Source organism: Mustela nivalis (genome assembly GCF_964662115.1).
Source record: "Mustela nivalis genome assembly, chromosome: 7".
NCBI classification, from domain to species: domain Eukaryota; kingdom Metazoa; phylum Chordata; class Mammalia; order Carnivora; family Mustelidae; genus Mustela; species Mustela nivalis.
The window spans coordinates 116177808-116249896 of NC_139026.1; the positions used below are offsets into that span (position 1 = coordinate 116177808).

At 39.4% G+C, this 72089-nt stretch overlaps 2 protein-coding genes and 2 long non-coding RNA genes across 7 annotated transcripts in view; 1 reads left to right on the plus strand and 3 right to left on the minus strand.

The window, feature by feature from the left end:
• Positions 1–19757: 19757 nt before the first annotated feature.
• On the minus strand, positions 19758–31752 carry LOC309869150. Its single transcript, XR_014314013.1, has 3 exons — positions 31644–31752; positions 31380–31450; positions 19758–19902 (listed from the first exon to the last, which is right to left on the minus strand). It is a non-coding gene; the product is annotated as an uncharacterized lncRNA (long non-coding RNA).
• A 6487-nt stretch (positions 31753–38239) lies between these two features.
• Positions 38240–41861, minus strand: LOC309869148. 4 transcript variants are annotated; one of them, XR_014314007.1, is made up of 4 exons: positions 41732–41861; positions 39805–39845; positions 39474–39510; positions 38240–38463 (listed from the first exon to the last, which is right to left on the minus strand). It is a non-coding gene; the product is annotated as an uncharacterized lncRNA (long non-coding RNA). The 4 variants fall into 4 exon arrangements; XR_014314008.1 differs by lacking the exon at positions 41732–41861 and adding an exon at positions 40698–41723; XR_014314009.1 differs by lacking the exon at positions 41732–41861 and adding an exon at positions 40694–41723.
• Positions 41862–41911: 50 nt separating this feature from the next.
• On the plus strand, positions 41912–45537 carry FZD8 (frizzled class receptor 8). Its single transcript, XM_082739721.1, has one exon. It carries the CDS (start codon positions 42729–42731, stop codon positions 44811–44813), a length of 2085 nt encoding a protein of 694 aa, XP_082595847.1. The 5' UTR covers positions 41912–42728; the 3' UTR covers positions 44814–45537.
• A 26493-nt stretch (positions 45538–72030) lies between these two features.
• GJD4 (gap junction protein delta 4) overlaps positions 72031–72089 on the minus strand; it is a 7417-nt gene continuing 7358 nt past the window's right edge. The window contains exon 2 of the mRNA XM_082740529.1: positions 72031–72089. This exon is cut by the window's right edge and continues 2608 nt beyond it. The gene's annotated coding sequence lies outside the window, so the exon portion shown is untranslated.

Sequence of the window (72089 nt, forward strand, 5' to 3'; positions counted from 1 at the left end):
CTGTACCCCAATGTTCATAGCAGCAATGGCCATGGTCACCAAACTGTGGAAAGAACCAAGATGTTCTTCAATGGATGAATGGATAAGGAAGATGTGGTCCATATATACAATGGAGTATTATGCATCCATCAGAAAGGATGAATACCCAACTTTTGTATCAACATGGTCGGGACCAGAAGAGATTATGCTGAGTGACATAAGTCAAGCAGAGTCAATTATCATATGGTTTCACTTATTTGTGGAGCATAAGAAATAACATGGAGGACATGGAGAGATGGAGAGGAGAAAGGAGTGGGGGAAATTGGAGGGGGAGACGAACCATGAGAGACTATGGACTCTGAAAAACAATCAGGTTTTGAAGGGGTGGGGGGTGGGAGGTTGGGTGAGCCTGGTGGTGGGTATTAAAGAGGGCACGTATTGCCTGGAGCACTGGGTGTGGTGCATAAACAATGAATTGGTACACTGAAAAGAAATTTAAAAAATTTAAAAATTTTTAAAAAGAATAAATTTATCATGATGAGCAGTGAATAATGTATAGAATTGTTGAATCACTACATTGTACATGTGAAACATATAACACAGTTATATTAGTTAACAAAATATACTGGAATTAAAAAAAAAAAATGACAGAAGCCAGAAGAGTATATTTCAACTAACTCTTTGAAGCCAGAATAACCCTAATACCAAAGCCAGAGGAAGACACTACAAGAAAAGCAAACTACAGACCAATATTTCTCATGAGCATAGATACAAAACTCTCAACAAAATAGTAACAAATAGAATTTAACAATGTATAAAAATAATTATACACCACAGCCAACTGGAAGTTATCCCAGGTATGCAAGGCTGGTTCAGCATTTCAAAATTAATTAGTGTAATCCATCATATCAACAAACTAAAGCAGAAAAACATATGATCAATATCAACAGATGTAGAAAAGGTATTTGACAAACTCCAATATCGATTAATGATACAAACTCTGAGTAAACTAAGAATGAAGGGAACTTCCTCAACTTGAAAAAGAACATCTACCAAAAACCTATAGCTTAGCGACTTGAAACTCAAACTTCCCCTCTAAGATCAGGAATAAGGCAAAGATATTGTCCCATTGTTTTTCAACATTGTATTGGAGGTGCTAGCTAATGCAAGATACAAAAAGGAAGTAGGAGGTATATTGGGAATAAAGAAATAAAACTATCATTGTTCATAGATGACATGATTGCCTATGTACAAAATCTTAAAATATCCACAAAAAAAAATTCCTGGAATTAATTAATGATTATAGCAAATTTGTAGGATACTTGTATCCCTGGGTAATTAATACAAAAATGTTGATCACTTTCCTAAATACCAGCAATGAGCTGCTGGAATTTGAAATTAAAAGAACATTATTTTTTAAAAAAGAACATTATCATTTATATTAGCACCTCCCAAAAATGAAATATTCAGGCATAAATTTAACATAATATGTATAAGCTCTATAAAAGGAAGACTGCAATATTCTGATAAAAGCTATCAAAGAAGAACTAAATAAATAAATATTTCATGTTCATGAATAGGAATTCAATATTCTCAAAATGTTGATTCTTCCCATCTTGGTCTATAGATTCAACATCATCCCAATCAAAATCCCAGCAAGTTATTTGGTGGTTATCAGTAAACTAACTCTAAATTTATTTAGAGAGTTAGAGTTAAACTAACTCTAAATTTACTTATTTATTTATTTAAATTTATTTAAAAGATGCAGAAGAGCCAACTCAATATTGCAAGAGAACAAAGTTGACAAACTAAGATTAGCCAACTTCAATACATACTTATTCAAGACAGGGTGGTGTTGGCCAAAGAATAGGCAAAAAGATCAACAGAATAGAATAGAGAAACCAGAAATAGACCCACATAAATACAGTCAACAGATCTTGGACAAAGGAGCAAAGGTGACACAATGAAGCAAAGATAGTATTTTCAACAAATAGTACAAGACAAACTGGACATTCACCTGCCAATAAATGAATCTAGACAGACTTAAACCTTCATGAACTCAAATAGATTCTACAATCCATTTGGTATATACCTAATTATAAAATGCAAACCTATAAAACCCCTAGAAGATAACATAGGATACATAGGAAACAAGTGAAATTGAGTATGGCAGTGATTTTTAGAGACAACACCAAAAGTACTATCCATGAAAGAAGTGAATGATAAGTTATACCTATTAAAATTAGAAACTTTTGCTCTATGAGACATTGTCAAGAGAATGAAAAGACAAGCTACAGAGTAGGAGAAAATATTTTCAAAAGAAACAACTGATAAATAAATGTTATATAAACTATGCAAATAACTCAACAATGAGAAAACAATAAGAAAAAGAACAACCCAACTAAAATATGGATGAAAAATCTGAATGGACACCACACCGAAAAGTTACAGAGATGGTAACTAGGCTTACGAAAAGATGTTCAACACAATATGCCATTAGGAAATTGCAAATTAAAACAAGGAGGAAATAACACACATTGTTAGAATGGACAAAACTCAAAACATTGACAATATTAAATGCTGACAAGGCTGTGGAGTAACAGAGACTCACATTCATTGCTGGAATGAATGCACAATGATATAGCCATTTTGGAAGACATTTTGGCAGTTTCTTATAAAACTAAAAGTATCCTTATCATGAAATCCAGCAATTGGAATTTTTGCTATTTAACCAAAGGAATTGAAAATTTATATACAGTAAAAACTTCTACATGAATGTTTTTAGCAGCTTTACACATAATTACCAAAATCTGGATGCAACCAGGATATTCTTCAGTAGATGAATGGAAAAATAAACTGTGGTACATTGAGACAATAGAATATATTAATCAACACTAAAAAGAAATGATCAACTCATGAAAAGATATGAGGATACTATAAATATTTATTACTAAATGGAAAAAGTCAATCTAAAAAGATTACATATTACATGATTCCAACTATATGATATTTTAGAAAAAACAAAACTACAGAATATCAATAGGTTAATTATTGTCAGGTATCAGTCAGGGGAATGTTGAATAGGGAGAGCATAGAGGAATTTTGTCAGCAAAAATTCTCTGTATGGTACTATCATAACAGATACATGTCACTATACACTTGGTCAAATCCATTGAATGTCCAACACTAAGAGTGGACCCTAATATAAGCTATGGACTTGGGTAACAATGATGTGTCAAAATGTAGGTTCATTAATTGTAAAAAATGTACCACTCCGATGTGGGACCACAGATAATATGAGAAATCCCTGAATCTTCTGCTCAATTTTTCGATGAACCTAAAATGACTATAAAAAATGAAGTTTATTAAATAATAAATAAAGTTTATTAATTTTTTAAAAAATGAAATCATAGGGCATCTGAGTGGTTCAGTTCGTTAAGCATTTGCCTTTGGCTCAGGTCATGATCTCAGTGTCCTAGGATGGAGCCCCATGTCAAGCTTCCTGCTCAGTGGGGAGTCTGCTTCTCCCCCTGCCTCTGCCCCTCTGCCCCCCACTTGTGCTCTCTCTCTCAAATAGAAATAGTTGGGTGTTTTTTTTTAATGAAATTGTAACTATTTTATAATCTAAAAAGTGCTCAAGTCACGGTGTCATGCTCAAAGTGAGTTCCTCAATCAGAGCAATTATTGTAAGTAATTGGAATTTGTCTAGATTCATTATACCATAAATTCAATTTATTTTGAGTCTAAGATACTAAAAATATTGACTCCTATTAATGTGTCATGAATAAAAATGTGAAGTCTGCCTTTTTCACAAGGCCTTGTGTTTGTGAGAGTCTAGGAACCCTGAAGATGCAGGAGATCCAGTCCCCCAAAACAATTCTGTGATTAAACAATGTGCTTTCACCTCTTACAAAGCAAAATAGAATTTTTGTTAACAAACATGGATACCTGTCAGCTTTATTGTTCATACCATGGATTTGCTTTTAAAAACACAGCTATTGTTATCATTGTTTTTGTTGTTTTTGCTGTTACTGTGCTTCCTAAACAGATACGATTTTGAATTTAGAGTGTAATGTGGAGGCATACCTTGGTTTGTACCAGAGCTGGTTTACTCCATGTGGACAGTGGACATGGGTAAGTTTGTCTCAGACCTTCTGTCTCTCTCAAACTTTGTCTACACACTCAAAGGAAAAGGAAGATTAATCATCTATTTATAATTAAAATATAAAATCTATCTGAAATACTTCAAATTATAGCTTTACATTTCAACTTATATTTTACAGACATGGAAAACTTCCATTTATCAGTAGAGTAACCAACTCCAGCAACACTTCCATGAGGATTCAGACAACATATTAAAATAATGTGTATTGTAAGGCAAGGATAGTATCTTTGTACATCAAGTCCTAGCACAATACTCAATAAATGTTGTTGATACCCTTTAAATTCAAAGATGTCACAAAATAATTTAGTTCTCTATCGAATCTTTGCCTAATCAGTTCTACCCTCCATAGCTCTGAGATTCTCTCTCTTGAGAGAACATTTGCCGTGAAGAACACAAATAGTCTGAGTTCTGGTGAACTGTGAGGAGAAAACATCTTCAAAAGTCACTAGCAGAGATCCTCAATGCTGTTGGGAAAAAAAAAAATACTATAGCCTGCTGACCTGAAAAAGCCTCACTCAGCACAGGTGTCTTACTTCATGGAGCCATCACTCTAACCAGACCACTTATCTCTATCTTTGGCCACTTTCCAAAATGCAAGAAACTCTAGTCAAGCATATTCTTACATATTATCATTCTCAAATTATGTTATTTCTCAGCTACCCTACCTTCCAGCTCTGCGGATCCTCCTTCCCATTGTTTCCTCTGGCCTTTTATTTCATTGTAAGTAAAGTATCTTTTATCCTCAACCTCTTATATCTTTGCCCATTCATTTTCTGAATTGATGAATTATAGTTACATCACAACATTTTTTTCCTTTAAAGTCATCTACTAATCCAATTATCAAAACCATCACAGCCTACCTCCCTTCTCTCATCCACTCACACACAGTCATTTGTTTTGTAAGGACTTTGGCAATAGTTCAAGTTTGGGTTTTTTTTTTAAGATTTTATTTGTTTCTTTGATAGACAAAGATCACAAGTAGGCCGAGAGGCAGACAGAGAGAGAGAGGAGGAAGCAGGCTCCCTGCTGAGCAGAAAGCCCGATGTGGGGCTCAATCCCAGGACCCTGGGATCACGACACGAGCCAAAGGCAAAGGCTTTAACCCACTGAACCACCCAGGCACCCCAAGTTTTTATTTTCATCTCAAAATCTACTGTCATTGCCACATGACATCAATGTCCATGTGGAGGAGTTTCATTTTCAGTTAAAATGTAGATCATGAAAGATCTTCACTCTTGCTATAAAAAGAAGATATTAGATTAACTAAAAATATGTCATTAATAATTGATGACTCCAGAGTAGTTTAAATAAACTAAATTTCAGAGAGGAGCAAGTCCTTCATAGATTAGCAGAGCTCAGAGCTGCCTCCATATTTGGGACTGGGCATCGCCTCATCCGGGCATGAGTGGACAGAGATCAGGGCCTGCCATAAGTAGAAAGATTTTCTGGGATGAGAAGAAGCAAGCCAAACTTTTAAGAACAATTGGAGCTGGCATGATAGATTGAATTCTGGAAGAGTCCCAAATACAAAATGAATCAATTGGGCTAACAATTCCACCCAGCAGGAGTATTGTTGAATAAATTGTCTTCGGAGTGGAACTGGAAAGTAGAAAGCAATTTTGTAGTGCTATTTAGTGCTTAAGTTCCAGGGTGCTGCTGCTATTGAATTTAGAGAAAAACTGAAACTAACTAAAGCTGGAACCCAACTTCCTGCCAGCCCAAATCCTGATAATATCAGCAAGATAAGTCTCTCTATGATGGCAAGAGTAATTAAACTGAAGGGCAAAGAGAGATCCCTATAATCTCATTTGAAACCACAGGATAACTGAAATTAAATAAAGTGGTAGCTAATCCCCAGCTCAGCTTGACTCAGGGTGGGATCTGAATGGTCACCCTCTTACCCTGTCTTATAGAGGAAATGGAATAAATACCCTATCTGAGAAAAATAAGCCAAAACAAAACAAAAAAAAAAAATACCTAGTTTAATCTCTGCTGCTTTTTTTTTAAAAATGTCCAGCATACATTTAAAATTTAAGGATTGGAAAAAAGCAGAAAATTCACCGATAATCAAGAGGAAAAAACTCAACAGAGGTAGGTTGACAATTGCCCCTGCTGTTAAAATTAGCTGATAAGCATTTCAAAAAATAATTATCATAAAAATGTTTAAGAATTTAGAGGAAAATATGGATAGAATGAATGAACAGATAGGGAATTTCATCACAGAATTGGGAGTTCTAAAATTTCAAATAAAAATTCTGTACTGAAAGATCTAATATCTAAAATGAAGAATTCAATGGATGAGATAATAGACTGACACAGCAGAAGAAAGGATATGTGAATTCAAAAACAAATGCACTGAAAATACCCAAATTGTAACATGGATTAAAAAAATGAAAAAAAAAAAAAAAAAAAAAGAACAGAGCATAGGAGGCCTCTAGGATAATTCTGTAATATATGTAATTGAAGTCCCTGAAAAAGGATAAAGAGAATCGGAAAGAATATATATCATCAAAAAAATTTTTCAAAACTTATAAATCTTCTCAGATCCAAGAAGATTAGCAAACCTCAAGCAGAATTTAAACATTTAGGTATATCATAATGAAATTTCTGAAACTCAAATAATAAACAGTTGACTCTTGAATGACATGGAGGTTAGAGGCACTGACACTAATCCCCATGCAGCCAAAGACTCTTGTATAATTTTTGACTCCCCAAAATCTTAAGTAGTAATAACCTATTGTTGACCAGAAGCCTTATCAATAACTCAGCACATATTTGGTGTATTATATATTGTATTTTTACAATAAAATAGGCTAAAGAAAAAAATGTTAAGAAAGTCATAAGGAAAAAAAATATATTTATAGTACAGTACTACACTTACTTTTAAAAAATCCATGTAAAAGTGGGTCTGACAGTTCTAACCAGCCAACTGTGTAAGACAATGGAATTACATACACCTTTAATGCACTTAAAGAAAAATATTAGCAACTTATGATTCTATACCCAGTGAAAATATCCTTCAATATCCATGTCAAAAATCCTGCCAATACCTTTCAAATTTCCTAAATCTCTGTCAGCACCCCCTCCTATGATCACAGACTGTCTTCAGGCTCCCATAACTGAATTATGTCTGAAATTTTAAATTCCAATAAATCACTGACCATAGCAGGCTCTTCTTTGAATATGATCATTCCATTATTCTTACTATGCACATCTTTGTACTGATTCCTACATCACCAATTTGACATATTCTTAAAATATTTTTCATCATTAAAAAAAAGGAAAAACAGGAGATTCCGGTCAAGATGGCGGAGAAGTAGCAGGCTGAGACTACTTCAGCTGGCCGGAGATCAGATAGATAGCTTATCTAAAGATTGCAAACACCTGAAAATCCACCGGCAGATCGAAGAGAAGAAGAACAGCAATTCTGGAAACAGAAAAACAACCACTTTCTGAAAGGTAGGACCGGCGGAGAAGTGAATCCAAAGCAATGGGAAGATAGACCCCGGGGGGAGGAGCCGGCTCCCGGCAAGCGGCAGAGCAACGGCACAAAATCAGGACTTTAAAAAGTCTGTTCCGCTGAGGGACATCGCTCCAGAGGCTAAACCGGGACGAAGCCCACGCAGGGTCAGCGTGGCCTCAGGTCCCGCAGGGTCACAGAAGGATCGGGGGTGTCTGAGTGTTGCAGAGCTTGCGGGTATTGGGACGGGAAAGCCGGCTACAGAGACAGAGCCAACAGTAAGCTCACAGCTCGGTGTTACCTTGAACCGGTCGCACTCGGTGAGCTTGGAGCGCAGCCGGATGTCAGGCAGACGGGAGTAACTGGGTGCTGTTCTCTGAGGGCACACTGAGGAGTGGGGCCCTGGGCTCTCGGCTCCTCCGGGCCGGAGACCAGGAGGCTGCCATTTGTATTCCCGTCCTCTGAAACTCTACAGAAAGCGCTCAGGGAACAAAAGCTACTGAAAGCAAACCCGAGCGCATTACTCACCCCTATTAAGGGTGGTGCAATTCCGCCTGGGGCAAAGACATTTGAGAATCACTACAACAGGCCCCTCCCCCAGAAGATCAACAAGAAATCCAGCCGAGACCAAGTTCACCTACCAAGGAGTGCGGTTTCAATACGAGGAGAGCAGCAGAATTCCAGAGGAGGAGAAAGCAAAGCACGGAACTCATGGATTTTTCCCTGTGATTTTTTTTAGTCTTGCAGTTAATTTGATTTTTTCTTTTTCATTTTTTTTTTCTCGCCTTCTGGTAAATTTTTTTTAACTTTTACCTTTTTCTTTTTTAACGTTTTTTAACTAGTTTATCCAATATATATATTTTTTCTTTTTTATATTTTTCTTATTTGTTTTCTTTTTTTTAAATTATTTTCTTTTTTTTTCTTTTTTCTTTTTTTTTTTTCTTCCTTTTTGAACCTCTTTTTATCCCCTTTCTCCCCCCTCACGATTTGGGATCTCTTCTAATTTGGTTAAAGCATATTTTCCTGGGGTTGCTGCCACCCTTTTAGTATTTTACTTGCTCCTTCATATACTCTTATCTGGACAAAATGACAAGACGGAAAAATTCAACACAAAAAAACAGAACAAGAGGCAGCACCGAAGGCTAGGGACCTAATCAATACAGACATTGGTAATATGTCAGATCTAGAGTTCAGAATGACAATTCTCAAGGTTCTAGCCGGGCTCGAAAAAGGCATGGAAGATATTAGAGAAACCCTCTCGAGAGATATTAAAGCCCTTTCTGGAGAAATAAAAGAACTAAAATCTAACCAAGTTGAAATCAAAAAAGCTATTAATCAGGTGCAATCAAAAATGGAGGCTCTCACTGCTAGGATAAATGAGGCAGAAGAAAGAATTAGCGATATAGAAGACCAAGTGACAGAGAATAAAGAAGCTGAGCAAAAGAGGGACAAACAGCTACTGGACCATGAGGGGAGAATTCAAGAGATAAGTGACACCATAAGACGAAACAACATTAGAATAATTGGGATTCCAGAAGAAGAAGAAAGAGAGAGGGGAGCAGAAGGTATACTGGAGAGAATTATTGGGGAGAATTTCCCTAATATGGCAAAGGGAACGAGCATCAAAATTCAGGAGGTTCAGAGAATGCCCCTCAAAATCAATAAGAATAGGCCCACACCCCGTCACCTAATATAAAATTTACAAGTCTCAGTGACAAAGAGAAAATCCTGAAAGCAGCCCGGGAAAAGAAGTCTGTAACATACAATGGTAAAAATATTAGATTGGCAGCTGACTTATCCACAGAGACCTGGCAGGCCAGAAAGAGCTGGCATGATATTTTCAGAGCACTAAACGAGAAAAACATGCAGCCAAGAATACTATATCCAGCTAGGCTATCATTGAAAATAGAAGGAGAGATTAAAAGCTTCCAGGACAAACAAAAACTGAAAGAATTTGCAAACACCAAACCAGCTCTACAGGAAATATTGAAAGGGGTCCTCTAAGCAAAGAGAGAGCCTACAAGTGGTAGATCAGAAAGGAACAGAGACCATATACAGTAACAGTCATCTTACAGGCAATACAATGGCACTAAATTCATATCTCTCAATAGTTACCCTGAATGTGAATGGGCTAAATACCCCTGTCAAAAGACACAGGGTATCAGAATGGATAAAAAAACAAAACCCATCTATATGTTGCCTCCAAGAAACTCATTTTAAGCCCGAAGACACCTCCAGATTTAAAGTGAGGGGGTGGAAAAGAATTGACCATGCTAATGGACATCAGAAGAAAGCAGGAGTGGCAAACCTTATATCAGATCAATTAGATTTTAAGCCAAAGACTAAAATAAGAGATGAGGAAGGACACTATATCATACTCAAAGGGTCTGTCCAACAAGAAGATCTAACAATTTTAAATATCTATGCCCCCAACGTGGGAGCATCCAACTATATAAACCAATTAATAACTAAATCAAAGAAACACATCAACAATAATACAATAATAGTAGGGAACTTTAACACTCCCCTCACTGAAATGGACAGATCATCCAAGCAAAAGATCAGCAAGGAAATAAAGGCCTTAAACGACACACTGGGCCAGATGGACATCACAGATATATTCCGAACATTTCATCCCAAAGCAACAGAATACACATTCTTCTCTAGTGCACATGGAACATTCTCTAGAATAGATCACATCCTTGGTCCTAAATCAGGACTCAACCAGTATCAAAAGATTGGGATCATTCCCTGCATATTTTCAGACCACAATGCTCTAAAGCTAGAACTCAACCACAAAAGGAAGTTTGGAAAGAACCCAAATACATGGAGACTGAACAGCATCCTTCTAAAGAATGAATGCGTCAACCGGGAAATTAAAGAAGAATTGAAAAAAATCATGGAAACAAATGATAATGAAAATACAACGGTTCAAAATCTGTGGGACACAACAAAGGCAGTCCTGAGAGGAAAAGATATAGCGGTACAAGCCTTTCTCAAGAAACAAGAAAGGTCTCAGGTACACAACCTAACCCTACACCTAAAGGAGCTGGAGAAAGAACAAGAAAGAAACCCTAAGCCCAGCAGGAGAAGAGAAATCATAAAGATCAGAGCAGAAATCAATGAAATAGAAACCAAAAAAAAACAATAGAACAAATAAATGAAACTAGGAGCGGGTTCTTTGAAAATGTTCCATGCCCCTGGATTGGAAGAATAAATATTGTGAAAATGTCTATGCTACCTAAAGCAATCTACACATTTAATGCAATTCCTATCAAAGTACCATCCATCTTTTTCAAAGAAATGGAACAAATAATGCTAAAATTTATATGGAACCAGAAAAGACCTCGAATAGCCAAAGGGATATTGAAAAAGAAAGCCAACGTTGGTGGCATCACAATTCCGGACTTCAAGCTCTATTACAAAGTTGTCATCATCAAGACAGCATGGTACTGGCACTAAAACAGACACATAGATCAATGGAACACAATAGAGAGCCCAGAAATAGACCCTCAACTCTACAGTCAACTAATCTTCAACAAAGCAGGAAAGAATGTCCAATGGAAAAAAGACAGCCTCTTCAATAAATGGTGCTGGGAAAATTGGACAGCCACATGCAGAAAAATGAAATTGGACCATTTCCTTACACCACACACAAAAATAGACTCAAAATGGATGAAGGACCTCAATGTGCGAAAGGAATCCATCAAAATCCTTGAGGAGAACACAGGCAGCAACCTCTTCGACCTCAGCCGCAGCAACATCTTCCTAGGAACATCACCAAAGGCAAGGGAAGCAAGGGCAAAAATGAACTATTGGGATTTCATCAAGATCAAAAGCTTTTGCACAGCAAAGGAAACAGTTAACAAAATCAAAAGACAACTGACAGAATGGGAGAAGATATTTGCAAACGACATATCAGATAAAGGACTAGTGTCCAGAATCTATAAAGAACTTAGCAAACTCAACACCCAAAGAACAAATAATCCAATCAAGAAATGGGCAGAGGACATGAACAGACATTTCTGCAAAGAAGACATCCAGATGGCCAACAGACACATGAAAAAGTGCTCCATATCACTCACCATCAGGGAAATACAAATCAAAACCACAATGAGATATCACCTCACACCAGTTAGAATGGCTAAAATCAACAAGTCAGGAAATGACAGATGCTGGCGAGGATGCGGAGAAAGGGGAACCCTCCTTCACTGTTGGTGGGAATGCAAGCTTGTGCAGCCACTCTGGAAAACAGCATGGAGGTTCCTCAAAATGTTGAAAATAGAACTGCCCTATGACCCAGCAATTGCACTATTGGGTATTTACCGTAAAGATACAAATGTGGTGATCCAAAGGGGCACGTGCACCCGAATGTTTATAGCAGCAATGTCCACAATAGCCAAACTATGGAAAGAACCTAGATGTCCATCAACAGATGAATGGATCAAGAAGATGTGGTATATATACACAATGGAATACTATGCAGCCATCAAAAGAAATGAAATCTTGCCATTTGCGACAACATGGATGGAACTAGAGCGTATCATGCTTAGTGAAATAAGTCAAGCAGAGAAAGACAACTATCATATGATCTCCCTGATATGAGGAAGTGGTGATGCAACATGGGGGCTTAAGTGGGTAGGAGAAGAATCAATGAAACAAGATGGGATTAGGAGGGAGACAAACCATAAGTGACTCAATCTCACAAAACAAACTGAGGGTTGCTGGGGGGAAGGGGTTTGGGAGAAGGGGGTGGGATTATGGACATTGGGGAGGGTATGTGCTTTGGTGAGTGCTGTGAAGTGTGTATACCTGGTGATTCACAGACCTGTACCCCTGGGGATAAAAATATATGTTTATAAAAAATAAAAAATTAAAAAAAAAAGAAAAACATAGTTGATCATGTATCTCCTTTTAGATTCAATACTATTTTCTTATTTCTTACAGCCAATTTCTTTAAAGGGAAGATATACATGTACTGCCTTTATCTCTTACAGCTTGTCTGTCCAACCCAGAGCAATGTCCACACAAACGGTATAAACTACTCTTAGATCACTAATGACGTATTGTCAAATTGAATTGGTCATTTTCAATATCATCTAAACCTTTCAAAAGCATTTAACCTTGTTGACCACTCTTTCCTAGGAATTATCTCCTCCTTTGGCTGTTTCTTTTGGCTCTCCTCTTGTATCTCTGATCTTTTTTTTTTCTTTCCTCTAGTTTCCTTTCCCTTACATGTTCTTTTTTTCTGCTTTAAGTAAGTGTCTGGGAGTATGTTACCATCTCTAGGATTCTAATATTTTAAGAGAATTGATTAAAAAAAAAGATAATGCATCATTTGTCTATACGTGACTATTTCAAAATAATAATGACTTTAGTATAAGAAAAAGTGTCTGAACTGTGGTTAATGCCTTTGATCAAGTGAATCACAGGGGATAATGACAACTCAAAATGATGATTCTCTAAATTTCGAGAAGATAGAAAAGTAAAAAAAAAAAAATGTGTTTTTCCCTTAAGTCATTAACTATGTTAACAAAAATTCCTCTTCTATTTAAATTAAATCATTTTTTCTTACTGCCAGTTAGATGCTACTATTCAGTTACTATGGTTTAGGGCATCCACGAGATAGACATTCCTTCAGATTTATTTTTCTATTGTTTTCTTATTCTGAATTGAATTAAAATATGTTAAAATATAAAAAACATATATAATACTAAGAACAGATTCCATATCCTTTTGCAACTTATAAAGAAATGCATTATAATTTACTGTTTTGCTATATTATATAATTGCTAAATTATACCAATTTTACTGTTATTTTGGCATCTGTTATATAAGAATGAATTTTTTCATTTATCTGTTGCCATAGTAATATTGTATAACAATCACAAAACATCAATGCTTAAAACAATAAACATTTATCTTTTGATCTTAAGTTTATAGGTTGATAGATGATTTTTGCTGGGCCCCTCAAATGTCTGTATTCCACAGGTGGGTTGACTGGGGCTGGCTATTTTAGGATGTTCTCAGGAGGGGAAAGCTCAGCTCTCCTCCATGTATCTTCTCATCTTCCAGTGGACTGTCCCAGGTTTGCTCTCACTGCAGTGATAGGGTACCAGGAGACCTAGCAAACATGGACAAGGCTTTTTGGGGCCTATGCTCTGAAGTGGCACATAGTCACTTCTGCCATACTCTGTTGGCCTGGAAGAGTCACAAAGCAGACCAGATTTAGGATGGGAGGACACAGTTCATCTCTGGGAGTAGCTACAAGCTCATCTTTCCAAGGGTATGGACACAGGGACAAGTAAAAATTCAGGGTATTTTTGCAATCAATTTATCATAGTTGGTCAATTTCATTTTTTGCTATGACTTGGTTTATACAGATATCCACTGAAAGTCGTTACCTTTAAATTTATTCTGTTACACTGTTTGCCATACAGACACATCATATTCACATATATATGTTAAAATACAGATGGAAGTATATCTAAGTGTGAATATGCTGTGTACAAAATTCACACACATACATGCACACATTTATTAGTATATAAAATTTTACTTTTTTATATAAGTGGTAGACTATTATTATTACCGCATTCTAAGAACTTATAGTAGACGCAGTTATACTGTATTCACTTGTACAAATGTTTTCCCTAAAGAATCAAATTTAGGGGCGCCTGGGTGGCTCAGTGGGTTAAAGCCTCTGCCTTTGGTTCAGGTCATGATCCCAGGGTCCTGGGATCGAGGCCCTCATCGGGCTCTCTGCTCAGCAGGGAGCCTGTTTCCTCCTCTCTCTCTGCCTGCCTCTCTGCCTATTTGTGATCTCTGTCTGTCAAATAAATAAAATCTTTTAAAAAAGAATCAAATTTAAATCATTTTCTATGCATGTATGACTAAAAACTTCAATTTTTCTGAAAAAAAAAGATGAGAATGTTGCTTTAAATGTGTTTAGAAAAAACATTAGCATGTATCTTCTATAAGTGTATGGTCATATGTAGAAGTGAATATATTTTCTTCTTTCCCCTTTTTAACTTGAAAAGATTTGCCTTTACTTGCTCTCTATTTGTATTATGGTTTATGTAAGCTTGCTGCTGTTTAAACATCATCATGTTGGACATTAAGCAAAACACAGGAAAGATCATTGAAAACATGATATTAGAATCCCCGGACCCAGCTTTACACTCTCTCTGAGTCTGTGGTCAGATACTGTGGGCTCCGACTGCCAAAGGAGTAGGAATCCCGGAAGAGACTTTTAAGAAAAACGTCTCTGAAATGGGTGCAAAAGTCATATCTGTAAGCTCACTCCCTGTTCCTCGTTATTTTTTACATAGAGGAAGGGGTGGGTAGAGGGTGCCAACCTGGAAACAGGTAATCAAACATGAACAAGGATGTAACAGATATAAAAATTTATGAAAAGTTTTATAGATGAGCTTGGGGCCTTCCATCCCCTGTTCCTAGGAGCTAATGCTTATTAGGGCAATATTAGACCAATAAATTTTCCTACAATTCAGCAAAGCAGACTGATTCACTGCTCCTGACCAAGGGAGGCCCTAATTACTAACATTATTCCCACATAAGGCCTTCTCTCCATTTCCTCCAAGGAAGTCTTGACCCAAGATTTCAGTGCCTTTCACCTTGATTACTGCAAGTCTTGAAATTAGGGCTCCTGTCTCTGTTCTCACAATAAGTCATGTTGCTGGTCATATCACCCTCCTATCCGATGTTCTTCAGTGGCTCCCAATGCCTGCATAATAAAATCCAATATATTATCACCTACCACCTCCCAGGCACCTTCCCACTGTTGTACTTTGTTTACACTGGCTCCTCGTTCTGGATTGCCACTCCCTACTCACCATCCCTGGCATTGCTTTGAAGATGAGACCCCAATGTCACCTTTTCTATGATGCTTTCATGACCTCTCCCCCTCCCATTCTCTACTTCCAGGAAAATCCAGCACTCCCTCTGGTTAGGCAGTGCCTGGCTCTGGCATGGTACCTGAAGAACTCCACTGCACGTTTGTAGTACAAGGGAGGGCTCTCGCCAACCTGGCAGCAGCATGAAGTAGGAGCCACATCAAACTTCTATTATAACCTGAGTATATGGTTAACAATGTAACTGCTAGCTGTGTAAGAATTTACTGTGATAAAGGAACAATGAATTCTCAGGACTATATCTGTACCTAGATGCCTAACCATTTTGAAAATTTTGAGTAAACTTTTTTTTTAATTAATTTATTTATTTTCAGCATAACAGTATTCATTATTTTTTCACCACACCCAGTGCTCCATGCAATCCGTGCCCTCTATAATACCCACCACCTGGTTCCCCCAACCTCCCACCCCCCTGCCAATTCAAACCCCTCAGATTGTTTTTCAGAGTCCATAGTCTCTCATGATTCACCTCCCCTTCCAATTTACCCCAACTCCCTTCTCCTCTCTAACACCCCTTGTCCTCCATGCTATTTGTTATGCTCCACAAATAAATGAAACCATATGATAATTGTTGAGTAAACTTCTTAATATTCCCTCTTTAAGCAAGGGATTTGGATCATAATCAATCAATACAGCCAACATAAGACTTCCCTAAAATAAACCCAAAAAATGATGCCACTTACCACAAGCATAATAATAACAATACATGGTTAATTAATAAAACCAAAGAAAGACATCAACAACTGAATCCCTAAAACAAACAAACAAAAACCAGAACAAAATAAAACAAAAAACTGAATCCCTATCAGCAACCAAACATAAATATTTAAGGGTATTCTCAGAGGTTAGAAAAATAATTTTTATTTTCTGTAGATATGATTAAAAATCCATAAATTCCAGGTCTTCAAAAAGGGAGAAATAAACACATTACTACCAAATTATTTTCCATGTTTGTAAAGACTCTTGTTCTTGAAAAGTGTTGTTTCCCAGAATGAAAGAGCGTGAGACCTCCCTATAATTTTAAGCCTGGAACTGTAACAGCCCTTATTAGCCTGGATGTCCCTGAGAGCAGAGCTTGAGACAAAGGCATGTGTGCAGGTAGTTTAATTGGGAGGTGACCCCAAGACTCAGAAGGAAGGATTAGGGAGGATGAAACAAGGCCAAAGGGATAGCAGCTATAGGGATGTGTAATTGAATTGGCCACTGCTGCAAGCAGCTGGTGTTGGATCCTGCCAGGACCTTCTGAGGCACCTTATTGAGATGCAGGTCATAACTGCCTGCCTGGGGGAGGTAAAGGTGAAACGTTTATTCATTGGCTTTTGCCCCTGTTGGTCAAGGGTGGCCCCACAGGCAATACTCCCTATTAACTCCTGCCCACCCCCCCAATACTCACTCACACTCCTAGTTGCTTATGCCTGAGCATTGAGCCAGTTCCCATGGTTAGACATCCAACTCAGGGAAGCTCCCAGACTAGTAGAGACAGGAGCTGTTATATACTGAGGTGATTCCAGCTGCTACTGTAAGGCCCAGTCCAGTGCAAGTTCCAACAGGTTCCAACAGGTTGGAACTTGCACTGGACTGGTCCTTATAGTAGCAGCTGGAATAAAATGAAACAGACCATGGTGCACAAGTTGTGTCTGATGCACTCAGGAGCTATGTCCCCAACCCATTCCAAGTTTCCAATATATTCAATATAAAAGCTTACATAATACATAATACTTGTGTTTATTATTAACAGACTTTTGAATATAGTTCTATCCAGATATCTAGAAACCTACTGTAAGATTTCCATTTCTCTCGCAAGTATAGTCCTCTCCTTCATTAACTGAATGGTGTCTAACCCACACAAGAAATGTAATGGAAAATTCATTCATTTATTCATTCAACCAATGCTTACTGTGCATCAAATACGCACTTATCAATGTGCCACCTGCTGGAAATACAGCAATATGCAAGGCATAATTCCCATCCTCACCAACCAGGAGGGGAAGAAGCTCTGCCGTCTTGGTGGAGCATGAGTGCCGTAATAGAAGACAAATGGAGGAGTGCCTGGGTGGTTTTGTTGATTGAGCCTCTGACTCTTGATTTCAGCTGGATCTTGATCTTGAGGTTGCAGGATCCAGCTCCCCATCAGGCTCCCCACTCAGCAGGGTAGGGAGTCTGCTCCTGACTCTGTCTGCCCCTACCTCCTCCCCAACACCCCCACTCGGCTCCCTGCTAACTTGTGCTCTCTCTCTGTCTCCCTATCACTCAAATAAATAAATAAAACCTTTTAAAAAGAAGATGATGATGAATGGAATTCCAGTGGCCAAGTACAGAGGAGGCACTGATCAACAATGTGTGGTGGGAGAAATGGGGCTCAGGATGTAATTCCAAAAGTAAATGATGCAGGAGCTTAAATTCGGGGAATAGATTTAAGTTAGCCAGACTGGTGAGATGACAAAATAAATTCCAGACATGAGTAAAAGGCATAGAAGCAGGAGAGATTGATCCATTCTGGAAACTACAGTGGGCCTGTGCAACTGAAGCCAGGGGGCAAGGGTACTACCCCATCCAAGAGATGGACGTGAAGGAACAAATTCGAGGCCTCTTTACATGAGACCATGATGTGACTTGAGGAATGAAAACACTGGATTTTAAAAGGAGTGCCATGATCAGATTTGCAGTCCAGTGAAAAATGGATGGGAATGAAATGGAAGGATATCCATTAGAAGGTGATTGGCAATAGTTAAAGCGCACCCGTTCAGCCAACAATCATGGTCTAGTATATGCCAGGCATTGTTGTGGGAGGGAGGGGCTGGCAACGGTGGTGACGGTGGTTGTGCTGGAAGCAATGGTTACCATGAGGGTGGGGAGTGGTGGGGATGCTAGTGATTCTAGTTGGGGGAGTGGTGGGGGTGATCGAAGTGATGGTGGTGGTATGGTGTTCATGTGCGTGGTTTAATGGAGATAATAACAATATCTTATTTTAGATAACATTGTCTCTGCCCCACAAAATTTCTAAGTACTTGACATATATCTGACTCATTTGATGTTCCCAACAACCCCATAAGGTAGACAATACATCACCCTCCATTTCACATGTGAGGAAACTGGCAATCAACTAATCGATAAAGATTAAAAGAGAAAAATTACAGGGTGTAACTCTAGATTGGGGCGCCAGGGAAGGCTTTTCTGAGAGGGTAATTTTTAAGCTAAGAGCAGAATGACAAGAAAGTGCCCAGTACACAAGGTTCAGATTAGGCAGGGGAAGGGTCATTTGGGGAAGGGGAAGTGTTCCAGGGAGAGATACACAAGGCAAAGACCCTACAAATTACATGCGCCTGATGATTCAAGGATTGCAAAGGCAACAATGCCCTTCAGTTGGTCACTAGCTCAGCTTGTGATAACAGCTGCAGTTCTAGTGAGAAATGGCCAGGATGGTGAGACTGGCTCTGTGAAAAGGGTGCGTGGATCTGCGAGATTTTGGACATGGAATCACAGGGCTTGGCTGGTACTTGGGTCAGGAAGGTGAATAAGACTGAATAGGTCTCATATATTATACACACAGCGAAGCACAGGCCAGGGTTTCTCCACTGGCATCTCCAGTCTTTACACAACTGATATTTTTTTTAAGATTTTATTTTTTTATTTGACAGAGAGAGAGCATAAGTAGGCAGAACAACAGGCAGAGAGAGGGGGGTAAGCAGGCTCCCCGCTGAACAGAGAGCCTGACAGAGGGCTCAATCCCAGGACCCTGAGATCATGACATGAACCAAAGGCAGAAGCTTAACCCACTGAGCCACCCAGACACCCCTACATAACTGATATCTAACTCAGACCTGCAAACAGCCTGTCCAGTTGCCCATTTTTCTCATGAGGACACTGAAATTTAAGGAAAATGAATAATTTGACCAAGATCACACAGCTTGTAAGTAGTGAGGAAGGCTTAATATTCAATATATTTGATTCCAAAATCTCTCTTCTATAATAAAAATTTCTTTAAAAATTCAGAGACTTAAGCCATTCTTATATGTGGCCATTATAGAGGACTATATCATGACTTCTTTCACTTTTTCCACTAACTCATAATCACCAGAGTCAAACAGATTTTTCAGCAATCAATCAATATAAATAGCTGAGTAATTTTATTTTTAAACAGATGTAAAATATCAATTTAAAAATAACAAAAATGTTCAAAAATCAAATTTTTATTTAAAATATCTTTATTGGGGTGCCTGGATGGCTCAGATGTTTGGGTATCTGCCTTCAGCTCAGGTCATGATCTCCAGGTCCTGCTATGAAGCCCCATGTCGGGCTCTTAGCTCAGCAGCTTCTCCCTCTCCCTCTGCCTCTCCTTCTCCTTGTGCTTTCTTTGTCTGTATCTCCTCAAATGAACAAATAAAAATAAATAAATAAATAAATATCTTAAAATATCTTTATTAAGATCCCATAATGAGATACATACACACTTATTTAAAATATATTATCATGATGTGAAAATACATTATCACAATCAATTTAAATCAGACTAAATAATCATAGAGGTGCGTAAGGATATATTGCATGGAGATTTTCCCTACAGCATTGTTATAAGGATTAACAAAAATGGAACAAACCAATTGCCCAATATGGTTCTATAACTTATGGGTGGTTTTTAAAAAATAAAATTAGGGGCGCCTGGGTGGCTCAGTGGGTTAAGCTGCTGCCTTCGGCTCAGGTCATCATCTCAGGGTCCTGGAATCAAGTCCCGCTTTGGGCTCTCTGCTCAGCAGGGAGCCTGCTTCCTCCTCTCTCTCTCTCTGCCTGCCTCTCTGCCTACTTGTGATCTCTCTCTGTCAAATAAATAAATAAAATCTTTAAAAAATAATAATAAAAAATAAAAATAAAAAAATAAAATTAGTATCACGTTTTAATAGAAATATCTACTAATGGGAAAAAAGATAGTCACCATGAAGCAATTTAAAATAGAAGTTTATAAAAAATAGCTACCGCATGATCTGCTATTTGTTAATGGATAATTAGATGCATACGGGTGTGCACAGATGAATGACCAAGGGGCTAGAAATCTAACCAAAACTGAATAGTTACATCTGAGTGGTTGGAATATGGATAGTAGAGTGTGTATGTGTGTGTAAATATATATACATAAAATCTGGATTTTATAAATGTTATATAAATTTATATAAATACTCTGTAAAGAACATATATTTTATTTTATAAGAATAAATAAAAATAAAAGCTGAGGTACTCTAAAAATTTTTAAACACATCATTGTTTTACTCCAGACTATGTATAAAGAAATAGAATAGGCTTCATAATGCCTTATAATGTTATGTAACAAGATGAGAAAAATGTCAGGATTGAAAGCCTAGTCTCTAAATCCCTAGTCAGGTCTTTAGCTTCTATACTTTTTAATTGTCTGGAAAATTTAAAAATGATCAAATCTGTCTAAACAGGGTTGAACTCTACTTCAGTTAAGACTCTTTCCCTCATTTGTATATGTTAAAAACAACATCATTCCAAATGAAACAGAAAAAAATGTTAAAAGCTTTTCTTACTGTCAGAGTAATATGAATGTAAACAATGTGAAAGAGCCCTTCAGATGGTTTAATCTAAACAAACAAAAAAAAAATTAAGAATTCAGCCTTGTTTCACTTTTTCCCCAGAAGATAGACTCATAATTAAACTTTTCACCTTTCCAAATTACTAACTCTGTATCCTGCACAGTGGGTGGTTTTCTTTCCAGACATTCTGACTTGGAACAATGTATAAAGCAGGAGTCTCTGAATGGAATTTATAGCTAAATTTAACTAGGCATATTTTAATAAGATTAGCATATCTTTGTTTTTCAACACTAAGTACCTTGCAATTAACTGAATTTAGACAGCATATTGTTTCATCAGAAGTGAGATTTGAAGCCTTAATTTCCATATTTATTGATGTTGTATGTGGAAAGAAGTCTAAGTAAAAATTCCTCTGTCTGCCCTAAAGAGATTTCAAGAAGGAAAGTGTGTTAACCTTTCCAGGAAGCTCATGTAGACACAGAATCTCACCTAGTCAATCCTGACTTCTGGAAAAATTCAGCGTGGCTTTTGCTGGGGGGAAAAATAATGAAATAGGAATGCCTAGATGTTACAACTATGGGTACTCTGTCTAGACAGAAAGGAATTCAAATGTTGTCAGTGAGAACATGGCAGCATGTAAGGCTCCATGAAAACATCTATGAAATAGCATTGTCAGAACCTTTTGTCTTCTTCATTACCATCAGGTGACCAGATAAAAACCGTCAGTATAAACAAATCAATATATCTTGCTTTCAATTAATTCAAAATTGGCCAAGGCTCTTTAAAAAACATAACTACAGTGTAACCACAAGAATATAGTTTTCAAGAATCTATAAAAACCAGTCCCAAGGGATAGGAAATATATTTCTTTAACATCCCCAACTTTTCCATCTTGGATAGCATACTTACAAGAAGACATCCAGTTAAGAATGCATATACATAGGCATTACCCACCAAGAACTACCTTGAAGGGGAGAAAATTAATTTGGCAAATTGCTCAATTCCTCACTAGAAGCTGTGAACACAGCAGTTGGTCACTGGAGGGACAGCCTCTGTTTACTGAAGGTAATGAGTGAAAGATGAAGTTCTTCCCAGGTATGGGGACTGGCTTTTCATGGGTCCAACAACCAAGAGATATACTGAAATCTCCCTCCTCCCTCCCTGAAGCTAATTAGCAGCAATGCTGCACGTAAATAAACCCAGGAGGAGGTAAATAGAAGTGAAGGGAATTAGAGCTCCAAGTTATCACACACAAATAACTATATGTCAATAATACAGTATATAAGATAATGAAGGAGCTCAGAGAATAACACCAGAATCAATATCGTCTATGTGTGTAGGTCTACACTCTTTTAATACATTATTAGACGGAATAGTCTTCTAAATATGAAAGCAGTGTCTACCAAAATCAAGCAGATAAACCATCTTGGCGGAATAAAAAATTGGACCTCCTTAGAATAAATACATTCTCAGAAATGAGCATGTCAGTATTAACTGAAACTTTTAGTGGTGCACTTAATATAAACATTAAACCACATTTAATGGACTAAAATGTGGCTACAGGATAATCTCATTCACTTTTAGGAAAATTGAATGAACTCACAGTTAAATATTTACAGAAGTCTCACTATAATATCCAAATATTTAACAGAAAATGAATTTATTAAATAAGGAAAGCTTTCTGTATATATTAATATTTCACTGACAAGTGGGAAACATTTTGGTAAATTACAGATTCTTGACTTTACATTCCAGAATATTTGTGTCAGATCAATTGTTTTGCTTTCAGTTGCTGCCAATCAGTAATAGTCATCCTCTAATTAATTTATGAAATGTTTTAATAGTTTTCTGATTTTTAACCAATTAGATAAAAATCTAGTGTATGGCATCATTCACTGAATTGGAAGAAAAATTTAAATGTTAGCATCAAATATATTACACCTGTATTGGTTGCAATATTATTCCACCAAATAAGAATTCTTGCACCTGATGAAGGACATGCTATACTCTAAAAGTAATAATTCAAGTAGGAACCCCACACACCTCTGAATCAAGAAGCTTTATGGAAATCACTGTATGCTCCATCTTATAATTCACAGAAGTGTCCATATGCAGTTAGTACCAGTGATTCTGTGATTAAACCAAAAAAATTGAAGAGGCTAACGTTTCTCAGAGATTGAACAGTCTCTCCAAATGCAGAGTGATGACATGAGTCATAGTGTATATGAGCAGCGCACACTATTCTACCCTTGTAGGAAAATGGTCTTCTTAACAAATCTAGTGAAAAATGTGTGTGTGCATGCACGTGTATGTATTCTACAGTAAAACTATCTGTATATTTTTACAAGAAAAAGAGACTAGAAAGGGGAGCACAGAATTTTAAAAACTGCAGTTAACAAGTGAAAAACTGTATTTTTAAAATTTTTTGTCATAGTAGTTTAAATTTTTCCTTCAGGATAATAAATCAGTAATATAAACAGATCACTTAGCATAGATGCAAAGAATGAGTAAGAAAATGCTACAAAATAATCATAACTAATATTCGGTGGTTTCTGAAACAAATTTTTAACTGTTATGATAAAACTAGAGGGTTTTTTTTTAAGATTTATTTATTTATTTATTTATTTATTTGACAGACAGAGATCACAAGTAGACAGAGAGGGAGACAGAGAGAGAGAGAAGGAAGCTGAGCAGAGAGCCTGAGAGGGGCTCGATCCCAGGACCCTGGGATCATGACGTGAGCTGAAGGCAGAGGCTTTAACCCACTGAGCCACCCAGGCACCCCAAAACTAGAGTTTTTACTCTTAGTTTCTGTGTGTTCTAGTCTAATTGATCAATAAAATGAGGCATTCTTCGCCTTACTTTTTGTTAAGTTATATGTGCATGCCAGCGAGATAACTTTGGTATTTTGTCTGCCAGTACTCCTTTCCCACGGAACCACAAAGGGGGCATATAGACAGATAGAGAATAATGAAATAGTCCCTACTGACAGTGAACTAGCTTTATGTAATACACTGCAGAAACATCAGAAATTATAGAAGGCTAAAAATTTGGACTGGAATGGACAGAAAGTGGTAAAAATTTAATCTCTACTTGTGTCAGTTCCAAAATTATAATTCACTAGATTCTTGAATGTTTCACAAAAGAGTAATTACTAACTGAATTCAGACTAAATTGAAATCATTTAGGAAAGATGATACCATAACATTTTGTGTAGTATTTGCAGTCAGGACTTCAAAACTACAAAGAAAAAATTATGCCAACTGACAATTTGGACACCATGATGACTAGACTCAATGCTGTATTTGCAAAAGGGTAAGTTCCAGAAATTTGTCCTTTCTTGGATACAGTTTACTAACCTTGAAACATGAAAAAGATCTATCTCAGGAAGAAATTGAACACAGAACAAAGAAGCAATGTGTTCTGAAGAAACAGTTATAAGGAGTAAAGCTAAGGAAAGACATTGTTAGAGGTGTGGGTAAATCTGAGTAAGTATTGATCATGAAAAAATCATGACAATATTAATGATGATGAACAATTTGAATGATTAAAAACAAATTGGAGGGCTCCTGGGTGGCTCAGTGGGTTAAGCCGCTGCCTTCGGCTCAGGTCATGATCTCAGGGTCCTGGGATCGAGTCCCGCATCGGGCTCTCTGCTCAGCAGGGAGTCTGCTTCCTCCTCTCTCTCTCTGCCTGCCTCTCTGCCTACTTGTGATTTCTCTCTGTCAAATAAATAAATTAAATCTTTAAAAAATAAAACAAATTGGAACCATAATACTAGAAAACAACATATGAGATGAAGAGGGAGTAGAGTCAAAGCAACAAATGTAGTGATTTATAAAGAGGTGATTAGACATCACATTAACAATCCATTAATAAATAAACACCATCTCAATACATGTAGAAAAACCATTTGACAAAATTCAACATTCATTCATGATAAAAACTCTCAACAAGATTAGTTAAAGAAAACACATAATGAAGGCCATATGTGACAAATCCACAGTCAACATCATACTTTATTGTGAAAAACTAAGAGTTTCCTTCTAAGATCAGGAATGAGACAAGGATGTTAACTCTCACTATGTTTATTCAACATAATACTGGAAGTCATGGCAAGAAAGACAAGAAAAAGCCATAAGACAAGAAAAAGAAACAAAAGGCATCCAAATTAGTAAGAAAGAAGTAAAATTGTCATTATTTCCAGATGACAAAATATTACATACAGAAAATTCTAAAAACTCCATCAAAAATCTGTTAGAACTAATAAATAAATTCAGTAAAGTTGCAGGATACAAAATCAGTATATAAAAATCTGTCACTTTCTATACCAATAACGAAGTAATAAAAAAAGAAACTAAGAAAACAATTTCATTTATAGTTGCACCAAAACCAAGAAAATATGTAAGGGGCACCTAGGTGGCTCAGTGGGTTAAGCCTCTGCCTTCAGCTCAGGTCATAATCCCTGGGTCCTGGAACTGAGTCCTGCATTGGGCTCTCTGCTCAGCGGGGAGCCTGCTTTCCTCACCCCCGCCTTTCTCTGCTTGCATCTCTGCCTACTTGTCATCTGTGTGTGTGTGTGTGTGTGTCAAATAAATAAATAAAATCTTTTTAAAAAAAGAATAAAATATGTAAAGAGATTTAACTAAAGAGGTGAAAAACCTGTACTTTGAAAATATAAAGGACTGATGAAAGAAATTGAAAATGACACAAGCAAATGGAAAAATACCATGCTTATGAGTTGGAAGAATTAATATTGTTAAAATGTCCATACTACCCAAAGCAATCTAAAGATTCAGTGTGATTCTTATCAAAAATCCAGTAGTGTTTCTCACAAAACTAAAACAATATTCTAAAATTTATATGAAACTATAAAAACTTTGAATAGCCAAAGCAAACTTAGAAAGAACAAAGCTGGGGGCATCACTGTCCCATCTTTCAAGGGAAACTACAAAGCTACAATGATCAAAACAGTATGGTACTAGCACAAAAATAGACACATAGATCAATAGAACACATTATAGAGCCCAGAAATAAAGCCACATTTATAAGGTCAATTAACCTTTGACAAAGAAGGCAAGAATATGCAATGGAGATAAGACAGCCTCTTTAATAAATGGTGTTGGGAAAACTGGACAGCTACCGGCAAAAGAATAAAGGCAAATCACTTTCTTACACTATACACAAAAATAAATTCAAAATGGATTAAATTCCTAAAGATGAGACCTGAAACCATAAAATTCCTAAAAGAAAACCTAGGTAGTAATCTCTTTGTCATCAGCCTTAGCAACATTTTTCTAGTTAGGTCTCCTCAGGCAAGGGAAACAAAAGTAAAAATATACTATTGGGACTACATCAAAATAAAAAGCTTCTGCACAGTAAAGGAAACCATCAACAAATTGAAAAGGCAATCTACTGAGTTGGAGAAGATACTTGCAAATGATATATCCAATAATGGGTTAATATCTAAAATATATAAAGAACTTGGAAGTCAACACCAAAAAAATGACTAGTCCAATTTAATAATGGACAGAGAATCTAAACAGATATTTTCCCAAAGAAGACATACAGAAGGCCAACAGATGCATGAAAAGATGCTCAACATCACTAATCAAGGAAATGCAAATCAAAACCACAATGAGGCACCACCTTATACCCATCAGAATGACTAGTATCAAAAAGATAAGGAACAAGCATTTAGGGGATATGGAGAAAAAGGAACACTTAACACTTGGGCATTGCTGGTGAGAATGCAAGCTGGTATAGCCACTGTGGAAAAGACTACGGAGGTTCCTCAAATTTGAGATTGAAAATAGAAATTGAAAATGGAAATACCATCCAATCCAGTAATTTACCCAAAGAATACTAAAATACTAATTCAAAAAGAGATATGCACCTTTGTGTTTATTGCTGTATTGTTTACAATAGCAAGTAATGAAAGAAACCTGTGTCCAACAAGAGATGAATGGAGAAAGAGGGTGTGGTCTATATATTTACAATAGAATATCATTCAGCTATAAAAAAAGAATAAGGTCTTTCTATTTGTAACAGAATGGATAGACCTAAAGGATATTATGCAGGGTGACACAGAAAGACAAAGACCATATGATTTCAATTGTATGTGAAATCTGAAAAGCAGGAGGGCACGTGTGGTGATGAACACTGGGTGTTATATGCAGCTAATGAACTGTTGAACACTACATCAAAAACTAATGATGTACTATATTCTGGCAACTGAACATAGTAATAATAAAAAAGAAATCTTAAAAACGAAGAAAACAAATAAAAACAGAAGCAGAATCATCATACAGAGGACAGACTGATGGTTGCCAGAGAAGAAATTGGGGATGGATGAAATGTATAAAAGAGATTAAGAGGTACAAACCTCCAGTTATAAAATAAATAAGTCATGGGGATAAAAAGTATAACACAAGAGATATACTCAATAGTGCAATAACATTGTACGGTGACAGATGATGACTACACTTACCATGGTGAGCATAGCTTAATATAAAGAATTGTCAAATCACTATGTTGTACTCCTGAAACTAATATAACATTGGATGTAAACACCCTTCAATTAAAAAAAAAAAGGTGAGTAGAGATATTAACTTTATTAAATCAAATATGGATATCAAAAACTTAAAATTTACAAAAAAGAATAAAAACAAAATGTGTAACACCCAGTCTAGTAGTGGAAACTAAAGAAAACTCGATCCAATAGAAGGCAGGAAAGAAGGGGAATATATTCCAGAGAAAAAGATAAGTCAAAGAGAAAGCAGAATAAACCATAAAACAGTTTTCATATCTTTATGTATAAATAAATTATAAAATGTTTCATCAATTCTAAGATGCACATGTGTCCACCTTTTAACATCTCTGAAATCAGAATGCATATTTCAATTGGTGGTGTTTTTAAAATGACTGTTCACCATGTGGCAATTACAACAAGGATGTCAATAACTCTGTGTATGTGAACATCTAAGTACCAGTATCAAAACTTGCATAATGGGTAGCAATACCTCAGAAGAAAAACCTGAAAAAAAATAGTAGAGTAGTATTTTAATTCTTAAGAACCAAACCATTGTGGGGAGGGAGTGAGAAGGTGATGAATCAAACAGATTTAACATTTCCAAAGCTAGACTCAAAAAGAGATTTAATGAGTTAAAAGCCAATAGTATTGGCTTTTAGTTCTTTTGAAAAATGCTGCTTCGGACAGCACAGAGGGTGACCGGGCCTGGAAAATGCAAACATTTGTGACCCTACCTCAAAAACTAATTGAGAAGAGTTAGACTCTGAATTTGATAATTTTTAGAAATACTTTATTAATTAATTTCACCTATATTTATGCAGAAGAGCAACATAGTATTTTTAAATATCTATAATTATTTATAAGAGCTTTTTTAATAAGGCCCAAATAAGCATTGTGTTGCTGTTTAATTGTTATAGTTTTCTTTTCTTTTTTTTAAAGATTTTTTCTTATTTATTTGAGAGAAAGAGAGAGGGAGCGAGCCAGAGAGCAGGGCAGAGGGGGAGGGAGAAGCAGACTGACAGCTGAGCAAGGTGCACTTTGTACAGGGCTTAATCCCAGAACCCCTAGATCATGAACTGAGCCAAAGGCAGACAATTTCACTGACTGAGCCACCCAGACACTTATTTTTTTGCTTCTTAATGGTAACTAAAATGATGTTGTATCATTTAATAAATGTAAAGAAACAAGACCTCCCAAATAAAATACAGAGATTTGCAAATTGTATTTTGAAAATCTATTTAGATGTTAATAAGAGACTCATCTTAAATATAATGACACAGAAAACTTGAAAGTAAAAGAATGGAGGGTGTATATCTGAAAAATACTAACAATAACAGTAGCAAATCCCCATATAAGTATATAACCACCAGTAAAATTGACTTTAAGGAATAAAAAGGGCTATCACCCAATAATGAAAGGAACAATTCACCAGAAAACTAACAATTTTGACTCTTTATGCACCTAGCAACATAGGCTAAAAACAAACTAACAAAATGGATTTACTGGGAAGAACCTAGAAATTTACAATTTTAAAAGGAGATTCAAACTTACATTTTTCAATAATTGATTAAATGGTCATTTATAGAACTCTACAGACAACAGGGAAAATCATACTCTTTCAAACACACATGGAACATTTAAAAAAATTGACAATGGACAGAGCCACAAAACAAATCTCAAAAAAAAAAAAAAAAAAACTACATCATTCTCTAACCAAAAAATGTTAAAAAATTAAAATTAAACAACACTTCTGAATAATTCTTGGTTCAAAAAGAACCAAGAAATAATTCTTGGTTCAAAATAACAATTAGAAAACAAATTCAACAAAACCAAAGAGAAAGCCCTTGAAAAGACTGAAAAATGGACAAACTTCTGACAAGATTATTTAAGAAAACTATTCAAATGCTAAAAATTAGGAGCAATGAGGAAACAAACCATAGACACAACAGAATTTTCAGACCTTTTAACAAAGTGGTCCTGAAATGCTTGGAGGAAAATGGATTTGAATCACCAGGATAATTTTGAAAAGGAAAACCAATGTGTCCTTGCCTACTAGAATCTAAAGCTCATAAAAACCACAGTGATTAAAATATTTTAGTGCAGACATAGAAAACAGATCCGTGTAGCTGGATAGAAACTAGTTACAAACTTAGGTACATATAAGATAGTGTACAGATCATACACTAGAGATTACCTCACAAATGAAGAGAAACAATGGACCATTCAGTAACTGTATCATCTTAACTGCCAATGCATATGAGAAGAAATAAAATTAGACGCCTACTTCACATGAATCACAAAAATAAATTCCAATGGGTTAAAACCTAAATATGACCCAAAAAAGCCTCAAAACTTTTAGAAAAAAAACATAGCATAAATAACTTTACATGTTAGGGAAGGATTTCTTAAATAAGACCAAAAAAACATACAGGAGAAGATTGATAAATGTGAGTAGATTAAAAATTTTAAGACTCTGTATTACTAAAGATATATATATATACAAATATATATACATATATATATATATATGTATATATATATGCCACAGACTCAGAGAAAACATCTTCAAACATCTTCAAACATCTTCAAAGCATAAGGGATGAATATCCAAGATACTTTTAGGACCTCAACAAATCAAAAAGAAAAAAAAAAAAAAGACAATATAATGCAGGAGGAAAAAATGGACAAAGAATAAGAAGAGGTAATGTGTGGAAAAGATAACTCAACTAGCCAAAAAACATATAACCATTAGCAAACAGAAACACAGATTTAAACAATGAGCTCCCTTTGTAAACTTATTAGGCTGATAGTCCGATCTCCCCAGTGTTGATGAGACTATGGGAAATCAGAAACTCCTGCACAGTCAATTTGAAATTAAATGAAGTCTATACAAAGATAAAGAGGATGTGAAATATCAAAGATAAAGAAATATATATATTTTATATAAATACTTATATAAAACCCTTGAATGTTTTTGGAATATATATTTTATATAAATACTTATATAAAATATACTTATATAAAATATATATTCCAAAAACATTCAAGGGTTCGATTCACAACATCTTTAGGAGCCTGTTTATTTTAGGAAAGAGAAGGGTGGAGGGTGAATTTTAGTCATATTTGTGAAGTTTTATTTATTTAAAAGAAAAGAGATCTCAAATATGTCAAAATGTTAATTTAAATATGACATATTTGTTGTATTTATTTCTATTATTTCATATTATAATTTTTTATAATTATAAAGTTATAATTTTATAATTTTGCTTTTATAAAGGAGCAAACCAAAGTATCACAATGGGGGTCAGGTGGGGAGATAAAGAAGAATTGTATTATTCCCTCGATTATAAAATAATTGAAAAATAAAATATGAGGCAAATGGTGGAAGATAAAATACATCTTCATAACCAACAAGACTGATTCTACTTTTAAAAACATTGTGATATAATACATGGTATTAGAATGAGCCCCATCTGTAAAATGTCACTTTTAATACCCGTCTTGCAGATTTTCCATGAGGCTTAGACATTATGAATACAGAGAGAGATAAAAATAGATACGGACACAGTCATGTAGCAGATTGTTGGTTGCTAGCCAACATTCGTCTCTACTTCCCTTCTTTCTTTCTTAGAAATCCTAATTTTATTCAGGTATTCATCTTCTCCACATGGCCAGGTACTTTACAGGAAGAAGAAGTAATTCCCAGCTCAGGAGATGGGGTCACTTGATTTCTTTAAGCCAGTTGTGGTAATCCCATTTCTCTTACCAATGAATGGTTTAGGAATGGCCTAATGGTGCCATGAAGTATTCCAGAAGAGTTTTGAGGAAGATGTCTTCCTAAAAAAGGGAGAAGAAAGAAAGAGCCCCATTGTTGTTCGCTTGTTTGTGGATTTTGTCTCTGGATGTGAAGCTGAGAATGCTTCAGCCATCTTCTGACCCTGAGGTCACCACTGTCAACACTAAGGGAATCAGAGAAATAGAAAGAACCTGACTCTTTGGTGATATTTTTGAAAATCTGTTATCAACCAACCTGTGAATCTACCCTTCTTCTGTACTTCTTCTTATGTAAGAAAATAAATTTCCATCTTGAATGAACAGGTTTGAGTAGGGTTAACTGTTACTGGTTGCTAAAACATCCTAAATGATTTAAAAAAAAAAAAAAAAAAGGTCAAACCTAAAGCCTTGCACATCAAAGGCAGACTATAAATGGCAGCTAACATTATTATTCCACTCCAATCTTGTCCAGCCAGTCTCCCCTCACTCTCCTCCAATACATTACCAATGCAACACAGATCAAACTACTTCCATCTTTATTCCGGTCAGTCCTATTCTTAAATGAAGTGACTATTCCCCATAGTAACTATTAGCATAGAATCCAAACTTCATTTCCTAAGTACAGTTTTTATTGCTCACTCGGGGAATTTAGGAACAAGACTCACATTCATCACTCTGCAATTATGAATTATAGGTTAGGATTCATTCTGTTTAGTTCTACATACATTTTTACTCTAATCAAAAAAAAAAAAAACAGGAAGTATAATTTCGATGGATTACCTTCCAGCAGAAACCTTGGTATATTACTACCATGAGGCAACCAAATTCCAATAGAATCCTAATAGAAAATGAATCCTTTCAGATTTTTGACAGATAAAACATAAAGGGAATCTTTTTGTTCTATTTATTTTAAGACTGGAGGACAAGACCAAAGACATCACAAAATGAAAAGATGATGCCACAGGAGATGTGAAGGTAAACATATTTTTTTAAATAGGAATCCAGAGACCACATTGATCCCACTGCAAATCATAGTGATTTAATAATCAACAGGGTAATAGACAAACAAGTAAAACAAGAATCCTTCCATTTTAGCCCCCAAAAGTGGCAGAACATAATAAAGCAAACACATTTGAAGAAAAGATTCTCCCCTAAGAGTGACAGTGGCTTACTGAAGCACAGATTTACAAATGGCAGTGAGAGCAAATAAATAACATGAAAAGCCACCAGAAGGTGGAATCTGGTTTACCTTGGGTGAGAAAGGAGAATCTCCTGCTAGAAAACCCTGTCCTAACAAGTGCAACAATCATATTCTACTAAAAGCTTTGTAGGCAAGAGTTAGTAAGCAAGGAGCCTTCTGAGCTAGCAGCTACAGAAGAAAGGCAATTGGATCAATACAGAAACATTGCTCAGCCGTCATGCCACAAAGGTTTTCCTAAGAAGCATGAATGATGTAAAAATTGGAATAATGTATGGAAAGTGAAATTGAATAAGACACAGAATGCTACAGGAAAGATAAAGAAGAAATAAACTGGGGCGCCTGGGTGGCTCAGTGGGTTAAGCCGCTGCCTTCGGCTCAGGTCATGATCTCAGGGTCCTGGGATCGAGTCCCACGTCGGGCTCTCTGCTCAGCCTCTGCCTGCCTCTCTGCCTACTTGTGATCTCTCTGTCAAATAAATAAATAAAAACTTTAAAAAAAATAAAAATAAAAAATAAACTTACATAGGGCACACTTCTCTGCACACTGGATTGTTTGGGGGTACTGCCTTTAGCAGGTAGACATAACCACAGACTGAAGCTCCGTTATGGTTCCTACGGAGTCCATGTTCTCTGCAGCTTTTGCAAGCTTTTCATTACTCGGCCCCACATGGTTCTGGAAACCACACAGGTGAGAAATTTTCATCTCTGGCAGTCTTTAATAGTCATGCTTCCCAGCTGTTCAGTAAGGTGTTCCTTCAAGTAATTGCCCTTAGGTAGTTTGTGGTGAGACAGGGACATGAGCAAACACTACAAACCACCCAGCTCGTTCTGCCAGACAGTCATTCTCCAACCTGGCCTGGCCAAGAGGCCCTAAAGGCAACTGGATTTCTGAAGGCAGGAATATACTACTCCTATTGAAATAAATAACTGCAACCTTATTAACAGATCCCACCTGCATGCAGTTATAGGGAAAGGAGAAGGAGAGATTTGAGTTTTGCTGGTAATTAACACACAAAGAGCATGAGAATCTTCTTCAAAGACTGCAAAGCTATACCATATCTGACCTTGGAGAGCCAGAATTACACACATATTGGCCTCTTACCACGTGCTCTAACAGGCCTTGGGGTTCCAGCAGACACCTGTGGTTACCTAAGGCCATCCCCTTACCTTTTGGCAAAGCCTTGATTTTGTTTAAGTGATCACTCCTCGGCGCACCAGATCTGAATGTTGTGGCCTAATTCTGTTCCAGGAAAGGCTGGAGATACATAAAAATGTCCCTCTTTCTGCCTCCGGATATTGGTATGTGAAGACATGAGCTGTAACCAGCAATATGAAGCCACTTTGGAACCATGAGGGAAACTAACCAATACAATGATGCTAACAAAGAAATAACTAGAAAGTATCTTGTCTCAACAGTGTCTATAGATGCACAGAATTAATCAACTTTGCAGCCATCCCACCCCCGGATCCCATGTAACGTGAGATAATGTGTCCTCTGGGTCATTTTCAGCTAGCATTCTCTTCCTGAAAGCTGAAAATACAGTAACAGATGCTGAACTCTGTCTATCTAAATGTAACCTGGCAAAGATGCAAATATGTCAACTGATTAAATGCAAATAAAAATGCTTCTGTTCAAGGAATATTCTTGCTGTTACATGAACAAGTGTAACAAATGCGAAGACAATTCATCTTCCAGATTCATAAATGCTTTGTCACATGCATTAGAACATTAGGCCTCTCCTCAAATTAACAAACTCAGTGATCGTTCTTCAAAATCCCTGTAAAGGCCTTTCCCAGCTTTTTACAGCACGTCTAGTTGTTCCCTAATATTATTTGTGTATTTTGTAGATCCTTCTACCAAATAGCTTGTAGTTGTGTATCTGTTGCTGTCCTATGTGAGTTCCCTACAAAAGAAACAATATCTGTGATGGTTAATTTTATGTGTCAACCTGGCTAGATCACAGGGTACCCATATATTTGGCTAAACATTATTACTGGGTGCATCTGTGAGGGTCTTTCTGGATGAGATTAACATTCCAATCAGTGGACTCTAAAGTATGTTGCCCTCCCCAGTGTGAGTGGCATCATCCATCCATTGACAGCAAGAATTGACCAAAAGTCAAAGGAAGGGAGAATTCACCCCTTTTCTGCATGTTTGACCTGAGACATTAGACTTCTTCTCCTCTGAGATTGGGAACTTCACCATCGATTCCGGTGGTTCTCAGGTTTTTGGAGTTGGTTGAACTACACCACTGGCCTTCTTGAATCTCCAGCTTGCAAATGGTGGATTGGGGGACTTCCCAGCCTCCATAATCACATGAACCAATTCCTTATAATAATTCATATATATCCCATTGGTTTGGTTTCTTTAGAGAACTCCAACTCAATGTCTCATCTATCTTTATAGCCTACTTAACATAGGACCCAGAATTTAGCTGGTGTGGCTACTTTAAAATATGGCTCCCCAAATTCCTTCCATTTTGAGGAAAATCCATGCCTCTGCCCTTGAATCTGAGCTGGTTTTTATATCAACTGGTAGCTTCATGAGTCAACCAGCTTGGTCATATATGCCTGCCAAGTCTGCAGATGACTGTGATCCTACAAATACTTGATTGCAACTATAAGAGAGATCCCAAGCAAGATATGTAACCCCCTTTTAAATTTCTGACCCTTAAAATTGTGAAAGAAAAAAAAAAAGTTTGTTTTAATCTACCGAAATTTGAGATCACCTTTACACATTAATAGTAACCAGAACAATTAGTGCTAAATCTTAACTGAATTTATGAATGAGAGGTAAAGGAGATCTTCCTACCATTAAAAAAATGTTTTAAGGATAAGCAGGATAACTTCATCCTGTAGCAATTTTTGTGGTCAAAGATACATTTTCTATCCCTCTGTGCAGTAAGAGTGAACTCCTACAAAGCTCAATTCATGTATCAAAGTCTAGACATTGTGCTTGGTGCCTGTAAATTTTGGCTCATCTAACTCTCACAACCAATGGTGGGAGGGGCCTCATATTTGTCATTACATACCTTAAGCATGAAGAAGTGAAACTCAGAGAGGCTACAGGTTACCTGTCTCTATGGGTAGCAAATAACTAGGCTGGAATTGCCCCCAGGACTGCCTGTTTCAAACCAGGTCTTCTCTCCACCACTGCACAAAATCTCCTTCACTAACTTGCACTTTACCCATAACCAGTAAAAAGAAAGGTCCAAAAAGTGATATTGGCATATCACTATGTAATAGCACAGTTGTGACCTAAGAATACGTGCAATAAGCTAGATCAGCCTAGGGCAGATCTGGACATTGTGCCAAGGACAGATAAGGCTAGAGCCATCAGAATTCTACTTCTTTTTTTTTTTTTTTAAGATTTTATTTATTTATCTGTTGGAGAGAGAGAGCACGAGCAGGGGGAAGAGCAGGCAGAGGGAGAAGCAGGCTCCCTGCTGGGCAAGGAGCCGGATTCAGAACTCGATCCCAGAACCCTGGAATCTTGACCTGAGCTGAAAGCAGATGCTTAACTGACTAAGCCACCCAAGAGTCAGAATTCTACTTCTAATGCCAGTTCTATGGCCCTGCAATAACAAACTTTGTCCTTTTCTCCCTCACATCCCATTCAAAACCACAGATCTTCAATCAGAAGGATAGCTCTGGATCACTGGGATAGAGAATCCAACCAAAGGTAAGGAAAATAAGTCAATCTGTAAATTGCCCAACACATGTTTTGACAGCACAGGGTTATACATGGGATTGAATATCTGTGGGGAAAAAGATAGCTAAGACATGATTCCTGCTCTTTGGTAATTTTGGTCCATTTAAGGGAAAAGGACAAAATATGTAAAATGAAGAACAGCACAAAACAATATACAAGTGCTAAGTCTAGGGTTGTTTCAAGACTTTTTCTAAGTATAAAATTCAGACCATTAAGAAAAGAAAAGGGATGCCTGGGTGGCTCAGTTGGTTAAGCAGCTGCCTTCGGCTCAGGTCATGATCCCAGCATCCTGGGATCAAGTCCCACATCAGGCTCCTTGCTCAGCAGAGAGCCTGCTTCTCCCTCAGCCTCTGCCTGCCATTCTGTCTGCCTGTGCTCCCTCTCTCTCCCTCTCTCTCTGAAGAATGAATAAAATCTTTAAAAAAAAAAAAAAGAAAAGAAAAGAAAAAATAAAGATTACTCCTAGTCAATCCGGTTCAAATACAACTATAAGTAATATTTCTATGGATTCTTTCTAGTTTTTTCTATACATACATAATGGTATAATTGAGGCTCAAACCATATTGTTCTATGTCCCACTTTATTTCACTTAATAGTATATTCTGAACACATTCTTGAATAGGATTTTTTATTAATTTTTTTAAAACATTTTTATTTGAGAGAGAGAGAGACTGCACAAGCATGAGCAGGGTGGGGGAGGGGAGAGGGAGAGACTCCCAATATCTCATAGGATGCCCAATGTGGACTCCATCCCAGGACCCGGAGATCATGACCGACCTGAAGGTAGATACTTAGGCAACTGAGCCACCAGGCGCCCTACTGGAAAACCAAACCAAACCCTACAGCACTGTGTTTTGAGAAAGCATCCAGGAGTTTATATTAATGTGATACAATCTATGTAAATTCCACCTTCTAATGCATCCTTTTTTTCTTATGCTGTCTTTAAATCATTATACTATGAATTATACTTCTTATAAACTAATAAGGTTAATCCTATGAAAGTACATTTGTTTCTGAGAGAGCATGTGAGACTCACACCAGACAAAAAATAAAGTGCTATCACCTCTCAAATTAAAATTACATCCGATTACCTAAGTCTGGTCAAAGATAAACAAAATAGAAAGAAATGTCATTGTCACCCTATCGCCTCCATGCACTCAGTGCCCTTATGGTTATTACTGTATTACTAATGTAAAAGACCATCGTTTTAAGTGAATCACTGTTACCAGAAGTAAACTCTTATACACCAACATTTTTTAACATAAAGATTCTTTGACTTACATGGCCCTTCACAGATGGTATTCAATAGTTTCTCCTGTAGTATATTTGACTGTTTTTTTTTATATTACATGATATAAGACTTAAAAGACTAAAGGATATTGCTTGAAAGTTAACTTCAACTAGTAATGTGCGGCTGACTGTGGTTTACCTGCTCAATAGCCGTTCTCACTTCCTTGACTTCCTGCCACTAGACCCCACCTGTCACCTGCCACCCACCAGATGCTCGCTCTCCCAGCCCCCTTGCAGCTAAGAATGGTGTAATTCTTCCAACAATGTGACCTAAAGAGAAGATCTTCAAGGAAAGGTTTTCTTTTCTAATAGGACAATTGCACAGGGGCAGGCTCTGCCATCTTTCTTGCCTCTGCTGCAGTCCTATGAAAAGTGATGACCTGACAACGAGAGGCCCCATGTAACCAAAGGGGAAGCCAAGAGCCTAGAAGCCTATCTGCAGGCCTAACACTGAGTCACAATGGTGGAACTTCTTGCTTCAGATTGACTGACATACCATATTAATTAAGTAACCTCCTTAACAAAGCCAGTTTTACTTAGTGGTCTATTGCCCTGAAAGTTCCCAAACTAAAGCACAATGCACCCTATGGCATGAAGAGTTTCAGTATCCGGCCAATATTGCAGTATGAATGAGAAACAAATAATAGTTATTGATTTTTAAAACACATTTTAGAAGAACTATAAAATGAAATAATGACAGTGCAATCGCCATTTTTTTTTTTTTTTTTTTTTTCAAAATGGCAGCTGCATGTAAAGTGAGAATCTGACTCCTGGCCCTTAGTGTATATTTGGCTCCGTTGTCTCCAGGCATTCACAACTGGGCCTTCCTACAGCAGACACAGCAAGAGTACTTCCTTCTGACAGAATCCTTTTCCTGGTGGTAGAGAAAACAGAAGAGGATGATGGTTAATAGAGTTTAATGTTAACATGGAAATAATTTCACCCATTTTAATTCTAACAGAAATTGAAGCAGGGTCAATTGACCTATACCTTTTCTTCCATCCATGTAGCAAGTGATTCAAAACATAAATTTTCTGAAAGATTTTAAAATACCAAGAAGCCCCAATATTACCCTATCAAGTTTTATATTCTCCAATGATATAATACTTGTTTGTTTACCTGAAAGAAAATAAGCTTTTAGAAGAAACAATTGCTGTTTTATATAATGTCTAAGAATTTCATTAGTTACTAAAAGGTTCTCCATTTAATCTTGAATGAATCATTTTATTGGTGTTGGTACAGGGACTCACACTGGAATCGAGATTTTTATATTGGATTTTTAAACTATAATCCACTGAAATGTAATTTCCCCAATGTTCCTTACAGTCAAGATATATACTATATTGATAGTCTCCTACCTAATTTGGTATCCAATGTTTTATGAAATATTCCCTCCTATGACTTAGATTCCTGCCTCAACTGTATATATTATTATGCTTGTAGGCTATTCAGTAACAAGACATCTGTTCAGAAATCCCTCTAGAAGGTTTCTTACATTATTTATGTCACTACTAAAACTATTTCCCCTCCCTTAAAAAACAGCTGCTTTACATACATACAAGAGAAAAAAGATCATTATTTAGCCAGCAATGATGATAAATGATTCCGGTGTCTTTTAGCTAACTGTCATTGCTTTCTATATACTAATTAGCTTTTTATACACTATAAGTCTCTTCTGTTCTCAAAGACTGTCAAGTAGCCATTTAATAGTAAATTTTAAATTCTATTCTTATATCCTCTCAATTAAGAGCAAATTTTAATGATTTTTATGTAAATGGTTTCAACCTCACAAATCAGTAAGCTCTCCCAAAAGCTTGTACCATGATTTTTGAAAGCTCTGAACTTTTGTCTGCTTATTTTCTCCTGCAAGCTTAATATACTTACCAAAAATTTCCACATTCCACATCATCAAAGCTTTCATCTTGTCTCAAAAGAAAAAAAGTTTAAATGCTGATTAAAAGCCAAAATCAACTATTTTCAGACTCAATTTTCAAATGTCAGTTTGTTTTTACTTAATTCTAGTAAATTTATATAGTGTAATTCTAAACTTCACTATTTGACGTTTTCCTGCTGAAGAAAAGCAGTAGAACTTTTCACCACCTGTGTTGCTTTTGGAAACTAGCCCCTCCCATCTGTGGTCTGGACAACATAGTGCCCAGGCGGGTCCTTACTAAGGGGACTGCCTATACACTGCTCTCAGGACTCCAGCAATTACCTGCGGTTGCTCTGCAAGCTGGATGTCCTGGAGAAGGCCGTCTATGAACAAAGTACCAACAAAAGAGATAGGTGACTTTCTACATTCAGCACACCATAAAAGGGAATTCCGAATGCGAAGAGAGGGGAAAGGAATCCATAGAAAAGACCAACTAAAGGTCAAGTCTTTGCATTTTTGAATAGCAACCATTTTCTGCTGAATTAGCTAATACAGTATTTCTCAAGCCTTTGAATTAGATTCCTACGGAGTTTAGCTTTTCCAAAACAAAAGTGGGAAGGAAGTGTTGTTTTTCAGTGTAAAGAGGTTCTAACTAGATTTCAATTAAAAGAAAAAAAAAAGATATACAGCTTGATGGATATGCCTAGAATTCTTGGCCAAAATACAGAATTTGCCAAAAACGGGGGGGGGGGGGTGACACAGATTCCATTAGCTCAAGCAATATACAAATGCTGCTAATTATTTTTGTTCCACGACAAAATTGTTTTTATAAAGATAAACACCACCTACCACCAACAACACCTCCCCCCCAAACTGAACTGGCCTCAAATATACCCTTAATTATTCTTTCTGTTCCCACACAACAACTTTGGTTCCTAGCCCTACTCGTTCCTGCTATGAAACCTGACAAAAATCTTGAAACAGAAAGAGAAACAAGAGAGAATCGGGTGGAGGAGGGGAGACACAGAGAGAGAGAGAGAGAGAGAGAGAGAGAACGTATTTTGCCACCCTCCTGGCTAACTGAAATGCTTGTTCCCGAGATTACAGTAATTACAGCCACAGCATGAGTTCCATACAAGCGCTAAATGAAACAGCACATCAATTAAAAAATAAACACTCCATTCTAAGAGAAAGACAACCCCCTAGGACGTCCTAACAAGCGTAAATGAACCTGCCAGGCCGCCGGCCCCTCGGGCCTCCGCCTCCCCTCCCCATCTTAAAGTAGTTGCGGAGCTGGCAGGGGCAAGTACTCGTTGGCGTTGTCCCAAGCGGCTGCTAAAAGCAGCTTGGGTCCCGCTCTGCTCCTAGCGGATCACTGATACGTGTCGGTGCGTCAGCGCCAGGGCTCAGCACCGCCTCCCACGGTAGAAAAGGAGGCTCTGGAAAAACGGTGAACTTTGTATAGACACGTATTTGTTCCAAAAGTACGAGGCAAAGAGAGACAATCCAGACGCAGTCTGCCCTACTTATAAGTTGGTCTTTCTTTTCTTTTTTCTTTTTCTTTTCTTTTCTCTCTCTCTCTCTCTTTTCTTTCTTTCCTTTCTTTCGGAAAGGAAATTATTTTTTCATAAGGAAGCACTGTGTCCTAGTTGCTTTACAGACTTTATCCCACCTAACTACCGGAACACCCTTTGAAATCCGCACTATTACCCGACTCTTCAGGTAAGGAAACTGAGGCCACTCAGCGGAAGCGAGAGAATACTGAGCCAGCCCTTGTGTCTGGCGCCTCTTGCGCCCCTGGGGCACGGGCGACTGTGCTCCCGTACACTTCCTGGGGCGCACCGCCCCCCACCGCCCTGTCCCCCACTGCCCCGTCCAGATCCATCATCCAAAATGAATTCCCGTCCTTCCGCTCCTCCCTCATTTCCAAGCCTCAAACAGCATCATTCTAAGAGCCCCAAGAAGAGCACCCCTTCCCAAGTCTCCTGCAGAGCCCGGCCCCAGTCAGGCTCCCGCACACTCGCGTCCGCCTAGGTTTCCCAATGACCCAGTTCACGGAGGTGCGCGGGGTCACTGATATTACTGGGCATGAGTAGGCAGGGACGTGACTTGTTTGAAACGAGCTTGGAAAAGCACGCACGTGCATTAAACCCCCATCCCGGTCCCCAAAAGCAGACTTGGGGAAAAGGAACCAAGAACTCAAACGCACTGGGCTATGTGGCGACGTTTATGGCAAAACCTCGCTCTCTGCGGTCAATCCCAAGGTTACCGAAACTCCAGCTGCAGAAAGCGCGCACCGCCATGGGGGACACTCCTGACCGCCTTAAGGAAGGCCGAGTCTTGGGAGCGCATAGACTCCGCCCCGTCACCCGGCGATTGGCGCTCCCGGCCGAGGGCGGAGACCGAGTCGCGCTGTATAAATATTCATGAGCCGGCCGGGCGGCGCGAGCGGGGCCGGAGCCGGGAAGTTGGGTGAAGGGCGCTGCTCCCGCCGAGGAGGAGGAGGAGGAGGAGGAGGAGGAGAAGGAGGAGGCGGCGGCGGCGGCGGCGGCGGAGGCGGTGGCGGCTGGGCGCGGGCTGCGCCGCTCAGGTGTCTACTCCGCCTTCTTGGTCTGGATTTGGTTTTGTGTGTCTAGCAAGAAGGGGTCTGCCTACACCTCGCCCGATTGCCGGCCGGAGCGCGGAGCGGACTTTTACCGGAGGCGGAGTCTGTCAGTCCCGGAGGTGGACAGACGGACCGACGCCGGGGAAAGAGGGCGGAGGCCTCTGCGGAGGCGGGTCCCGAACTCCGGCAGCAGAGCTGCGCAGCTTTGGGGGCGAGCATGAGTCCCCGGGGACAGAAAGGGGGCTGCAGGGGCTGACCCGGCGCGGGGAGCGGCCTGGCCCAGCCATCTTGACTGCGCACCGCGGCCCGAAAGGAAACTTGCTGTGCCGCCGCCCTCTGTGTCCGGCAAAGTCACCTCACCGTCGCCGGCGCCTCGTGGAGAAGTGGCCGGGCGCGCGGGAGAGAAAGCGAGCGAAAGAGGGACGATGAGCCGGAGACTAGCCGCTGTGCTGCGAGAGGGCTGACTCTCGGGGACTGTGGTGCACGCCTGCAGAACCCTCACCGCCGGTGCCCAGGCTTCGGACCCCGCTGTGCGGACGCGTCCCGAGGAGAGAGACCAACAGGACACCCGCTTTACCCTTCTCCGGCTCCCTCGCCGAATCTCCCGGCGCCCCTCCGCGCGCCGCCTGGAGGGCGAGGGCGCGGGGCCGCGGCGCGCAGCATGGAGTGGGGTTACCTGTTGGAAGTGACCTCGTTGCTGGCCGCCTTGGCGCTGTTGCAGCGCTCGAGCGGCGCGGCGGCTGCCTCCGCCAAGGAGCTGGCGTGCCAAGAGATTACCGTGCCGCTTTGCAAAGGCATCGGCTACAACTACACGTACATGCCCAACCAGTTCAACCACGACACGCAGGATGAGGCGGGCCTGGAGGTGCACCAGTTCTGGCCCCTGGTAGAGATCCAGTGCTCGCCGGACCTCAAGTTCTTCCTGTGCAGCATGTACACGCCCATCTGCCTGGAGGACTACAAGAAGCCCCTGCCTCCTTGCCGCTCGGTATGCGAGCGCGCCAAGGCCGGCTGCGCACCCCTCATGCGCCAGTACGGCTTCGCGTGGCCCGACCGCATGCGCTGCGACCGGCTGCCGGAGCAGGGCAACCCCGACACGCTGTGCATGGACTACAACCGCACGGACCTCACCACAGCCGCACCCAGTCCGCCGCGCCGCCTGCCGCCGCCGCCTCCGGGTGAGCAGCCGCCCTCCGGCAGCGGCCACGGCCGCCCACCGGGGGCCAGGCCCCCGTCCCGCGGTAGGGGCGGTGGCGGCGGGGACGCAGCGGCGCCCCCCACGCGCGGCGGCGGCGGCGGTGGCGGGAAGGCGCGGCCCCCTGGCGGCGGCTCAGCGCCCTGCGAGCCGGGCTGCCAGTGCCGCGCGCCCATGGTGAGCGTGTCCAGCGAGCGGCATCCGCTTTACAACCGCGTCAAGACCGGCCAGATCGCCAACTGCGCGCTGCCCTGCCACAACCCCTTCTTCAGCCAGGACGAACGCGCCTTCACCGTCTTCTGGATCGGCCTGTGGTCTGTGCTGTGCTTCGTGTCCACCTTCGCCACCGTCTCCACCTTCCTCATCGACATGGAGCGCTTCAAGTATCCCGAGCGGCCCATTATCTTTCTTTCGGCCTGCTACCTCTTCGTGTCCGTCGGCTACCTGGTACGACTGGTGGCTGGCCACGAGAAGGTGGCGTGCAGCGGCGGCGCGCCGGGCGCGGGCGGCACGGCAGGAGCCGGCGGCGCGGCGGCGGCGGCGGCAGGCGCGGGCGCGGCGGGAGCGGGAGCGGGCGGCCCGGGCGGGCGCGGCGAGTATGAGGAGCTGGGCGCTGTGGAGCAGCACGTGCGCTACGAGACCACGGGCCCGGCGCTGTGCACCGTGGTCTTCTTGCTCGTCTACTTCTTCGGCATGGCCAGCTCCATCTGGTGGGTGATCCTGTCGCTCACGTGGTTCCTGGCGGCGGGCATGAAATGGGGCAACGAGGCCATCGCCGGCTACTCGCAATACTTCCACCTGGCCGCGTGGCTCGTGCCCAGCGTCAAGTCTATCGCCGTGCTGGCGCTCAGCTCCGTGGACGGCGACCCGGTGGCTGGCATCTGCTACGTGGGCAACCAGAGCCTCGACAACCTGCGCGGCTTCGTGCTGGCGCCGCTCGTCATCTACCTCTTTATTGGCACCATGTTCTTACTGGCCGGCTTCGTGTCGCTCTTCCGTATCCGCTCGGTTATCAAGCAGCAGGGCGGCCCCACCAAGACGCACAAACTAGAGAAGCTCATGATCCGCCTAGGTCTCTTCACCGTACTCTACACCGTGCCCGCCGCCGTCGTCGTCGCCTGCCTCTTTTATGAGCAGCACAACCGCCCGCGCTGGGAGGCCACGCACAACTGTCCGTGCCTACGGGACCTGCAGCCAGACCAGGCTCGCCGGCCCGACTACGCTGTCTTCATGCTCAAGTACTTCATGTGCCTCGTGGTGGGCATCACCTCGGGCGTGTGGGTCTGGTCTGGCAAGACGCTAGAGTCGTGGCGTGCCCTGTGCACCCGCTGCTGCTGGGCCAGCAAGGGCGCCACGGGGGGCGGGGGCGCCGCGGCCGCGGGGGGACCCGGGGGAGCCGGGGGTGGTGGAGGCGTGGGGTCCGGTGGGGGCGGGGGTCCGGGCGGTGGGGCGGGATCCCTCTACAGCGACGTCAGTACCGGCCTGACGTGGCGATCTGGCACGGCCAGCTCCGTGTCTTATCCAAAGCAGATGCCCTTGTCCCAGGTCTGAGTGGAGGGGAGGGGGCACCCGGAAGGAATGGGGAGGGGGGCGAGGAAACCAAGTGCAGCGAAGGGACACTCGAGGGGCTGAGGTTCCCACCCCTTCACCGTGTTGATTGCTATTAGCATGATAATGAACTCTTAATGGTATCCATTAGCTGGGACTTGAATGACTCGCTTAGAACAAAGTACCTGGCATTGAAGGCTCCCAGACCCAGCCCCCTTTCCTCCATTGATATGCGAGGAGCTCCTCCCGCCAGGCGTTAATCTCTGTTGGCAGAGGAGGGTGGACTCTGCTGCGTTTCAGAACGCAAGGTTTGGAGCCCTCGCTAGTTGCCATTTGCTGAGCTTGAAGCCAGATCTACAGATTTCACCTGAGGGACCTATTTTTCTCCCTCGACTGTTCTACGTAAACTCTTACTCCTAACATATTCTAGAGGAGGAATGACCGCGACCTAATGGAATTGCACGGTTTGGGTATTCTTAATGACCAGGCAAATGCCTTAAATAAACAAACAAGAAATGTCTTAATTATACACCCCAAGTAAATACGGGTTTCTTACATTAGAGGATGTATTTATATAATTATTTGTTAAATTGTAAAAATGTGTAAAATATGTACATATCCAAAGATATACAGTCTGTACATTTTTTGTAAAAAGTTTAGAGGCCACCCCTGTAAGAACAAATATAAGTATTCTATTTTGTCAATAAAAATGACTTTTGATAAATGATTTAAGCATCACCCTTTCCCCCTGCCTCTTCTAAGCTGTTACCTTTAAAGTGCTTGCTAAGGATGCATTGAAAAAAATGGACTTTTCTGGTTTCTCATTCTGTACACTGACCTTAGGCATGGAGAAAATGACCTGTTAAGCTCTAGTTCTTAAGTTGTTAGCAAAGTAAATATCATTGTTGAACTGAAATCAAAATTGAGTTTTTGCACCTTCCCAAAAGATGGTGTTTTCATGGTATCCCTTTTCTCATCCATGGATAATAACACTCATCTTAGTATATGTAAATGGAACTTTTGCAAGGCAACAATTGCACTCAGGCCTTGTTAATTTATCTTGTACAATATCACTAAAAGCTTCAAAACCCCACATTTATTTCTTGGTGTCCCTGATTTTGAAAGCACCTGGGTTTTCAGGGACTGAACACACTGCTTAAGTGTAGAGGTTAATGTTTTAAACCATAGATCACACTTTACAGTGTAAGTCACTTGACTATCTGGTAGTGGAGCAGGCGCTCTTTAATGGATTAGACTAACGGGTTAACATCTTAATAACCTTCCAGGCTTGTGTATATCAAATGTGCTGCTTTTCCTAGAGAAAAAGCTATTGTTCCTCTGTCAAGACTAAGCTAATTTATTTGAGCAGAAGGCTGTTGAATTAGCAGAAGAATGCTTTGGCAATTGTTGAACTTTTTACCTGTCTGCCCAGTGGCCCAGCACATCATTCCTTTAAGAGGAGCTAAATGAATAGGGTTAATCTGTAGGGAACTTGGTCTTTTGAGTTTGAAAAACTTTGATCTTTTCTCCTCTCCAAATGTGCTGTATAGTCTGAAGTTTCTTTCCCTGCTGCCCGGCTCCTCTTGGTGCAGACCAATTGGCCACCGCGGAGCCTTAAAGTTCTTCCATTAAAGGGATGTGGGACTTTTACTTTAAAAAGGAGAGAGAGCGAGGGAGAGGAAGACTTGTAACAGTTAGTGAAGACCAGAGGCACAAGTGCGCTCAGCCTTTTAAACAGCTTTTCCCGGCATTGTTAGCCAGCCTGCAGGCAGCTAGGCATGGGTTGAAGCATTATAGAAAAGGGCTCTGAATGCCCTACAGGTGGTCTGTGCACATAATCCCCCAATTTAAAGCGTTTTCCTTTGCTGGACAATTGCATTACAAAACTCCCTTCTTTTTCGCCCCTAATTGAACCAATGAACTATTATAAACTACAAGTTTTTCTTAAAAAAAAAAAAAAAAGAAAAAAAAAGAAAGAAAGAAAGAAAAAGAAAAAAAAATCCTCTCCCTAAAATCTATTGACTAAATTCTGGCAAGTTTTCTGAACTAAACCTTTTAAAGCACCGGAAGTAAAAGCTTCTTCAGACATTTCACTTTTTCAGATATTTTTATTCCCCATGCTTGTTATTTTCTGACAGATTAGCAATAATTTAAAAGTAATTGGTAAGGTTGTGTGTTCATACTGAAAAGATAGCCCCAGGTCCCTTATTAACCTGTCAATCAAGATAAGAAATGGGCAGCTAGGCTGCTAATGATGGGGGGCATCAAACATTGCATAGTGGGAGGGGACATATTCCCTGCATCCTGCTAAAAATGTTCTCTTTACTTTCCCTCATAGGAATATTTATTGGCTAAAAAAAAATTTTTTTTTTAATTAATAGGTTGAAAGCGACTTCCTTGGCTAATCTTCCTCATGTGAGAGGCTTTTAAGAAGAGTTTCTTGGTAGAAACATTTTGCAAATCCTTTCCAGAGCCACTCTTGGTGTTAATTGGATTTTTAAATTAGATATGCGGTAAGGACACCTACATTAGCTAATCATGCTGTTTATATTTCTTAAAGTCAGAGGCATTGTAAAATCTTCACCTCCGAGAACTTTTATTTATTAAAGAATTACTATTTTATGACGTATGTACCAATAGGTGGCCTGCATCTACCCCAGGGGGTGACTGACACTCATGTGCTGTAACATACATTAGCCAGCCATAAACTACACTTTCAGTTATAAAGTGTAAGTGGGAGAGCACCTCTCATTCTTTACCACATATATGGAATAGGGAGAGAGCTAAAAGCCACTACTTAGCATACTGGTTATCTAATGTAGCAGTATTCTCATTACTGAGACATTTTCACTACCTGACATGGTGGGAAATGTCCAACTTTGAAGCTTTTTTCCTTTATTAATCTTTGAACATATCTTTGTAAAATGCCATATTTGATAGCTTTTACAAGATGGCTATAAATGTGCTCAATATAAATAGGCTTATTAAACAAGCAAAAAGTCCCTCTTATTCTAGGGCAACTCTTAGTAAGAAGCCGTGCACCTGTAATCACTAAAAACTGATTTTAGAGGCTGATACTAAAACACAAGGTTCTTTGCCTTTAAAACTAAAACTTGAGTTGAAAATTTACTAATACCAAATGGTAGATATACGCAAAATTGATTTGGGGGTTGGGAACATGGAGGAAACGTATCATTTTGGAAATTTGCATTAGACCAATGAATAGGTCCCTTGCCTGAATACTCCCCTTTGTGATATACAGGTGTGTTCTTAATTAGCTATACGGAACAAGTGTTTTTTTTTTTTTTTTTAATTTTGTCTAACGTGGAGGTAGCAGACTGGGGAGGGGTATGGTTACTGTGTGGCTAGAAGATCAATATGAATAAAGTCTAATATGGTTAAATCCATTATTAAAGCCAAAGCTCATTACAATTACTTGTGGGAAAAGCTATGCAAAACACTTTCTTTTTGCTTTATAATAAGTGCAACTTGAAAGTACCATAAAACAAAGGCGGGGGTGTAAGAAAGTTTAAGGAGCAAACAATGTCACCATTACTGTTTCTTAACCTACATAGATGGTGTTGCTGGTTCCTGTAATACTTGAAAGTTTGGGGGAAAGAAATCAGATTGTCTCGCCAAAACAAAAATTAGACAAAGAGACTCAAGCAGTTGCAGAGTACAGGATGCAATTGAAAGTATAGGTGAAAACATTGTTAAAATTTGCCAAACCAATCACTGTAGCCATCTGCTTTACACGTGTGGTGCCATACTGCCACCTTGTGGTGCCAGCAGTTCCAGAGCTGGGAGGAGGGGCCAGTTTCCTTCATTCAATTCCTTCATTCAGAACTACTAAGCTCCCCCACTGCTGGCCCTGTCCCCCCAAAGAGCCCACCCATAGGACCTACAAGCATTTTGTATTCAGAATTTTGAATTCTTTGGGATCTCCAAACTGCATCAGTTTAAACCCCCACAAGATCTTAATGCATTAAATCCTCAATATAAAGATTATGCTTAAAAATGTAGTTAAGCTATATTGAAATGAAAAGGTCTATCTTTTTTAAATTATCTTTTGAATGACTTTTATTTAAAGAATAGGCTAGTCATTGGGCGCCTGGGTGGCTCATTGGGTTAAGCCACTGCCTTGGGCGCAGGTCATGATCTCAGGGTCCTGGTAGATAGGCCCCCTGGGATCTAGCAGGGGGCCTGCTTCCCTTCCTCTCTATCTGTCTGCCTCTGTCTACTTGTGTTCTCTGTCAAATAAATAAATAAAATCTTTAAAAAAAAAAAAAAAAAAGAATAGGCTAGTCACCAAAGATCCACCACCTAACGGGAGAGGATCTGAAACTTAATGGGAGAAAGGATGAGTCATGAAGAATATTTTGAGGTGGCATGTTGTTGACTTGTTTTTTTAAAAGGGCTGCTTTCCAGTTTTCCACACAGAAGTTGATCTGCGGAGTGCAGTGGACACCCTTCAGTGCTGCACATAAATGCTGTTGGTTTGGGTGGGATGCAGGCTCTCCCCTGTTATCCAGCCAGGTGTTTGTGGAAACACACCCAGAAATAGAAACTGTGCTGGGAAACAAGGTCAGCCAAAGGGAGGAAGGGAGAATCATCTGCATTGGAATGTCTGACCCTGAGGGAGGAAGATTTCCATACACAGCAGTGTGGGAAGACCAGGCCTTTAACAGGGGTAGGGGGTGGGAAGTGCATATACAGAAGAGGCAGCCTTACAAGGCCCACATCTGAAGGCTCCTCGTTCTGAGAACTGAATGGTTGGTAGGGACAGGAAAGAAGGAGGCAGCACTAGTCAAGGAGATACAGACTAAAGATCTTAGAGTTCACCTACCAAGATCGTGGAATTCCTAAAGACAGAGATCCCAGGATCATCAAGAACTTTGCTATTTCATTGACAAGTGGCAGGGGCAAGATCTAGGACAGTATGATGGAAATGTGGAGTCTCAGGTCTTGCTTACTGAGTCTGAAGCTGTATTGTGACCAGATCCCCAAAACCAGAAGCCCAATGAAGCCTAGACTTGCCAAAGATCATGCCATCAAGAGCAGCCCTGGGCCTAGAAGCTATTGATCCTACTTGCCACTCCTCTTTCTATAGGCCTTTCCCAGCTGCCTGGCTCTCTAAATCCCTAAGACCATCACTATGTGTAGGCATCCCTGAGCATCAGCTTACCAGGGCTGTGTTTACCTAGTTACACAGTCAGACCAAAGTACAGATTTCTCCATGGTGTGGTGCTGACCTACACACAAGAACATACAAACACACAGTCTGAGAGCCTGCCAGGGCAGCTTTGGAAAGGTTTGCCTCTCTGGTCCCTGGCTGACTTGAGCTAACTCACCTACTCTGTGCTGCCTGTGTTCATAGTAATGCAATCATTGGCAGAGTTTACATTTGCCTCCTTGATACAAAAGGCCCAAGGAAAGAGTCTGTCTGCTAGGCTTAGTGAGGAGCAGCAGGGACCTGGAGAAAGAAGAGTCTGTTGCTGATAGAGCTCACACTGGCAAGAAGAGCCAGCAGTGGAAAATGCCTGCCGTGCTCAGCCCAGGCTCTGGGGGCCTTCAGGGAGAGCCCAGCAGGGCCACACAAGGCAAACAACAGAGCCACTGGCAGTGAAGGGAATGGAAGGGAGCAGGATCCAGAGCTTGGGGCCTATTGAGTCCAAGGAGAGCATCCTGGAAATCTCTGGAGTGAGAGAGCAAATCAAGAAGGAGATTAGCTCAGCCGATTTAAACCACAGGCCCCAGGAGATGACGTAAAAGTCTGGGTGGTACCTGAAAAGGCCAGCCAGTGGCTAGAGAAGGATGGAAGTAAAAGAACCCTCCTGCCAGGGCAAGAGCGAAGTTAGGATGAACTTCAACTCAATGACCAAGTTGTAATGGCTTTCCAAGCCTTGGCAGAGAACCATTACTCATGGAGGACGAAGGTACCTATTTATCTTGCCTTATTTAAGGCTAGCCAGACACTAATTTAAACTAGGAATGCAATCTCCCACACTTGTCCCCTAACAAACCTGATTCTAATTAAGCAACACATGGGCAGTAGGTCTCACCCCTGCCTACACATTACAAGCACTCGGGGTGCTTCTTGGACATACTAGTGCTGCGGCACCACCAGAGACCAACTGAATCAGAATCTGGGGGGATGAAACCTGGGAAGTCAACGTGTCTAAAACTATCCTAGGTGCTTCTCATGTTTAGCCAGGGTTGAAAACCAGAGAATGTAACCAAAGCTGGTGGAGTTTTTTCTTTCTTTCTTAAGAGAAAAATGTGTTTTTAATGTCTTAACTCATAAATGTTTATTATAAGCATGTTGGGACAATAAGTAACATCTCTTCAGATTTTCACAGTTTTGTATAAGCTTATAAAATATAATTTTGAACTTCTGCAAGTAGGTTCAATATGGCAATATTAGGAAAATAATATAAAATTTTTGTTACCTTTGAAAGAATACTTGCAGATACATTGATGAAGGTAATAGATGCTATCTCAGAGAATGAAATGGCTTACCTGAACCGAAATGTGTTTGATATATGAACATGTGAACATGTGTCTCTAGGTTACTCAGGCACTGGGTATTTTTATTCCTTTTTTTAAATTGTGTTATGTTAATCACCATACAGTACATCATTAGTTTTCGATGTAGTGTTTCAAGATTCGTTCTTTACCTATAAAACCCAGTCCTCCATGCAATTCATGCCCTCCTTAATACCTACCACCAGGTCCAACCCTCGGACCTCCACTCTAAAACCCTCAGTTTGTTTCTCATAGTCCACAGTCTCTCTTGCTTCCTCTCCCACTCTGATCCCAGCCCCACCCCCACCTTCACTTCTCCTCTCCTTCTCCTAATGTCCTCCATGTTATTCCTTATGTTCCACAAGTAAGTGAAACCATATGATAATTGACTTTCTTTAAAACTGATGTTTTGATCTAAAATGAAACAAAATAGAAATAGAAATTAACTAAGCAAATTAGCTATTGTCATCCAACTTGAGTAGTTTAAATAGAAGTGGATTGGGGTTTTTTTTTCCCTTTTTGTCCCCTAGAGTAAATAAATATTTGGAAGAGAACAGGAGTGCCCTCACCTGGTCCAAAGGGAGAACTCCATGCTTTGTTGTTGGGAACTGAGGATCTTAATCACACAGAACAGTTTTGGATAACCCCTGCTTTTTCTTTCACTTGTAAAGAAATAACAAAGAATTATTTACACAGGGATGATTCTATTAAGCTAGAAATTAAACCCAAACTGTGATCCTAAAAGGAGCCAACAATGTTGATGTATTAATTAGGAAAGATACTTAAAATGTTTTCTTTTTCTTCAGTAAATGTTTATTCAGTCAAACCAGCTCAGCTAGAAATGAAACCTCATCTTGTAGTGACCTAATAAGGGCATGACTTTCCAAAACCAGGTGGTCTGTCTTATTACGTCCAGGAGGCAGGTTGGTTGAAATCCTAAATATGTGTTAATATGTGTTTATATCTTTAAAGGGAACCTGATACTATCTTACCTATTGATGGAATTTTGGTCAAGTTTTAGAACTTTAGGAAAAGTTTACTGAGTGCAGAAGTCTACTCTTTCTCTGGATCCCCCGAAATCTGTGACAAGCCCTTAACCAAAGACCCAGAAAATGAGATTCATTTCTACAAGTAAACTCTGAGGTTTTCCTGAGTCTATGTAATAAATATGATTTTAGATCCTGACTGTTAAACCTATTGCAGTCATAGATCATGAAAGGGATACAAATTTGCATGATACCATTAAAGGGCATCTTGTAGCTATACTTAATGGGAACCAAAAAAGAGCAAATAACTCAATTTAATCGTTCTGGAAAGGATCTCATAATGAACATTTTTCTTACCTGATTAACTTAGAGCATCTCCAGTAAGACACAGAGAGGCAATAAAATGGAGATGTTAAGAACATAGACTCTGAGGGGCATTTGGGTGGCTCAGTTGTTAAGCATCTGCCTTCGGCTCAGGGTCCTGGGATCCAGCCCTGCACTGGGCTCCCTACTCCATGGGAAGCCTGCTTCTCCCTCTCCTACTCCCTCTGTTTGTGTTCCCTCTCTCACTGACTCCCTATCTCTGCCCATTAAATAAATAAAATCTTCAAAAAAAAAAAAAAAAAAAAAAGAACAGAGATCTGAACCCCATTGCCCAGCTCCATTCATGTGTGATCTTCAGCAAGTTACTTGTCCTCTACCTCTTCTCTGCGAAACAGCGCAAGAATAGTGCCACTTCATAGGGTTGTTAAGAGAATTAAATTCTAATACAGATAAAAAGCCAGTAAAAGCAAGCCACCATCATCAAAGAGCCAGTTTTTATTGTAGCAATGTTTCCACCTGTATTTTGTATCTTGATTATTTTTTATTGTGGTAAAAAACACATAATATAAACTTTACCATCCTAACTAGTTTTTAAGGGTACATATTTGCAATGTTAAGTATATTCACATTTTCATGAAACAGATCTCCAGAACTTTCTCATCTTACAAACTTAAAACTCTACAGATTAAACAACTCTCCTTCCCCCATCCTCTAAGGTTATAAGAATAACCATTATTCCTTCTGTTTCTGTGAATTTGACTATTTTAGGTACTTCATATAACTTGGACTCATACAATATTTATCTTTCCATGACTGATTTATTTTACTTAGCATAATGTCCTCAAAGTTCATCCAAGTTGTGGCATGTGGCATGTGACAGCATTTCCTTTTTTTTTAAGCTGAACAATAAGCTAGGGGATGTATATACCACATCTTCACCTGTTCATCAATTGATGGGACACTCAGGTAATTTCCACTTCTTAATTATTATGAATAATGCTCCTATGAACATGGGTGTGCACTTATTTCTCTGAGACCTTGTTTAAAATTATTTTTGAATATATACCCAGAAGTGGGATTGCTGGATCATAGGGTGACTCTAATTGTAATATTTTAAGGAATTGCCATACTGCTTTCTATAGCAGGTGCACTAATTTATAATCTCACCAATAATGCACAAGGGTTCCAATTTCTCCACATTCTTGCCAGTAATTATTATTTTCTCTTGTTTAAAAAAATTATTTTAATTCCAATGTGGTTAACATACAATGTTATAAATTTCAGGTTTAGAATATAGTGATTCCACAATTCCATGTATTACTTGGTGCTCATCATGGTAAGTGTTTCCTTAATCCCCTTAACCTACTTCACTATTCCCCCGCTAGCCTCCCCTGGGGTAACACCAGATTGTTTTCTGTAGCTGAGAATCTGTTTTTGCTTGTCTCTTTTTCTTTTCATTCATTCATTTGTTTTGTTTTTCTTAAGTTCCACATATAAGCGAAATCATACGGTATTTTTCTTTCTCTGACTGACTTATTTTGCCTAGCATAATACCATCTAGGTCCATCTGTATTGTTGCAAATGGCAAGATTTCATTCTTCTTTATGGTTGAATAATACTCTGTTATATAGATATCACATCTTCTTTACCCATTCCTAATTCCATAGCTTAGCTATTATAAATAATATTCCAATAAGCATAGAAGTACACATATCCCTTAACTTAGTTTTTCATGGTCAAATACCCAATAGTGCGATTACCAGATCACATGATAATTCTATTTTTTAATTTTTTGAGGAACCTCCAGACTGTCTTCCCAGTGGCTACTCCAGGTTGTATTCCCACCAAGAGTGCGCGAGAATACTTTTTTTCCACATTATCTCCATCACATACTGTTCACATGTTTTCAATTTTAGCCATTCTTGGCGGCATAGCTCAGTGGTAGAGCATTTGACTGCAATTTTAGGCATTCTGAAAGATGTGAAGTCATATCTTATTGTGGTTTAGATTAGTATCTCCCTGATGATGAGTGATGTTGAGCAACTTTTCATGTCTCTGTTGGCCATCTGTATATCTTCTTTGGAGAAATGTCTATTCATGTCTTATGCCCATTTTTAAATTGGATTTTTGCAGTTTTAATGTTGAGTTGTGTAAGTTCTTTATATAGTTTGGATACTAATCCTGTATTGGATATGTCTTTTGCAACTATCTTCTCCCATGCAATAGGTTTTCTTTTAATTTTGTTGTTTGTTTCCTTTGCTGCACAGAAGCTTTTTATTTTTATGAGTTCCAGAAGTTTATTTTTGCTTTTATTTCCCTTGCCTCAGGAGACATATCTAGAAACATGTTGCTACAGCTGCTGTTGAAGAAATTTCTGCCTGTGATCTATTTTAGACTTTTTATGGTTTCAGATCTCACATTTAGATCTTTATCCATTTTGGTGTGATTTGAGGAAGTGGTCCAGTTTCATTCTTGTAGCTATCCAGTTTTCCCACAACCATTTGTTGAAGAGACTGATTTTATCAAATTGCATATTCTTACCTCTTTGCTGAAGATTAATTGACCATAAAATCATGGGTGTATTTCTAGGCTTTCTGTTCTGTTTCATTGATCTATGTTTGTATTTTTGTCCCAGTATTTTGTCCCATGCTATGTGAGAAGGAGAGGGAGAAGGAGTTACTACAGATTTGTAATATAACTTGAAGTCCAGAATTGTGATAACTCCAGCTTTGCTTTTCTGTTTCAAGATCATTTTGCCTATTCAAGCTCTTTTGTGATTCCATACACATTTTAGGGTTGTTTGTTCTAGTTCTTTGAAAAATGTTGTTGATATTTTGATAGGTATTGAATTAAATCTATAGATTGCTTAGGGTAGTATAGACATTTTAACAAAACCTGTTCTTCCAATCCATGAGTATGGAGCATCCTTCCATTTGTTTGTGTTGTCTTCAATTTCTTTCATCAATGTTTTATAGTTTTCAGAGTATGGATCTTTACATCTCCTCAGTTAAGTTTATTCCTAGGTTTGGGAGGGGTATAATTGTAAATGGGATTGTTTTCTTAATTTCTCTTTCTGCTGTTTCATTACAGGTGTATAAAAATATAATGGACTTCTGTATGTTAATTTTGTATCCTATGACCTTACGGAATTCATTTGTCAGTTCTAGTAGTTTTTTGGTGGAGTCTTTAGGGTTTTCTAAGTATCATCATGGTATCATGGTAAAACTCTCACTATTTGCTGATGACATGGTATCATCATGTCATCAGCAAATAGTGAGAGTTTTACTTCTTTCTTACTGATTGGGATGCATTTTATTCCTTTTTCTTGTCTGATTGCTATAGCTAGGATTTCTAGTACCTTGTGGAATAAAAGTAATGAGAGTGGACATCCCTGTCTTATTCCTGACCTTAGGGGAAAAGCTCTCAGTTTTTCACCATTGAGTATGAATGTTTACTGTGGGTTTTTCAAAGATAGCCTTTATTACATTGTTATGTTCCCTCTAAACCAGCTTTATTGAGAGTTTTTATCATGAATGGATGTGTACTTTGTCAAATGTTATCATATGGCTTTTATCCTTTCTCTTATTGATGTGATGTATCATGTTGATTGATTTGCAACACTGAACCACCCTTGCAACCCATGATCACACTTAATCATGATGAGTGATTTTTTTGATGTATTGTTGGATTTGGTTTGCTAATATTTTGTTGAGGGTTTTTGCATTTATGTTCATCAGAAATATTATTAGACTGTAGTTCTCTTTTTTGTGGGTATTGTCTTTATATGGTTTTGGTAATCAGGGTAATGTTGGTCTCATAAAATGAATCTGGAAGTTTCTATGTGTTAGGAAAGTCAGCTATGTGTCTTGCTCTTGAAAGTAGCAGCCTTATGAAGAAGAGGTCCCTTAGTGCCTTGCAAAAGGGGCGGGGGGACCACTGCTGCTGCCATAAGGACTGAGGCCCCCAAAGCAGGTGGGTGAGAAGATATGGTGTTGGCAGAGTTTACACTAGTCTTTTGGGGGAGGAGGCTCACGATACGAGGAATCAAGCAAGCCTGGTGCAGAAAGCAGATTCTTGAAGGCTGGAAGTGTAGGGCTTGGTGTAAGCAAGTTATGTAGTAAATGTCTGGGCTGCACTGGTTCTTGCAGGTGGATGGATATGTATTTATGCTGGAGGGCAGAGGAGGGAAATGGCACCTGCCAGCTTCTTAGTTCCTAGAGGGATCTCCCAATGATCTCTGTCCCTCTAGAACATATTATGAGATTAGTAAATAACTCTCTCTCCCATATTCCCCAAGCATATTTCAAGCTGCTGGTTTCATGCTATACCCCTGTGGGTTGTTTTTCTTGCTATCTCTTAGGGGCAGGGACTCAGCTTCCTCTCATCCTCCCATCTCTCCCAGAGCTGAATCCACTGATTTTTTTCAAATTCCAGACTTTAAGTTCCACTGGTTGTAAGAACTCACAAAATTTGGCCTCTCTGGTTTTCAAAGTCAAATGTTATGGGGAATTTCTTACCCATGTGGGCTCCCCAGTGTGACAGTCTGTTTCTCTCCCTTCTCCATGTCCTCAAGTCCCTACCTCCCATGGACAGTCCCACAGGTCCATTTAGCTTCCCACCGAGTCTCCAACCCTTCCTACCCTCTTTGATGTGGCCTCTTCTCTACATTTAGTTGTAGACTTTGTTTTGTCATTCTTTGGGTTGTTTTCTAGGTTATTTATACTGATGTGTTACCTAGTTGTATCCGTGGGACAAAGTAAGCTTAGGGTCTTCCTACTCAATCATCTTCCCAGCAATCCCATTACTTGTTATTATCTGGCTTTGGGGTAGTAGATCTCTTAATGGGTGTGAGGTGACATCTCACTGTGATTTTGATTTGCATTTCTTTCATGATTGGCGATATCAAGCATCTTTTCATATAGTTTTTGGCCATTGTATGTCATCTTTGAAAAAATGTCTACTCAAGTCCTTTGCCCATTTTTTAATCAGGTTAGATGATTTTTTGTTGTTGTTGAGTTGTAAGAGTTATTAATATATTCTCAATATTAGCACCTTACTAGATATATGATTTGCTCCTTTTCTATACATTGCCTTCTCATTCTGCTGATTGCATCCTGTTATATATACAAGTTTTAAATTTTGACAAAGTCCCATTTATTTATATTTACTTTTGTTGCCTATTCTTTGGGTGTCATATCCAAGAAATCACTGGCAAATCCAACATCATGAAAATTTTTGCCTGTTTCTTCTCCATGAGCATTTTTAAAGCAAAATGAACAAGCTGGCAGTGGTAATAAATAAAACAAACCGATCATTTAAAAAGACATAGACAGCAGAAAGCTCACATGACAATGGATTTGGGATAAAGATGTTAGTGTGTTTGCTGGCCTTTTCTAGTAATACTCCTTACTTCGTATGGGACACCTACCTATAGAAGAAAAAATTCAATATGGATCCTGCCCAGAGTCCAGGCAAAGCCTAATGTTGTACTGTGAAAATAGCTCTCTGTTGCAAAATAAATCCCAGGTCATAGTCCAGGCTTGGAAGTTGACTGTATTCCCATTCCAGGGACAGAACTTTATACCACCTCTAAAGGCAATTCAAAGACGATGTTATCTCATTTCCTGATTAATAAATACTAACATATGCAGATAATTTTTCTCTTAGAAACCATAATTATCTTAAAGTGTCTACTCTTAATAAGCATAAAATGTTTATTTATGCCTTAAAAATGTTAATCAAATTTGGTTATTAAAATTCTATTTTTAGAAATAATATTCTTAAATGGAAGTCAATATTAAAAAGAAGTTTGTTAGAACCAAACAATAGGTATCATTTCATAGCATCATGCCACTTCTGACCTAGAAGAAAACTCTGAGCCCATCTAGGTCAGTGTTTTTTATCCTTGTTGTGAAATAGAATGTTTATAAAATGCTGGTGCCTGGACCCTAGTCCTCCATCAAAGGTTCTGATTCAGTAGGTTTGAGAACCACTCAGCTTGTACAACTGTACTTGGAAATGGAGGCATAAAGCAGGTGACCTGTACCACCTTCCCTGAGCGCTTTCTGTTCCAGTTCTCACTGTTTTGCAAATACTCCCTGCACACACACCGAGCTTTTGAATGTGTTACCCACTGCCTGGAAGTCCCTTCTCTATTAGCAAACTCCTGGTTAGGAGTCTTTTATTTTTAAAGGCCCAGGCAAATTTTTTTATTTTATTTTATTTATTTATTTATTTGACAAACAGAGATCACAAGTAGTCAGAGAGTCAGGCAGAGAGAGAGAGGGAGGGAGGAGGAAGCAGGCTCTCCCCCAAGCAGAGAACCCAGTGCAGGGCTCCATCCCAAGACTCTGAGATCATGACCTGAGGTGAAGGCAGAGGCTGCAACCCACTGAGTCACCCAGGCGCCCCTCCCAGGCAAATTTTAACTCCCCTCTAAAATCTTCCTTGACCGCCTCACACTGAGTCATTGTTCCTCCCTTCTCAATTCATTCCTCTCAACTGTATTCTCAATTCATCCTTCTCAATATAACCTTTGCCACACCATATTCTATTTGTTCATGTCTCTCTCCCTCCCTCTCTCTCTCTCTCTCTCATAGGATTGTGTACTAAGTGAGAGCCAGGCACCATCTTATTTACCTTTTAGGAGGCTTTCAAAATTATGTTGTGCAGAACATTACTTCCTTAGAACATTGTGTTGGTGCCTAGAGAGCAATGCAAAGAGACTTAAGACTTGCTCCTGTTTCCAAGGACTTAAAGGACTAATGGGTGACAGAGGACCTTGTCCACTGTCAAAGGGATTAACAGATCTAGAATTCTCTCAGATCTGTAATGGTGCCAAGTGGCAAGTTTCCTGTGGTGCAATGGGCAATTGATCTATTCTAGTAACAAACAAAAATCCAGTAACGCAAATTCAACTTTTTTGAGAACTCTAAGGCAGAAGAGGCAAGTGTAATGAGACTGTTCATTGATAATGACTTCAGGAACTTTCAGTGTCACCTTGGGGTGGTAGGGTTGGAGAAAACTTACCCATCTGACCTGGGCTTAAGCAAAGTTTATAAATCTTGTAATATGTTTCTCCCAGAAGTGGTGATGGATTTTCTTTGAGTTTCCTATGTTCTTCTGCTAAGAGATTTGATCCCTTGAGATCTCTTGAGATCAAATATCAATAATAATAAGTAATTGATTGGGTGTATTTACTTACTGCCACTCTTAACAAATTACCACAAACTTCATGGCTTAAAACAACACAGATGTATTATCTTGTCATTCTGGAGGCCAGAAGTCCAAAATGGGCCTTACTGGGCTAAAATCATGGTGTCAGTAGAGCTATATTCTTTCTGGAGGTTCTAGCGAAAAATCTGTTTCTTTGCCTTTTCCAGGTTCTAAAAGCCATGTGCCTTCCTTCGTTCATGACCCCTTCCAGTAATTGCATCACTCTAACTTCTGCTTTTTTTTTTTTTTTTAGATTTTTTTTATTTATTCATTTGAGAAAGAGCAAGAGTGAGAGAACATATGCACATGAGCAGGGGGAGTGGCAGAAGGGGAGACAGAAGCAGTCTTTCCATTGAGCAAGGAACCCCACACAGGGCTCCATCCCAGGATGCTGGGATCATGAGCTGAGCTGTAGGCAGACACTTAACCAACTGAGCCACACAGGCACCTCTCCAACTTCTGCTTCTGATGTCCCATCTTCTTCTCAGACTCATTTGCCTCCCTGCTTTACTTAAAAGGATCCTTGTGATTATACTGAGCTGACTCAAATAATCCAGAATAAGAGATAATCCCATCTCAAGATCACAATTTGATTATATTTAAAAAGTTCCTTTGCCCCATACAAGATAACATATTTGCAATTTTTAAGGATTAGAGCATGGATCCTTATGCAGGACCATTCTTCTGCCTACCATACTGGGATTAGAAGTACAATATGTAACTATAGATACTTTGCCTGTGAAAATGAATATATGAGTGTGCCCTGATTTATAAAAATACCCTACTAGGATCCAGTGGTTTGCACTTTATTTGATTCAGAGCATTTAGGATATTGATACAAAGAGATACTAGTCATTTTCATTTATCCATTTATTCATCTCTCCATTTACCCATCATTCCATATATTCTTTACTTATTTGTGCTTCTTAATTTCTGTGTCAAGCCACATAAATTAGGCTTTGCTGCAATAACAATTTCAAAATCTCAATGGTTTACTACAACAAAAAAATAATTTATCACTTATATATGTCCATCATGTTTCAGCAAGGGGCTTCTATTCAGCCTAGATGCTCAGAGATCCAGGTTGGTGAAAACTTTATCTTGCCACGTGCTTCCATTATCCTAGCATGGGTTGGGAAGGAATGTATTAACTGATTCTTACTTTCTGTCTGGAAGTAAACATAGGTCACTGGACATAGCAAGTCATATGGCTACATGGTACTCCAAAGGGCATAGGAAATAATCCTGTCATATTTATTGACAGGATTTATTTATTTATTGGAAATATTTATTGAATGCCACAGCTCCTCACACTAATATATTCATGTATCATCTTACTCTTCACCATATTTAAGTCTGTCTTCAACTGAAAGCAGTGAAGTGGGGGAAAAAAAAACAGACTAATATCAGAATTTCCATGTTCTTACCCTAGTTTTTCATTAGCTTATAATCTTGTTCATTTTTCTGGACTTGATTTCCTTTACCCATGAATGAGAATAATTATTGCTCTTACCATTCTTTTTTTTTTTCCCTTGAGGTATCATTAACATAATATTGCTCACCCTCTCACCTAATTCTGAGAAACAAATGACAGATCAAGACAAAAATCATATATTTTAAATCTCTACTTACAAAAACATAGAAGGAAATTCAAGATATACTCCTCAATGAGATGTTTGTGACTTCCAGTGTGTTATAATGGTTAAGTATCAGTGTTTTTCCCACTCAAAAGAATTTCTTCTATTTTTAAAACTTATGCTGTTCTAAAAATTCATTCAATCAGCACATAGTTTTTGAGAACTGAGAATTACACTGTCTCCACTAACTGCCATGATATGGGAGGAGAAGTCTTTGTACCATTTTCAGTTGTAGACACTTTCTTCTTGTGCAACTGAATGACCATGGAGAAAATGAACTTACAGTAAAGCTAAATAGCAAGAATAATAAAGAAGAAAGAAGAAATTTTATGAAAAGTAAAGTTCAGATGAAGCAAAATAAAACACTTAAATCAGACTTGCAACAAAATGCTGCAGTGGCAACAGTATTACATCAAGGCACAGTCCCCGTGTTTTAGACTTGTAATTCCATACACTGGAAAACTTTACACTTCATATTTTTTTTATGTTGGAAAGTTGGATTTCATAGGAAGGAAATGACTAAGTCCAAAATACTCTAAGTTTAAAATGACTCACATACTCTTAAGATTAACAGAACCTAACACTGTATTATGATTTGTATATTTGTACTTCAAAATTCTCAAAGGATTTAGCAGTCTGAGACCAAAGATTGAATTTTTCCAAATCACACAGAAGCTTTTAAATCCAAGTTTAGTGTAATTAAAGGATGAATGTGGTGAATTCCATGAGTTTCCAGCATAATCATATTGCCCAACTCAAGAAGGATTAGTGCAAGACTAACACAGACATTTCCAAGTTCAATAAAGTAAGGGTGGGCCTGATGTGAGTTGATAACTCTTTTCTAGGCCCTAAAGTTACTGATTTAGTTTCATGGTAAGCTGTTCATTAACTTGTGTGAGAAGTGTCAAGTTAACAACAAAAGGTGTTAATTCCATTAAGATTATCAGCAGTGTAATTTCCCTAGCATAGTCAAGACTTACTAAAACAATTTGGTTGCCATTCTAACCCTATTTTATGTGATGCTCCAGACCTAGATTTTGCCTCTAAATCTCCCATAATATCCCTCAGTGGGCCAGAACCTATCTGGAGGCACCCTGCTAGGCTTGGGGCAAGAACCAATTAATTTGAGAAGGAAGTAAGTTGTATCTTTGGGCTCCCATGAGCTCTTGTACTGCATCCTCCTCTTTAATGACTTCCATGTTTCCTTCTCAGGACCAAGTCCTGCATCCTCTTATTTACAATGAATTTTATTATTAGTCTCTTCACTAACCAAACCCAGTAAGACTCCAAGGAAAGGAATACAGAACAAATTACACACCCTGTCCATACCAGAATTTCTGTGAAACATAAAAAAATATAGAAAGTATGCTTTCTGTCTCGATATTACCTAAATGAGCAACAATTTGTCAGGAACAATTGGTGTCAGGAATACATCCAGGATTACTGACAAGTTCCACTGGGGAATTATACCTGGGCAAAGTTTTCTAACACCCCTCTATCTTCTATCTCCATCCATAAAGGAGATATATGCACTCCTTTACTTTTGAGTGACTCAAAGGAACATTTTCTGGACTTTTGATTGTCCCATTTAGGGATATGGAGTTATTAACATATCAGGCCCTTTAGATCTCTTTGATCTACATACACACAAAGGCAAGCCACTATTTCTCCACTTCCCCATTCAAAGCTACCATGTTCCCTCTTCATCCTATCTCAGCCTCACTCAGGTTCCAAACTCAAACTCAGGGCCTTAAATTCTGTCTCTTCTGGTCCTGGTGTTTGCCTTTGAGCTCCTCAAGCACAAAAAGTTGCGGGTCCTAGTACTCCCTGCTAGGCTCCCTTCCCTATCTCTTGGCATCTCTTATACAAAGTTGGTCTCTGGGATTCCAGTCTCTCCTACTTTTCTCCCTCTTCCCTCTTTGGTGCCAACAACTTCTCCTCTCTATCCTCAAGAAATCTGGGCCCTCCCTCATCTTATCTTCCTCCCCTTCCTCCTCCTACCTTAGTCATATCTCTGTTCTGTTATGCTCACCAGAGCAACTGACCCACACACAATGATACAGGGAGCCATTCCTCCTAAGACATTTAGATTTTACAAGGTGTCCAAGCTTGAATATTTAGATAAAGTGTTGAGTCTTTGATGGGTAATTTCAAAAATCAGCCATAGGTGGGCCCCACTCAACTAGAAAAAAAAAAAAGTACGAGTATAGAAATAGCATTTCACACCTCTGTCTTAAAGATTGGTTGGAGTCTCATTTATTCTTCTCCTACCCACTTAAGCCCCTATGTTGCATCACCACTTCCTCATAGAAAAATGAGTTTTGAAAGTTTTATATAACTTTTGAATTTAAGTTGTGGAAAAAGACATGGTTGAAGTTACTTATACTCCATGCAGACTGATTCTGTGCATGTTGGGAATCTGATTTAAAAAAAAAAAAAAAGTGCAAATGAACTTCTGCATACCCAATTGGAGAGAGATACATAGAATGGGTTAATCAAGCAGCTGAGAAATCCTCTTTTGATTAAAAAATCAGGAGTTGGCAAGGTAGTACTTCCGCAACCGTAAGCATCCTTTCTGTGCCTGGCCTAGAAAGGGAGTGATTAAAAAGCCTTGAGCTGGCCAAGAGTTGATTACAGTGTGGGGAGAGCTTTTCTCCATAATGAGCCAAAAGTTCACAAGAAGCAGTAGGGTGTGGGAAAAGAACATGGGTTTTTAGAGTCAAGTTTAAATTCCGATCCCAGTTGTTTCCACTGCTGTGTGACCTTGAGAAAGTTACCAGTGAGCCTCAGTTTCCTTATCTATAAAATAGTATTCACAGAGCTACTGAAAAGATCAAATGACATGGCCTGTGCCTTTGACATGCAGTAGACAATAAATGCCTTTTTCTCCAGGCATAGGAACACCATGTGACTTCTTTTGTGTGTCCTTGATCAGCTTCTACCCCGATTTCTTACAGTGGCTATTCTAGACTTAAATCCTCTTCTTGAACCACCATCCTTAGTGCCTCAATTCTCTCTCCAAACACATGTGACCTATAGAAACTCCCTAACTCTCCAGTGAACATACTTATTTGCTCCCACTCTTGTCCTTTACCTCTAGTCTCTAAAGCCACCTCCTTTCTGCTCAAAGCCATTCCTCTCACCTGTGTTCTTTGTCAGATCGTCTTTCAACTCAAATAGCTGATCTGATTGATTCCCTCTCTAATATCTTCGAACCTTCCCTATGTGCTACCTTTGCCCCATAGGCTTTACGTTATGACCAGTTTTTAAAATAGTTTATTAAACACCTACCCAGTCTCAGACACTATGCCATATATTAGGGCTACAGTTGGGAACGTGGAGCTTATAGAACCTACTCTAACTACAGCTTTTTCATCTGGACATTGAATACCACTATTGTATTCTGCCTATGTCATGGAGGGTAATGATGTATTAAATTAGAAAATCCAAAGAGGGCCCAAAACCCTGCCTGGCACACAGTAAATCTTTATGCAGTGTTAGAATCTAATGAGAGATACAGTCAAGTAAACAGGAAGTCAGGGAACAGGGTAAATAGTTGTGGGCAGTGGATAAGTTCCCATGGGATGACTTCTCCATACAGCAAGAAGCAAAAATATGAGGAGAGAAGAAAAGTTTAAAATGGTTTCTGGGAAGCACAGGAAAGTGAGATAATCAGGAAAACATGGAGTTGGGGAAACAGTCTTAAAGGCCCTCCTGGAGACCCTGAATTTATAATGGTACTGGTTTGGGAGCTAGGACAATTTTCTCCAGAAAGATCAGCCACCAGGCAGCCCCTTCAGGCCACTACCCTGGCCATTTTCTCTTCCCAGAAACTTACGCACTGTCCCTGGGGCATCTTGTCCACTTGTGTCTGGAAGTAAAATTGGCAATAAAATACATTAGCATGTTGAAATTTAGTATTTCAAAGAAAAAGGTAAATATAATCTGAGAAAAAGACAATTTGGCAACAAGACAAAAAAAATGGAAAAAGTTTTAGGGCAGTTTCAAAACATGATTGAGTTTAACACTAACTCATGCCTATACGATTAATAAGTAACTCTGTGTTCTATCTACCAAATAAGGTAGTGTAGGACACCCTCTGGCAATGACATAGCAATAAAAAAGGGTAGAGAGTCAGGGCCTCTTTGGCCAGGGGAGGAGGCAAGACTGTGAGCCCACATGGGGTGTGGTAAATGCCATTCATCCTTTCAGGTTTGGGGTAGAAGGGGAAACACAGAAGGAAGGAGTTTAGAGTTTTAAACTCAAACATGGATACTTGAGAATTTCTGGGGTTCTGGCCCAGTGCCTGCTCAGGGCAAATAAATCAGGGCTGCTTTGACAGAGGGTCTGATTCCTAAATTAGAAAGCAAGAGATTCACTCCCTTAGTAGTGATTGTAAGGATCCTGATAGTCTTGCTGACACCACTCACTTTTCCTGTCCGTTAGGGTCACCAAGAAGGTGTGGGGTCACCTGAAGCAGAGGCAAGAATGCCCAAGGATTTAAGAGCAGATCTACATTGATTATTCCCAAATCTATCTCTGTCATACCACTTTCTGAGCTGAGATCCAGTAAGTCCACCTTCCCTCTAGGCATCTCCTCCTAAATGCTCCACAGACAACTCAACTTTGGCACTTCCAAACCAGAAACTGTTAGCATCTATCTCCTCCACCAGGAATTTTTCTTAGGAGATGGAACCCAGTAAGCCGAAACAGGATCTCCTCCTCTTCCTTATTCCCCCAGTCAAACTAGTTACAGAATCACATAGATGCTGCCTCCCAAACACCTTCTCAGCATCCCAATTTCCAGTGTGTGGATAAAGTCTGGGGGCTCCCAAGTTGAAATAAAGTAGATCAGGCAGAGAAGCCAGGGAACATGCCAAGACCAACTCTTAATTAGGACAGTTGGGAGCCATAGGCTGGAAAAGATAAAATTGAGCTCTTAGTTCATACTGGACTGAAATTTATTCCAGAGAGGTCATTTTCTCATGCATGGAAGGAAAAAAAAAAAAAATCATGATTTAAGTAATTATAACCTGGAAGGCATTTAACACAAGCTGACCAATTTCCTTTAAAAGTTGGCCCAATTTGTAAATCTTTTTTAATTTAAAATATTTTATATAACTGTTTTAATGACAGATTAGTCACTAAAATGTAATCAACATGCTTCACTGTGATTCAGTTAGGTGTCCACTGAGAAATTTCACTGGAAAACTTAGTGAGAGCTCAGATAGCCCATCTACCTGGAGGGAGGTCCCTTAAGTTCTAAACAAAGCACCAGAAGGAAATGGCATTTTCAAGGTTAGCATTTTAAATTTAACGCATGAAATTATGGCAACACCCCAAATACTAGTCAGAATGTGGTTGAAACTAGCTTAATAGTTAAGATTGTATGAGAACTTAAAGTTTAAAACCTAAGAAGCTAAGAACACAAGCAGATTATGATATTTCATTGTGGGAAAAGACTAAGGGCATTATTTCAAAACGTCTGTGTTCTTGTATTTCCATTATAATTCTTTAACTTCAAGAAATGTTTAATCAAACTTGCAACCAAACACCAGTTTCATTCTATTTTATAGATCCACTCTAGGACCCTCATTTTGCCTCAAATGCCACTAAATACTATTAAAGTGCCCCTGAACCCTCTGTTCATTTGTTAATACTCCTAGAAATCCTACACTGTTGAGAACATTAAGCTTTATGAGCAATAACACTTTCTATCTGACTACCTTCAAGAAGGCCTCCTGAAGCAATAAAAGGAGGCAAAACCAGCTGAGAGAGAGAAGGGTTGGCCACTAACTGACTAGATTGTCTTAAACGAGTTATCTCCCCTTCCTGGACCTTCATCTCCTCAGGTATAAAATGAGTCACTGATTGGCGTTACTAAGGTTCCCAACAAATGGAAGATTCCATGATGCTGAGGTTGGTGCTAAGGGGAAGGGGCTCGGGAGGCCTCCTGAGGGTGGAGTGGGATGTGAAATGTGGGTTATCTAGAATTAGAAGTCACAGTCAGATAGGGCAGAGAAGAAGCAGGTGCCCAAAGGTGTGGCACCCAGAGGGAGCTGAGGGCTGCAGGAAGGTTGAAGATAGATAGATATCACCGAAGGTTCAGCCTTCCGTTCCCCAGCTGAGTAATGGAAGGGGCCCAATTCTTAACTTGATGCAAGATGTTTTATTATTTGGCAAAATGATAGTTTACTTTTATGGTAAAAGTCTGGAACCATGAAATTTAATTTTTGAGTATATGTTGCCCTCATGTTGCCCAGTTGTCTAACTGGAAGAGATTCTCAAACGCAAGGATGATCTTCCCTTATCTTTCTCTCGCAACTCATCCCATACCTTGCACAAGTACCAGACATACAAGAGATGCTCAATAAATACACGGACATAACAAGTTATCTTCAGTATTTACATTTATCTTACTCCAAAAAAAAAAAAAGGTAAAGACTCTTTAATCCACACTTTGATAAATATCATGTGTCTAGGTAGAAAAGTGGCACTTCTTTTTATAGATGAGGAAATGAAGACACAGAGAAAAGTAATGCTCTCAGAGCCCTTAGGTAGTGAGAGAATGGAAAACTTTCCTTGTCCCTGGAGTACAGGTCTTTACTTCTCCCTGAAGAAACACTGTGGGCACACCACAAAATTTGATGAGCTCACTTTAACATGAGACTTTATTTCCTTCAAATGGCGAATCAGAGGCGCACACACCTCTCCTATAAAATTACTGAATTTTCATTTCCAGAGGAAATGGCACTGGGTACGCCTGGTGTAAACTTTAATAATGCTTTAGGCTTTATTCAGATCACATATCCCAGGTAAGGGAGATCAATTTATGGACATTTAAATTGCCTCTCAAATACCACTTCTGAGATCAAAAGCACTTCAACTTTCTAATGCACAAGAAAAGGAGGAAAAATAAATTCTTGAACATAAAATAACATATCATTTCATAAACGAAAGGGGAAAACCTCACGCACTTTTGCAGATTCCTTATTTGACAACTTAAAACCAGAAGGAATTTTTTGTAGCTGTTCAGTACACAGCTGAGGAATCTTATGGGATGAAAGAATATTTGTGTCCTGTTGGCACCCACCACACACCTTCCTGAGTGGTCACACCATAGGGTTTGCAATATTTACTGAATTCCACCATTGTCTGTCTCGACTGTCATCTTTTATTATGAATCTACATCTCAAGCTAAACCTTTGCAGTTAGCGGCCTGATCACGTGAAAAGTCAGGGGAAGGACAATCTGACACTTGTGGGCAAAATAAAGAAATTTAATTAGAAATAAGGAACTGCAACTTAACCCAAAGGGATGACTTGTTGTCTTTTTAACTTATCTCCTTCCCAAGAGGCCAGATTGTCCACAATTTCTTCATTATCCTTAATTTATCACCCCCTCTGTTATCCAAAGTAAACTCATACAATTCCCAGACCTGCTGCTTAGAGTTCCCAAATCCTGCTTTTTCTGGGCAGCTTGACGCAAACAAACATAGGGAAGTATGGAAATAGTCAAGAGGTACCACCAGAAATAAATTAACATTTTTGCATCCATAAATATTGCATCCTAAATATGGTCCAAGAAAGGCCTGTGTTGGTAAGGAAGGCTGTGGGGAAAGGTTGGGAGCATTCCTAGGTCTGTGAACATCTTTCTCCTCATGCAAATATTATACAATCACCAATTCCTGGAGAGACCTGTTTGGTGTGCTCTGTCAAACATGGACTGGTTCACAGCCCAGGGAACACCTTCCTGTGACATACAAGTCTGTCTCAGGGGGCTTCCACACCCACTCTCTCTCATCTGAGCTTCCCAACAAAGCCCACAACATCAGGTTGTCCTTCTAAGTGCCCAGTTCAGCACTGAGAAAATGAAAGTTGACAGGAATTGGAGAAGTTGTTTGAACAGTGGTACTCAAACAGTGACATTTTGCTAGAATTCCTTCCCACCAATTTGCTGACCTGTGACATGATAAGGTTTTTTTAGCTTCACAGAAAGAAACAGAAGAGATTTAATGCTAGGTACAGAGGCGATACTCAGTAAATACTAGTTTATCAACGTAGATTATTGATGTGAAGTCTGATGTCTCAGTCTATTGATAAAACAGTCAGGGGCTGTGTGAGGAACAGGAAGCACCACTAGAGGAGGGGTGGAGGTTTGGAGGGAGAGAAACAGGACCAGTGACACACAGATGACAGCCTAAGGAGTCTTTCAGCTTTAATATGGCCAGGGAAATGAATGGCCAATCAATGTCATGGTCAGGTAGGAACACTCTTTATAATCACTCAGTATTTTAAACATGTCATGCCTCCACCCTGCCTGTCTGGAGAGGGAGGAAACTCTTCTTAATAAATCTAGTTCTTGCATTTGACTTTTTTAATTTCCTGAATTCTCCATGAAACCCATTTCATTCAAGTTCGGCTTATGAGAAAATTAAGTCACTTCTTTCAGTTCTATTGTCTGCCACTCACTCTCTGAGGTTACAACACAGAGAGAAAGTTCCCCAAGGAAAAGATTTGTTCTACGATTGACAGGAGAAAGGAAAAATATATATACATACATTTCCAATGGTCGGGTGGGGGTTGGGGGAGACATCTGTTTGGTTTCTAGGGAACATTTATCCTGCAGCACAACCAAAATGCAGCTGGCAGGATTTACAGGCTCCACAGCTGACCCTGCCCCTGAAACGCCCCGGTTGGGGGGGTGGGAGCAAGGGGACAGCATCTCCTTCGCAAGAAACATTCGGCAAGTCTGTGTCTGAGAAGCCTAGATGCCCCCTGTCTTCATCAGCAAAACACCACCCTCCTCCTCGTTTCTTGCCCGAAACAAAATTTACACTCAGAAAATTCATAATAAGTTCTCACAGTAGATTGTAACATCCTAGAGAAAGGGAGTCACATTTATTAATTCTGTAAATAATACTTTTCTTGAGTAAACACGAGCATAATCTCATTGAGCTTCATGAGCTTGCTTTTGTGTTTGTCTCCGCAGCCAGCCAGCTGCAATACGTGTGGATTCGGAGTTTGGATTCCACCAGTGGGCTCCCGTCACTGCCGGACCACCTGAGAATCACCTGGACGCTAACTGACAAGATTTCTGAATTAAAGTTCCTGGAAAGTTAGACAATATCTAATGACCCTTTCTTACTGAGCAAACACAAAAGAACTCCACTACAACCAGGCACACGGGCAGACTCTTAAGCCAACTAAGATCCCTTCTTATTTAAAATGACTTATTTAGGGGCGCCTGGGTGGCTCAATGGGTTAAGCCGCTGCCTTCGGCTCAGGTCATGATCTCAGGGTCCTGGGATCGAGTCCTGCATCAGGCTCTCTGCTCAGCAGGGAGCCTGCTACCTCCTCTCTCTCTCTGCCTGCCTCTCTGCCTACTTGTGATCTCTCTCTGTCAAAAAATAAATAAAATCTTTAAAAAACAATAAAATAAAATAAAATGACTTATTTAAAATTATTTAAAATTAAAATTATATCATTTTAAATTTTAATTTAATTAATTAATTAATTAAAAATTTAATTAATAATTTAAATCTTATTTAAAATTAAGAGGAGTCCCAAAGTTCAAGGGACTTGGGTTCTAGGTCCAATTCAGTCAGTTCTCTTCAGACTTAGCACCTCCTTTTTCTTCTCTCCAGCCCTAGTACATCCAAGAAACTGAGCTAACACCCTTGCTAAGAACCTTGCATAGCTTCCCCTCCTATGAGACTCATCCTGTCCTGTTCTTACCATTATTTTCAACTTCTCGAAACCCATGCTTAGGCATTTAGCAGAATGTTGTTAAGTGTTAAAATGACAGCTCTACACAGCACACGGCTTCGGCAAATTTCTAAATGTGTGGACCACTAAGGAATCATCCGGTCTATGGTCCTCTTCATGCAGAGAAGGAAACAGACCCAGAGCTATGAAGTGACCTGCCAGGTAGTGTGGATATGGGATGAGAACCCAGGTGTCCTCCCCTCGTGTCCCCACCTCTCCCCTTCTCTCTAGTGCTCAGAGCACCTAGTGCTCTGAACAGTATTTACAGTTTTCCATGAAAGCATTTCCATGAAGTCATTTCTCTAATAGTGGGATTTTGGACATCAGCAGACAGGCAAAAGCAGCCTTTCCTAGTGGCACCCAAATAAAATCACACTATCTTGCAAATCCAAACGTGAGCATAGACTCCAGCAAGAGAAAGAACACAGACATGCTCTGCCCCATTGTCTCTGGGGACATGGCCAAGAGGCAACCTCAGCTCAGCCCTGACCACCTTGCTTTCCCAGCTGCTGTCCAGGTACCCTGCATGGACACACACCACCCCCATGTGTTGAGTAGATTTCATCACTCAGTATTATCAAGGCTAATACTGGGGGCTTGAGAGACCTGTGAAACTTATTTTTAAATAATAATGAAGTGCTAGAGAGTTGTCATATCTCTAAGACTGTACCCAAACTTGGGAGGTCCACCAGAATTGCATGTGGCAAGGCACAAGAACCAAATTTTCCCCTGAATGCTTTAGGAATATTAGACTCAAAAAATCACATTTATTTTTTTAAAAAATCACGTTTATTGAGCACTTGCTATGTACCTGACATTGAACTA

What these genes read in the sequence shown, in the direction of transcription:
- FZD8 (XM_082739721.1), top strand. Translation starts at nt 42,729, where the DNA reads ATGGAGTGGGGTTACCTGTTGGAAGTGACCTCGTTGCTGGCCGCCTTG.